Source organism: Lontra canadensis, unplaced genomic scaffold (assembly GCF_010015895.1).
Source record: "Lontra canadensis isolate GAN:19392208 unplaced genomic scaffold, GSC_riverotter_1.0 scaffold169, whole genome shotgun sequence".
Classification (NCBI taxonomy): Eukaryota; Metazoa; Chordata; class Mammalia; order Carnivora; family Mustelidae; genus Lontra; species Lontra canadensis.
Window position 1 is genome coordinate 474,176 of NW_022631163.1, and position 71,452 is coordinate 545,627.

The following is a 71,452-nucleotide window of genomic DNA, read 5'->3' on the forward strand; positions in this document are numbered from 1 at the left end:
GTATAGCAATTGCTCAAAAAATTAAAAATAGTATTACCATATGATCCAGCAATTCCACTTAAGGGTATATTCTTGAAACAGTTAGGAATGTAATCTTAAAGAGATATTTGTCGGGGCGCCTGGGTGGCTCAGTGGGTTAAAGCCTCTGCCTTCAGCTCAGGTCATGATCCCAGGGTCCTGGGATCGAGCCCTGCATCGGGCTCTCTGCTCAGCGGGGAGCCTGCTTCCACCTCTCTCTCTCTGCCTGCCTCTTTGCCTACTTGTGATCTCTGTCTGTCAAATAAATAAATAAAATCTTTAAAAAAAAAGAGATATTTGTCTACCTGTGTTCATAGCAGCACTGTTGATGATAGCCAAAGATTGGAGTAACTCAAGTATCTAACAACAGATGAGTGGATAAAAAAACGTGATACACACACACACAAGCACACCAATGGAATATTATTTGGCCTTAAGAAGGAAGGAAATTCTGACATATGCCACAGCATGGAGGGACCTTGAGGACTTGCTGCTAAGTGAAATAAGCCAGATGCAAAAGGACACAAATTGTATGATTCCACTAGTACGAAGCACCTGCAGTAGTCAAATTCAGAGACAGAAGGGAGAATGGTGGCTGTCAGGGGCTGGAGAAGCCAGGAATTGGGAATTGTTGTTTCAAGGATCCAGTTTCAGTTTTAAAGATAAAAATTCTGGAGATTGGTTCCACAACGGTGTGAATGTACTGAATCCTACTGAGCTGGATATTCAAAAAATGGTTAAGATGATGACTTTCATGTTATGTGTATTTTGCCACAATTAAAAAATTTAAAGGTATGTAATATAATACATTGAAACTCAGTACTATAAGTGTTTTTTTTTAAATAGGTGTTGGGTTACAGTAAGGCTGTTTAATAAATTTTAGTATCATTGTCATAATCATCATCATCACTTGATAATAATCAATACCCATTTATAACTTTTCAAAAATTCTTACAACTCTAGGGGCGCCTGGGTGGCTCAGTGGGTTAAAGCCTCTGCCTTCGGCTCAGGTCATGATCCCAGGGTCCTGGGATTGAGCCCCACATGGGGCTCTCTGCTTAGCAGGGAGCCTGCTTCCTCCTCTCAATCTCCCTGCCTCTCTGCCTACTTGTGATCTCTGTCTGTCAAATAAATAAATAAAATCTTTAAAAAAAGTTCTTACAACTCTAAAAATAGAATATATAACGTAAACCATCAACCAATATTATACATAATGGTGGAATCATAGAAGCATTCTTCTGCTTTCATCCTGGAAGTCTTCAGAGAAATAGCCAGGGGTGGGGGTGTGGGGGAAGGGATGTCCAATGCCCTTGACCAGGAAGATCCAAGGTCTTAAGAGTGAAGAATTGATGTGGTTAGTTACCATGGCAAAAGATAATCGGGGCAAAGCCAAATATTATCCCGGAATGCCCAAGTATTCAAGCAAAAAATTTAAGCCAGGAAAGTTTAAGTAATAAGCCACATATATCTCAGTGATTTAGTTAACAAGGAAGGTACAGGGTTGTTGTTCAGGGAGGCCCAAGGTAATTAGCTGCGACCATCCAGATTTAGTAGTCAAGACAGTTTTTTTCAAGGATCTTCCACGATGGATAGAAGGAAAGTCCAGTGTTCTTGCTAAAACATCAGTCTTCAGCTAGGACTCTAGTTCATCATGGCCCAACTTTGCTAGTTTCTGGAGGGGGTGGGCCACCACTTCTCATGCCTGTCCCCATGGCAGAGACCTGAAACATTTATACCTTCTCTGAACCCACACTGAGTCCCTCTCCAGAACCAGTGGTCCACAGCCCAGTACAAAAATGAACCAGAAGCAAAACTATTACAAGAGAGAATGTGAGGGTTGGAGGACCCAGCTAGGGGACCTAGGGAGAAGGAGGGACGGAGACCTAGGTGGAAGCTGACCCTTGTGGGAAGGGTCCAGTGAAGGTCCCTGGCTGTTGAAGACCCCAAAACAGGCCAAGACCCAGGCCATTGGCAGCTTAGAAAGAGCCCGTCGTGCTTGAGATGTCCTGAGAGGCTAGATTGGCCATGGCTTCCATCAAGCCTCAGTCCCACCTTGCAGAAGCTATAGCCTAATCCTTCCGAAAGAAGAAGTAACAGATGAGCATCAAGAAGCAGATGAGGATGATGAACAGATACAGGATGGTTTCCAGCATGGTGACCATTCTTGATGCAGGGACAGGGCCTGGAACTCTTGCAGGCCTCAAAAGGTTGGTTCTGGACTTCCAGCTTGGACCCTGGGCACCACCTCTTTGGAACAATCTGTCCAGCAAGCCTCAGCTTCATCTCTCCCAGGGAAGGGGCTCCGCACACAGGGATCTCTTAGCCACTGTGAGGTCACAAACTCCAGGATGGTGGAGTGCTGACCTCCCAGCTATAGCCCAAATCTTTATTAATGTGACCAGTATGTTGAAATCAGGACTCCTGGTATGTAATCATACATTTTTTTTTACCTGCCTCTTTAGACTTCCTAAATGGAAGTATCTATTCCCTATCCTTAGAGAAATATCAGGCACACCTCATAGCTTTTCTGATCATTCTTAGGTTGTAAGTCTTTATCACTAAAATTATGAACACTGTTTCCATTTGATAATGATAAGTCTAGTATATATATAAGTTACATTTTCCATAATTATAGGTAAGACTTCTCTTGCTATCTGGGGCCAAGCGTAGGGTGTGCTGCTATCTGCTGAGAGGAGACAGGGCACTTCTCCCTCATCCAAATGTATTTATTTTCACAAGGAGGACTCTGTCCATTCTCTTACCGCCTATATCTCCAGGATCAGAACAGAAGGAATAAATGTTAAGGTGAAGCGGAGACTTCTCTCCAGGTTGGGCATGTATTTTATGTAGGTCTTTCTCTCTTGGCCTCTATTGCAGGGGTTCTTTGGAGGACCCAAGGACCCACCCTTTGTTCTCCTAGGGATATGAACAAGACAGGCCTTCCTGAGGGTCCCCTAACCCTAGCAGGCACCCTCTTGGGCAGGACCTCTTGGATAGCAGGTGGACATTCTCAGGTCCTGAGCCCTCAACCACCAGCTGGCGCCAGGTTCTTGACTTCCCCAAGACAAAGAATTCAAGGACTAATCAGAGAAAAATACAGTAGAGAAGCTTTATTGCAATGCAAAAGTACACACTCAAAGAGAGGGTTGTGCAGGTGTGCTTAGAGAATCTGAGTGGTGCTGGGTCGATGTGGGATTCTGATTACTTCTTTTTTTAAATTAATTTTAAAATTATTAACATATAATGTATTATTTCAGGGGTACAGGTCTGTGATTCATTAGTCTTACACAATACACAGCGCTTACCACAACATAGACCCACCGTAGTGTCCATTACCCAGCGACCCCATCCCTTCCACCTCCCTCCACTCCAGCAACCCTGTTTGTTCCTGAGGTTAAGAGTCTCATATAGTTTGTCTCCCTCTCTGGTTTCCTCTTATTTCATTTTTCCCTCTCTTCCCCTATAATCCTCCGCCTTGTTTCTCAAATTAGGATTCTGATTCTTACAGGCAATTATAATCATAGGGTGGAATATTCATGTAGGGTTCTGGAAATAGTTCCAAGAACTCCCTAAGTCAACACGCATGCTCTAGGCCAGTCACTATGCGCAGGCGCAGTCTGATTTTTCTCTTGAGGACAAGCGGTAGTCAAGATCTACGAGTTGGAGCCCTCTAGCGCCCCCAGCGGAGAGGTCATTCTCCCTCGTTGCAGGCGGGCTGGGGCTTTTGCGCATGCGTGCTGCCGTTGTGCATCGTTAGGGGGTATCGCCGAGGCTTCTTATGAACACAAACATTCTGCTTTTGAACAGGTGTGAGTTCAGTTCCCTGGTCCTTGTCTGTCTTCCTCCAGCCACTACCCAACATCACTACCACAGATGCTACACCTGCTCAATAAAATGATGAACCTTGGACTGAGGAGTGGGTCAGGTGAGGCTCCCCCGTGCTCCCTAACTCCAGGTGACATATATCAAGCTCCCACGTGTTTTTGCCAGAACCCCTGATACTCAGGTACTTCTCTTGTTCTCCCTCTTTGGGGCAGGGGGTGGGACTATTTTAAGAAATATAATTCATAGTTCTCCCTCCTTTTAATGTCTAACTGTACTGTTCATACCCTCAACTTAAAGAAGTCAGAGTCACGAGCAGTCGTTGTTCAGTTATTTCCTTCCTAAATTCTGCATCCGGTCCAACACCTTCCTTGGGAGGCAGCTTCCATTTTATCAGATGGAACCTTCGCAAATTGCCAGGATTGGGCCACAGCTTGCTTACCACAGCAGCAATCTGTTGTTGCTCAGCAGTTTATTCCTATATCGTGGCGCCTCCTTGGTGCCTTGCTGAAATGTCCATTTTAACATCCGGTTACGCTAACGATTAATGAGCATCAGCCACACCTCTTAGATGCTCAGCCTCCTCTAGGCACTGGGGATGCACAAATAAACTGTCCTGGATTCCCTCCCTGGCATCACAGGGGTGCAAGGGGTGCAGGAGAATAATCTAGGATTGAATCGTGGCTCTGCCCTTTTATAATCTTCTTAGGGCACCCTTGCCTTAATCTCCAGCTTGGGACAATAAGGCCTCCAGCCTGAGCCGTGCAGGAGGCCGTTCTCCTCCTAGGATGTCCCAGGCTCATGAAGTGCTGGGCGCTGTGGAAGGGGCATGCTCTCAGTCTCCTGCTTGGGCTTCTTTCCTGTGGCTTGCAAGAGCTGATCAAGGTCAGATGGCTTTAGACCTGCGCTGATGAACACAGCAGCCAGCAGCCACAGTGGCTGGAAATGTCAAATGTCAGTGTTAAACATTCGCCAGATTCTGAAGACTTTGTCAGAGTAAACAGCAAATATCTCATGAGTAATTTAAAGATATTAAAAAAATGCTCAAATGATGATATTTTGGTTATATTGGTTTAAATAAAATGTACTATTAAAATGAATTTCACCCTTTTTTGTGTCCTTTTAATATGGCTCTTAGAACATTTTATTTTTATTTATTTATTTTTAAGGATTTTATTTATTTATTTCAGAGAGAGCACACAAGTGGGGGCAGATTGGCAGAGGAAGAAACAAGACTCTGCTCAGCGGGGAGCCTGAAGCCAGGCGATCCCCAGACTCTGGGATCATGATTTAAGCTGAAGGCACACACTCAACCTACTGAGCCACCCAGGCAGCCCAGAACATTTTAAATTACATATGTGGTTACCATTATATTTCTACAGACAGCGCTATCTCAGACTTTTCCAGCACAGCACATTCTCTCAGCCTCATAAATAATCCTAGTGTCCTCTCAGTGACAGAAGCCCTTGGCTTTCTCAGAAATACTAAAGTATAGCAACTACCATGCTTGGCCATTTGCTCTGTGCTTTGCTTTTGATAGAATCATTTCATGTAGTTCTCGAAGCAGTGCTCTGAGGGGTAAGCTATGCTTTTGCCCATTTTTCAGAAAAGGAAACCTCAAGATGGGCTGAGAATTTAGGTCATTCAGTCAAGGTCACATGGAGCATAAAAGCAAGAACAGGAGGCAGGAGAGGGCACCAGGGCCTCAAGTTTGTGCACCTGACCCCATGGCCCAGTGTCCTCATAGCTACAGCATCCATGGTCCCTACCCTTCACAGAGTTCCCCAATGTTCCCACAGTCTTGGAATCCCACAGGCTCCTCCCAGGTATGCAATATGGAGTGTGTTCACTGGATTTCTGCTCTGTACTGACCTAGTCTGTTCCAGGAATCGGACTGGGGGGACCCCCTCCTTGGGCACAAGGGTGGGCTGTTTATACCTCAGAATGTGCGTTGAGTTAGTGGCAGGGTTACTTTAGGTTTGAGGGACACACATGACCCAGGGTGCAGGCACTGTTAGTGCCTGGGAGGTTTGGGAACCATGAGCCCCGTCTCAAGCCTGTATGCAGTGTCCTCTCGGGAGCATGGGGGGTTCTGTCTGTTGTCTTTGCCTCTGCAAATCTGATCAATTCCCTTCTGCTTCAAGGACTCATTTTGAGGACAAAGTTGAGCAATGCCCCTGCCCATCTCTCTAGATTTATCTCCTTGTCACTCTCACGTTCCACTTTCAGGTCATCAGAACAATGTTTTAACCTGGTGATGTTGAAATATATGGTCAGAATTCATTCACTGGTTCAGTTGGGCCAGTCATTAAACTAGGTACTGAGAATGCGTGGTCCATCAGGCAAGAACCCTATTGTCCAGACTACCTGAAATCAACATGAGCTCTTGCTAATCACAGCTCCTCACGTGGAAGACTATTTCTATAAGTTAATGACAAAGCAGTGGCAAAAACAGAATAAAGAGAAAAGCAAAACAAGCGAGGGAATGTTATTTCCCAAATTCCAGGTTGGTCTTGGAAATGATCCAAAGCTCTACGGAGTCAGAATTTGAGCTCCGCGCCACCAGGGGGCGCAATAGGATCGCTTGCGCGGGATCAGCCTCCGGAGACGCCGCTCTAGGCCGCAGCCCGCCCTCGAGCTGCATTTCCGCCGGCGCTGAGCGGTTGGAGCGTGTCCTGTTGTGCTGCTGTCAGCAGCGGAGTCCCACGCCGCCGGGGTCCATCGCCCGCAATCCCCAGACATCCGCACCTTCCTGCGCTGTCGGCTCTGTCAGCGCTGCTGTTCCGCGTCGTAGGTCGCGGAGCCCGAGGTGAGTCCACTGCGGGGGATCGCTGGGCGCGTCCTCTGCGCCCCACCCGCACCTCCAGGGGGGGCGGGGAGAGCCGGCGGAGGTCAGTCCGGATTCCGGGCCTCGCTCCTGGATCCGTGTCCGGTCCCTCCGCTGCGTGCGGTCCTCTCGGGAGGTGGGTCCTCGAGAAAGGTGCCCCGGGTCGGATCTCCCGCCCGGGCCCCCGCCATTTGCTCGCACGCACCCACCTCCGGACCCTGAGTCCCCCAGAACCACTCATCGTTTGCCTCCGAAGTGACCTGAGGAGCGTGAACCCGTTTTGCCGTCACTCGTCGTTAACGGAGAGCGTGAAAACGCCGGTTGGGCGGAGCTGTTGTCTGAGCTTTCAGTTGGGGGCGCTCGCAGGGCCCCAGAGGGGTAGCATGTGATTGCTCCGTCCCTGCCTGGCCCTAAAGCCCCTTCCCTGTTGTCTTGCGTGCCCAGGCCGTGCGGACTCTGCGGCTGTCTGGGAAGCAGATGGAGACTGTCCCCTGGACGGCTTTGCGGGCCGTGCGGCAGGCAGCACCCGCTTCTGTCCCACAGAACCCTGATCCGCCGCGCCTGAGGCCGCCCCTGTGTGCAGGGGTGAGGACTGCTGGGTAAGTGCTACTGGGCCCGAGCCCCTTGACCAGGGAATGGGTTGCCTTCCTGCCACAGCGCGGGGAGGGGGGAGGTGATCCTGGAGCGCAGGTTCTGAGACCCTTCTTGCAAAGCGCTTGCGCAGAAAGGCTTCTGGTGTAGTAGGTGGGGTGGGTTTGGGGTCAGAGAGGTCTGGGTTCAGATGCTGGTTCAGCCAGTGGCCCCGCTGGATAATCTTGGCTCAGGTCCTTCCTTGTCCTGAGCTTCCGTTTCTTTTTAGAGCTCTGGGAGGACAGAGGTCTCCTGTGTGTTCTTTGTATTTGAGCCCAGGGTGCCTGGCACCTAGTAGGAACTCAGGCAGTATGTGTGGGGTGAATGCACACTATAGGCATTTTTTTTTTAAATGATTTTATTTATTTTTTTGACAGAGATCACAAGTAGGCAGAGAGGCAGGCAGAGAGAGAGAGAGAGGAGGAAGAAGGCCCTCTGCTGAGCAGAGAGCCCGATGCGGTGCTCCATCCCAGGACCCTGAGATCATGACCTGAGCTGAAGGCAGAGGCTTTAACCCACTGAGCTACCCAGGCGCCCCCACAGTAGGCATTTTTCCCAGGAGTTGGTCTTCCTGTTAATGATGGGAAATAGAGTCTTTACATGAAGGAGGGATGATGCCCAGGGTCCTGAGCTTGGCGGAGCAGCTGGGGGGCTAATAGGGACTTCTCTTTCTGGCTCACCTTCTGCCTTTTCCGTACCTGCATTCGAAAGTGATCATGGTCTGTCTGTGTCCTGGTCATTGATAGTGCAGGGAGAGGAGTTGCTGAAAGCGCTTCCCCGTGTTTGGAGGGTCCCTTCCTGTCCCTTCCAAACTCTGGAGCTTTCCCACACTTCCTCCTCCTCCCCACCTTTTAGGTGCCTCTGGGCACCTGCTTATGACGTGTCTTATGGTGTCTTATGGCGTACTCTCTGTGCCTGGCTCAGGATGGTTTCTGTTTCTGTGAGGTTTTATAAAGGGAGCACGAGCGTGGGTCCTGCTTCAGGGCATGTCTTGAGTTGGTTGTGGGAACCACTGCTGTGGTCTTCTGACTCTGGTCTCTAACTTCCGAAGCCACATGTTGCTTTCTGCCCGTGTTTGAAAGGATTACAGGCTACCTGTGTCCTGGTCACTGGTAATGCAGGCACAGGAAAAGTTGCAAGGCTTTCTTTATGTTCAGGGGTTCTAGACTAGGACAGCCCTAGGTGACGGAGCACGAGGTAGATGCGGGGAGGGAGACTTTCAGTGCATTTACCTCCTAAGACCCAGACTCCCTCAGTGTTTTCTTGTTCGTGAGCATAAAGGTTTCCCAGATAGGTAAAGCGGTTCCAAGTGCTTCTTGTCCCCTGCAGGAATGTCTCGTGACTGCTGTTCCACGTATGTGAGAGGCGACCTCAGGGAGAACCTGGATTGGGAGGTCCCAGGTAAGTGGTGTCCTACCTGGTTCTCTAGAGCTCAAGTCTGTGTGGGCTGTGAGGCCTGAGGTGTTCAGGTGGGTCGGGGGGGGGGGATGAGTGCAGGGAAAGGCTACTTCCCTGTGTTCCCAGCTGTCTTTCTCCCCTGGATCTGGTGGGCACAGGTCTGGGCCCTCTTTTGTTCCTAAGAGCCCCTGATGAAGGCTCCTGTGACGTGGAAAGCGGCAGCATTGGGATGGTCAGAGGGCTGCATTTTAGAGGCAAACCGAGATTCCTCTTTGGTGTAGAGCTGAGCACACGTTATATGACCACTCACATTCAGTCTTCCAGAACCACGAATCCTTAGTATTTCTACATCGTCAGTCACCACTTTATCTCTGGGTGGGCTTGGTAAATCACCTGTGCAAGAGAGAGGAAGCTTCTGTGATACCAGGCTGTCAGTCTGGTCATGGGCATGTGTGCCAGGCTCCGAGTTCAGGCCAGTTCCCAGTTCCCAGGCTGCTGCCCAGCCAAGGCTTCCCTTCTCGGCTCACTCATGCCCTATTCTGCTCCTGCATTCGAAAGTGATCGTGGGCTGCCTGTGCCCTGGTCATTGATAGTGCAGGGAGAGGAGTTGCTGAAAGCATTTCCCCGTGTTAGAAGGTGTCATCCCGTCCCTTCCAAACTCTGGAGCTTTCATACATGTCTTTTTTACCCACTGATTTGTGTTACTTCCTTGTACCTGGCACTGTGTGGCTCACTCAATGCCCTCTTGGCCAAACAGGTCCCTTCCTTGGGGTGTTTCTGTTCACGGGCCAGTGGTAGAATCATGGTGGGGTCCCTCTTCTCCCAGGCCTCCCCCCAGGAAGCTTTCTCTGTCTTCTCATTGCACTTTTTTCCCACACCCTCAGCCCTGGTCCCACTGGACATTGGTGATTTGCTTGTCACACCCCCTTTGCTGTAATCTACATGGCAGTGGCTCCGTCTTGGTGCCTGACACAGCACTTGGACAAAACAAGATGGAGGAGGGGCGCTTGGGTGGCTCAGTCGTTAAGCGTCTGCCTTTGGCTCAGGTCATGATCTCAGGTCCTGGGATCGAGCCCCATATTGGGCTCCCTGCTCAGTAGGAAGCCTGCTTCTCCCTCCCCCACTCCCCCTGCTTGTACTCCTCCCCTCCCCCCAGTGTCAAATAAATAAATAAATAAAATCTTTAAAAAAAAAAAAAGCAAGCACAGACAGAGGAGCCCAAAGTGCCACATGGTGAGGCAGAGGGCTTATCCCATTGTGGCGTGTCAGTGTGGAGGCAGGGCCCTTGAGCCAGCCTGCCTGGTCGAGGCTGAGGCATCCTTCTCTCCCTGGGGTGGTTCTTGCTCATCCTGGGCATGGGCTGGGCCCATGGTCTGCAGGGGGCGGTGTTCCCCAGCCCTTAGATTGAGGGAATGGAGTGGTGACCCGGCTGGGCAGCATGCGTCATGGTTCATATATATGAAAGCTGCCCTTACACTCTAGGTGGAGGACATGCCCGCCTCCCCCACCCCGTTTCCCTTCCTGCTCCATGCTGGTCGCTGCCGGTCAGCGTGGCGTGCTCCCCAAAACCTGGCCTCCACAACCTTTTGACATAGACTGTTGTTCTATGTGACAGGTTGTTCTCAGGCGCATAGGTTAACACTGACCTTAATCCTGTCACAGGTAATCCATAGACCCCTTTCTAGAGTAAAGTTCTTGTCCCTGAGGCGGTAGTGTGTGGCCTTTCAGATACTAGTAGCAACAGGCCATGTTTGTGACCGCTGTGGTCTGCCGGCCACTGTGCCCGCCTGGCCTGCTGCGAGCGTTCACATGTGCCTTGTGTCTTGCAGGTGGGTCTGCGTGGGCAGAAGCTCCGTGAGCGGTGCTGTCTTCCCAGCCCGGACTAGGCTGTGGGGCCCGAGGTAAGGCATCCAGATCCTTCTCTGGAAGTTTGTTTTGTGCATCCATGAAGTCACATACTTGTGCCCTGGGGTTTGAATGAGGAAGTGCGCTTGCAGTTAGGTCCTGCTGTGGGCAGTCCCTCACATGCTGAGAGGGGATGGACCTCAGGTGAGGGGCTCCCTGGGGCAGCCCCCTTTCTGGTGTGCCCTGATGGAAAGCATGTAGCTTTAGGCACCAGAGATCCCTGGGCCGGCCTCTGAACCCGTGTAGCTTTGTGACCTATTTTCAATCGCCACTTCCTCTGTAAAACAGCTGGGATAGCCGTGAAGGACTTTTTCATGGTGGTGGTGTGACCATGTGATCCTGATCTTTTCTAGCCGAAAGCATTTTTCCTTTTTTTTTTTAAGATTTATTTATTTAAGAGAGAGAGGGAGCAAGGGAGAGAAGTGGTGGGGGGAGAGGGAGAGCGAAACTCCAGCAGACTCCACACCGAGCGTAGAGCCCAACACAGGGCGTGCTCCTGCCATCCATGAGGTCATCACCTGAGCTGAAACCCAAGACACTTAACCAAAAGCCACCCAGGCATACCACCCACTGAGCCACCCAGGCATGCTCCACATTAACTTTCTTTCTGCCATTCCCTTCAGAGCTTGGGCCTTTTCTGGCTCCCATGTGATGCGTGACTGGGCTAGCCCCCTGACCTCTGGGGGCTCATTCTGTCATTTCATATTACAGATCCCCGTGTCAGAAATCAGTCTATATGTTTCTATGTGGACCTCACCCTGGACTAAGTTCATAATAGTCCTTGAGGGCACACAGGAGAATCCCAAATCATGGGTTCTGCTTTATGAATTTGTGGGAGTAGAGGCTAGCCCATGAGAACACAGGACAATGTGTGAATTCATTGCTTGTGTGTGTGTGTTGTCTTTGCTCCCTTACTTTCTTGAGCACAGTGGATTGCTTCTCCAGGAGCTGTCAGTGATGTCAGATAAATGGAGAAAGAGAAATACAGGTGGGGCCTGCTGTAGGGCCGTGGGGGAGTTCTCTCAGTTCTGAGTCAATAGAAGAAGTTCTCATTTGTCATGGTCTGCCAGAGCCGGGGGAGTTTTCTTGTCAGTCAGTGATGGGAGGAGAGTGTGTTGACTGATAGCCATGTCTGTAGCTTTCCTTTCACTGACTTTATCTGTGCTTTGTGGGTTCTCTTGGAAAGGGCAACCCAGGGGGTTGACTGAAGAAGAATTTCTCAGGCCTGTGGATCTTTGAAGTCTGTATTTATAGACTACAGACTTCCTAGCCTGCTTTCTGGTTCATGTCTGGGAGGGTGTTGTTGCTGACAGGGCACTCAGTGTGGGCATCCATCTGCAGCACGCTGCCTTGCGCGTGGTGCGCTGCCGATGTATTCCAGGACCAGAGACCCGCCACGGTGCCTTCACTTCGTAGACAGTTACAGCCTGGGAGAGACCCCCTGAGGCCTCTGAGAGAGACAGCTTGGGGCCCCTGAGAGAGACAGCCTGGTGTCCCTGAGAGAGACAGCCAGAGGCCCCTGAGAGACAGCTTGGGGCGCTGAGAGAGACAGCCTGGTGTCCCTGAGAGATACATTCTGGGGCCCCTGAGAGACATCCTGGGGCCCCTGAGAGAGAGAGAGACAGCCTCATGCCCGTGGGAGAGACAGCCTGGGGCCCCTGAGAGAGACAGCCTGGTGTCTCTGAGAGAGAGAGAGACAGCCTCATGCCCGTGGGAGAGACAGCCTGGGGCCCCTGAGAGAGACAGCCTGGTGTCTCAGAGAGAGACAGCCTCATGCCCATGGGAGAGACAGCCTGGGGCCCCTGAGAGAGACAGTCTGGTGTCCCTGAGAGAGACAGCCTGGTGCCTCTGAGAGAGAAAGCCTCATGCCTGTGGGAGAGATAGCCTTGTGCCCCTGAGAGAGACAGCCAACCTGGGGCCCCTGAGAGATAATATAGCCTGGGGCCACTGAGAGGCATGTCTTGGCTCTCAGGTAACAAGGGCGCTGAGGTTGGAGGTGAGGTCAAGGTGTCCATCCCTTTGACCCCCACTTTTGGTTGGGGTTCCTGTCTAGGTCCTGAGATCTTTTTACATTTGGGTCTTGTGTTGCAGATGGGAACCTGTCGTCCAGGTGGTTTTGTTCCATCTCGCCCCGAGGTGCGGGTAGTGAGAATGACGTACCACCTGGTACCCAGGAGCCAGGTTGAAGAACCCAAGAGAGTGCCCTTGGCTTTCACACCTGCTCTCCGCCCCCTTTGCCTCAGGGGCTTGTCCTATCCCACAGCCTAGTTCCTGGGCCCAGGCTCCTCAGCCAGCCTGGAGGATTTAAGGGACAATGGTGACCATTCTGAAAAAAATTATCCCGTGCCCCACTCCAGACCTGGTAATTCAAACCTCTGGGTGTAGAGCCCTAGGGATTGAGTTGGGGTTGGGGGGGTCCTTCGCTCAGTGTCCTCAAGCATTTGTGATGTCTTCTCGTTCTCCTTCAAGTGGGTCTGGCAGCGTTGACGTTTGAAGATGTCCTTCCTTTATTCTCCTTTCTATTCTGGTGATAATCTAGTATGGCATTCATAAACTGGGCGCTTAGGGGACCCTCTCAGTGATGTCCCTTGGGGTAAGGAGGCAACGGAGACTGGATGTGTGTATGCTTCTTCTCCCTTGTAGGTCAGCCTTAGATCTGGAGCTGATGAAGTAAGTCCTAAGGCCATGAGTCAGGGGCCCTTGGGATGACTTGGGATCTGGGTTTGCTGATAACACCTCTCCAAGGTGAGTTACTGCCAAGTGCTGGGGACCCACAGGCCGGGGGTAACCTGGTTTGCTTCTCTGTGGGTGGGAACTCAAAACCATTGGTCTCACTTGTTTCTGCTTTTTCTTCTTTTTTTTTTTTAAAGATTCTCTTGGTGTTAGCGGACATGAGAAGAACAGAGGAAGGCGAGGGAGACCCCCGGAGGACGCATCCCCAGAGCACCTCCTCTTGCTCTCCCTCGGAGTGTAATGGATCGGCTCCGCACTCCACACGGGAGCCCAGAGGGCTGGGGCTGGGGTCCATGTCAGTGGGCTCCGAGTCTTGACAGCAGGGCCCTGAGAAGCCATGGACAGGGAAGGCCAGCCCCCTGTCCCTCTGCTGTGCCTGGAATGACCTTAATGACCAAGACTTTTTCTCTTGAATTGCAGCTGCCCATCACTTTCCTTTCTGCCACCCATTCAATAAACCTTATGGACTCGCTCTTCTGCCTTTTAAAGTCTTTAACAAGTTGCGTGCACTGAGGTTGGATGTGGAGAAGTGGATCATAGGCCAGTCTTGTTTTCAGCCCCTGAGCCTCTCTTGCCATGCTCCTGGGGCTTGGCATTCAGGCCACAGTCTGAGGTGTTGCCTTGGGACTGGGAGGTAACCAGGTGTCCGTAGCTAGCTCAGATTCAGGCCCATGAAAGAGTGGAAGGTTTGAGAATCAGTGAAGCCAGGGCTTCAGAAGGGGACTGGTGACAGTGGGCTGGAGTGAGGTAGGCACCGATGTCCTTGAGGAAGTGGGTTGGCCAGAGTTCTGGGGACTGGCTCATGAGTAAATGCCTGCTTTTGTGGCCAACTGCCCTAGTTTGCCCGAGATTGAGGTGTTTCCTAGGACATGGGACTGACTTGTTAAATCTAGAAAGGTCCTGGGTAAACTGGGATGAGTTGGTCAGTTTACTTGAGGAGTAAAATACATGATGTCAGGTTGAGCGGACAGGTTATGGAATAAAGGTGAGAGGGAGAAGGGTGAACACGGAGCATTGCCATTGGTGGACCTTGTGGGTATCCTCGGCCAGGCTTTTGAAGATAATTGGGGTAAATCAGTAATTGCAATCATGTGAGGCTGGTCTAAGGATGTGCATGTGCATGTGTGAACTTTTTAATTCCCACGTTCCAGATGGACGGGTCTCCAAGAGGAAACAGGTCCCAAAGGCTGTGATGAAAGGCTGGAGTTCATTGTCCAATTTCTGTATTTGAAATTGAACTTGACATGATGCATTGACGCCTGGATGGGCTCCTCTGCGGGGGCAGGTGTTCTTCATGGCCGAAGTGTTCTTCATGGCCAGCCAGTTCCTGATACAGGCATCCAGAAGTCAAGTCTTTTTTTCTGCCTTCCCTGTGGACTGTCCTGACTTTTTTTTGTTTGTTTTTTTGCCACCTTTAGTCAGCTCGGTGTAGTTGAAAAGATGCCAAGGGAAGGATCTGGGTCCACTTGAGAAAGCTGTGACTGGTTGGTAATGTTTGCGGCTGTGGAGGGGCAGCAGCAGAATGTGGGCCAGTACTTAAAAAGCATATGTGGAGACACTTGGCATGTCCCACCGGGCACAGGTCATGCCCGCCTCACACTGCGGCACGGGAAGCACAAGCTATGCTAAGTCTTGGGAGCCTGAGGAAATCTGAGACGACCACCGTGACTCAGGAACAGGGCTTAACATCAGGGAGCTGTGATCATGGCTGGGAAATGTGCAAGCTTCCTGGAGAGTCCGGTGGACCCGGGAGTGGGAGATTTCCATAGCAGAATTAAGAGCTGGGACTATGGAGAGCTGGTCAGAGGGGAGGTCCATTCATTAAAAGGAGCATTTATTTCTGAGCCAGACACCTTGCTAGAAGTAGGGGTATAATGGGAAATAGGATAATTTGTGGCCTTAAGGTATGCCTGGAAGGTCTGTGGATAACGTGTCACATGCTGACTATGGAACATGCACTCGTGTTGGCCGCTGCTGGAGGTGTTGGGGATACAGCTCCGAACACCACACACGGGAGGCCTCAGCTTGTTCAGAACTGCAGTCCATCACAGTAAACCAGAGATCCAGGTGACATGCCAAGCTCTTAAAATACAAGTGAATGTCAATTTTTGGTCACAGATATCAGCTGAAAGTTAACCCCAGCATTGTGATAGCCAGTTGGGGAAATCCTGAATGGGCTGTTAACATGGGCTTGACAAGGGAGCCCAGAGATTGGCCAACCTTCAGAAAGGTCCCACAGGAATGAAGGTGGAGAAAGAAGATGGGTCACCCACGGGCATTCAGGAGGACTCTTGCTGAATTGTCCCAGAAGGATTGGGGGTTCAAAGAGTCAAGGGCGGCAGAAGTGGTCAGGTCAGAAAAGTCATCCATCATCTTGGAAGGGGGTGGGCTTCTTCGCATGGCAATGACCAGACCCTTCACAAAGCTGCCTTCTTGGTGACAGGGTAAGGATGGTGACAGACTTCTGATGGAGGAGCCAGAGGAAATGATCTTGGGCACAAAATCTTTTGCCCAACCCTGGCTTGGAAAGATAGGGCTTCCTGCCTTCAGGGGACAATGCTGGCTCACTGGCAGGGAACTTAGCAGCACACAAGACTAGGCCGGACACCAATGGGGCTCCCCAATGTTTGGGACTAGGGAATACCCCAGGACCTTTACATGTCTCTGAGGGAATAAGAATATCCATCAACAATGAGGGAGGAATTTCCTAATAGTTCAATAAATGGCACAGAGGAAATTATACTTAATTTAGCCAACATAACGAAATGAGACCTTTTCCCACCCTAGTTTTGTGGCATAAGATGCATACCTGATAGTCATAGGTGGTATTGAAGGAACCAGACTTTACATCTAGTTGCTGTCTTTGCTTCGCTGTCAGTATCCCAACAACTGTTGGGGCATCTCTGTAACAGGAAGTGTTCTCCCCAATCAAGGCAGACAGCTCCCCCCGACTCCCGCCCACCCACCGAATGAAAAGCTCAGTTTTATGAATAAAGCTTTGACAAAAAAATCTCCAGATGTCTTTGGACTTTTTATGCTTCAGCGGCACAAACATTGTGGTCCAGGGCTGTGCTTTCTGGAGAGCTCCCACACTAATAAAACTAGATTTCTGTTTAGCCTGGCACACATTTGGCCCTCAGCAAGTTTAGCTATCTTCTACTTAGGATACCTCTTGGGGCTAGAAAAATCCACAAGAGCTTTGCCCTTCAGATGCTCTCCAGGGGCTTTATTAGTGAGACCAGCCACTTGGGGCGAGGTTGGAACTTTCTGTCTTCTGCTAGGATGGGCTAACATGGGCTTTCACCAGAGTAGGATATGTTGGGAGAACATCCTTTCCTTTGTGGTCCTCAACATGGCGCTGTTTTATCAACCGCAGGAGGCTTTTGGCCATGTCTGGACATGTTTGTGCTGGGCACCATTGATGAGTAGAGGCCTGGGAGCTGCTAAACATCCTACAATGTAAAAGGATGGCCCCTCACAACAAAGAATGATCTGGCCTAAAATGTTCATGCTGAGGTTGAAAAACCTTGGTTTAAATCAAGCCATTTCTGTAGCCTGTCTCACCATCTCTGCATCTCGACTACAGACAAAGACAATGCTCTGTATCGATGTAAATGGCACTCCCAAGAGCTATACAGTGCCTAGCCTCAGTGTCCGTATGTGGCAACCCTGCACACCCACAGGGGAAGATGGGCGCAGGCATGCCTCTGGGGTAAGCCTAGCACTATGCTTCCCAGAAGGAAGAAGAATGGGAGTGAGGTTGCAGAAGCAGAGAAGGAAGGAGCAGAGCGGGAGGGTGGACAGTTTGTATAGTCACTCTCAAATAGCCAATGATTAGGGCAGCAGAGGAGCTAGAATAATCTACAGGGAAATTCATAACTGCTAATTAACTGAACATTCCAGAATAAAATTTCATTTCCGTTCATTATCTTTCACCGTCTTGGCCGACTATCACATCTTCACTTTTAGACACCTTGGGTTTTCCTGGACAAGGTCATCAGATCATCCTGAGTCATTTCCTGGGCCTTCCAAGATAAAAACACAACACATCTATGATCTCATCATAGGTATGATTTTGGTTGATGGTGCAAGACAGATTTTTTTTGAAAATTTGAAAATCTGTCATTGTACTCGTAGTATATGAAGGAGTATATAATGAGGAGGGGAGATGGTGATGACAGCTCTAGCTTATTGATCTGGTGCATTACGGGCCAACAATCGTCCTGAGCACTTTGCACATGATTTATTTCAGTCTCTCATCTTCCTCATGTCATGACGTTAAATGACACGTACAATTTAGTCATTTGACATGTTTAAGGGTGAGCAGGGGACTTCAGGTAGCATGGTCATTGGCCACAGCTCCTGCTGTTTTACAGGATTCTGGGGGTTAAGAGAGATTTCGTAAATTGCTGAGAGCCGAGGAGGGGGAGCCATGATTTGAAAGCAGGCCAGCTTGCGCTCCAGCCTGTGCTCTTATGACCAGTAGGATATGTTAGCACATCTCCTGATTGAAACCCAGACTTGTGTTCATGGTATAAATCCTATCTGTTGGATGGTGGATTATTCTTTTAGACCACAGGTGGGAGCATCATGGCCCCCCACTCAGATCTGGCCTGTTGCCTTTTTTGTAAATAAAGTTTTATTGGAACACAGCTACGCCAACTCGCTTGCTGTCTGGCTGTTCTCTGCTACAGTGGCCATGATGAGTAGTCGGGACAGAGACTAGATGTGTGGTCGAAGCTTAAAAGGTTTGCTCTCTGGCCCTTCATAGAAAAAGTCTTCCAACCCCTGTTTTTGGCTATAAGCTTGGCGAAGACAGAAACCGTGTGTTTTCCTCTCTTGGACGCCCCTCCTCCCACAGCACCAAGCCCAAACACAGAAGTCAGTTCAGGACACTCATTAGCAAATTGAAATCAAGGTTTGTTGCATAAATGTAGAGCTCATACAGTGGCTGGGTAGTCTCTACTCCCATCTCAATAAATATTATACACCAAGGAAGTGGCGACACAGGCTGTAAGTCCACATCGTCTCACTTCTGTTCCTGTAACCACAGCGTCAAAGGACACGTACAACTTAGTCCATGTTTAATGCTGAGCAGGGCGCTTTGAGCTTTGTGGTGACTGGACACCGCTCACTGAAGTTTTTTCTAGCGGCTGCCCAGAGTAAGGCTAAGGACAGCGGTAAAGGGGACAGGAAGAGGCACAGGGAGGAGGAGGAGAAAGTTGGGGGACGTGTCCTATGGTCAGGTGTGTCTTCAGGTGTCCCAGGCTCCCCAGTGACGAGTGTCCATTTGGAGGAGACCCTCATGGGGAGTAGAGGCAGAGAGGCTGCAGCCTCCAGACCCCCACAGGGGCAGGACTAAGGCCTGCTGTGGTTCTGTCCACTCCTCCAGCCACGGCTGCTCCTTCCTCAGTGCTCAGCCTAATCAAGGTTGGCCCCCAAGAGCAAGAAGTTCTGGAGAGAAGGCAAAAAGGACAGACAAGAAAGCTCATTTTCTGCGTGCCAGAGGTTAGGAGCTTCCTGAAAGAGAACTCTTCAGTGGGAGAGGCAAGTTCTCACTTGACCCGAAAGCCAGATCAGGGCAAAAACCAGGACTTTTGGCCTGGGAGGCCTTTAGAAAACAGTGTCCCTCCTAGCTGCCCGACCCTGGGAATTTATTTGCATTTCCCAGTATCGTGATTTCTGGAAGGCACACATGAATGTCACTGTCCTCCAAAAACGTTTTTCTCCCAGGAGAACAATGCACGTGTGGGTGCCGCCTGAATTCACTCTCCGCACACAATTAGTTTAAGAGGATGTGGTTCAGGATTACATGAGAACAAACTATGAACAGTGAAGACGTTGGTACCTCTGGAGTTACAGAGTGAGCTGTCATTGTCCCTGTCCCTGCTCCTGATGTGCTTCTTGCCCTAAAAGTCCTGGTCAATTTTGCTCCAGGATCATCCTTGGCTGCCACGGCAGGGGTGAAGGCTGGCCCGCGGCCCTGTGGAGACTCTCATTAACCCCAAAGTGGAGCATCTAATCTGACCCCTTCCTGCCATACATGGCTAATGGGCCCTGCCCGTTGCTGATGTTCAGCTGACACATTGGGACTGAATTACAGGAAACTGAGCTCATGTGGAAGTCAGGATTCCACACAATCAATGTACTTGCCCTCTATACTCCAAAATTCGAAACAAAAATATTTTCTCCTATAAACACTAGGTTCAGGATGTGAGTAGGAGTCAAGGGCTCCCCCTAATTCTACCAGCCCCGAAGCAGCCCTCCCAGGAGGTCTTAGAGCTCCCCCACTCAGACCCCACGTCTCACTGACCTCGTGGACTTGGAGCTCCAAACTGTTGAGGTGGGTGTCCCTCGGCAGAGGGAGAGGGAAGCCCTTCGCAAGCTTTGCTGGAAGATAAGAGCAGAGAGACACAGGCTGGATGGGGAAGGCTGGGGAGGCATGGACACACACGGCATTTGCCACTGGCCAGTGAGAGGGCGGGCTACTTCAAAATGTGGTCAGCTATTGGATTCAGGGTTGGTTTTCTGTTGGCGGGGGACACGGAGATGTGAATGCCTGGTAAATGCAGCTTCTTCAGGAGGGGACAGATGTGGACAGCCTTTCCCAGTCAATGGCTCCTGGGATGGAGCATGCCATGCTTCTGACCAGGGACTCATCCTTGAGGACCAGCGTCTCCTCCCCTTTCTCTTTTCCAGGACAGCTGCCCTGCTCTTCTCTCATGGTGGTAAAAGGCAGATGGTGAGGTTGGCCAGAGAGGGTCCTGGCATGGGAGGAGGCCAGCTGGGTTCTCAGACAGCCACTGTGCCAAGCCCTATTTCCATCGAGCTCACCTGGCCAGTCAGTGATCTAACCTGGACCAAAACCCAGGGGTGCTAACTCTAGGTGCGGCTTGGAATGCCCCTCCTCCCTTGGCCTAACTCCCTGTGCTTTGGGACTCAACTTGACCCTTGCCTCCTGGAAGTCACATTCAGTGCCCCCTCCCAGCTAGCTCCCGAAGCCCTCTGTGCTTCCGGTCACAGCATTTATCACACTGGTTGTCACTGACCGTTACACGTCTCCCTTCCCAACAGAGTGTAAGCTCCATGAGGGCAGGCTCACGGATAGCCAGGACCCCAGCCAGCGCAGAAGAGGGGCTCAGCTTGTTGAATGACTGACTGATCGTGAATCCTACAGATAGGGTAGCATTTAACATTTGCACGGGGCAGTCAGCAGCAGCTGTTCTTTTTTTTTTTTTTAAGATTTTATTTTATTTATTAGAGAGAGAGAGACACACACACGCAGACACACACACACACACACAGACACACACACAGAGACAGAGCGTGCATGCGCATTTGAACAGGGGAGGGGCAAAGGGAGAGGGAGAGAAAGAATCCCAAGCAGACTCATGCCTAAACGCAGAGCCCAGTACGGGTCTCCATCCCAGGACCCTGAGACCATGACCTGAGCTGAAACCGAGAGTCAGACACTGAACCTATGGAGCCTCCCAGGTGCCCCAGGAGCAGTTTATTCTTACCGTTGAGAGAGGGGTACATGGTGTGGAGCGCGTAGTAATTGAGGATGGCTTCCATCAGCTCCACCTGGAGTTGGGGGCGAGCAGAGCAAAGAGGGGAGCAAACAAGACATGAATGAGAACAGGAGTCTGAGGGAAGAACGTCTCGCCGGCCCCCAGCCTCCAGAAACACCTCATGCCATCCCACTTACAGAACACGTTGACTGCGACTGTCACACTACAGAGAGCTTCTTATTCGTCATCTCCTCAACTCCGATCTCTGGACTTCATTCCCCATCGGTATGTACCAGCTCATTCTATGGCAAAACCTGACCCGAACCACCGTGGGGAAATTTCGTGTTTCTTTATTCCCCTTTGTGTGGATATTTTAAAATTCTGTTGCCGAAGCATTAATGCGTCTGATTATAGAGTGCCGTCCCAGGTCCCGCTGGAAGAGTTCCATCACCTATGATGGTGCCTCCTCCTAATTACCTCTCATAAAATCTCAATTCTGAAGCTTACCAGCCTTGTGGGCTTTGGGTAAGGCACTGTGCTCACATGCCACTATTATTACGATAGTGAGCACATACCGAGAGCTTACTACGTGTGAAGAGTTTTGCCAAAGTGTCTTCCTAAACCCATTGCCCCGTTTCATGTTCTAGTTCCCATTTGACGTGGTTGAAGTAGCTATTGTGTATTGCCCATTTTACAGTCAAGGAAACCGAGGCTCAGAAAGGTTAAGCTATTTTCTCAAGGTCACACAGTGGCACAAGTGGCACGGCTGGTGTAAGAGCCCAGCTCTATCTTCCTTCAAAGCTTGTGCTCTTCCTGTCCATGTCCTGTCTCCCCGTTAGCCCTCAGGCAGTGCCCTTCTTAGATGATTAACTTTCAGACATGGTGTCCACTTCCTGTAAGACTGCAGCGCCGTCTTCTCGAGGGAGGGGGCCTTGGCACTTCTCCGGGAGCCCCCTAAAGCCCCCCTTGAAGAAGATACCCAAGAAGTGCTAGGAGAAAACCACTCACGTTGATGAAACGGACGTTGGAATGTTTCAGTTCCAATTTCAGCTTATTGCAAGGAGAAAGAGAAGCACGGGTCACCCTGAGCCGTGGCTGCTACTTCCTCGCAGTTCCCCTAGTGGGGAGTGCAGTGCTCATGGGCAGGGCCATTTCTGGGGGCCAATAGCCAGCCCAAGGGTTCTCCTCCAAGGTGGTGCCTGTGCATTTCAGGCTTTCAGCATGCACAGTGGTTTAAGAACAGGTGACAGGGTTGCAAATTATGGTGGCAGAGCATCTTCAATACCTTAAATAAATTAGGATGCTATAAATAATAACTGGAAAAAAATGGGACGCTGAAAGGATATGGTCTGTACGTCCAATGACGTAAAAGTGTATTGAAAAAAAGACTGGGAGGAAACGTGAAACTATCAGTAGTGACAGTCTCTATGTGGCAGGATTATGGGGGATTTTTAAAAAAAATACTTTTGCAATTTCCATGCCAGGAGCATGCATTATTTGCATAATGTGGGAATAGACAGTAACAATGGGAGGGAGAGGCACCTGCGTGATGCTGGCAAACAGCAGAGGGAAGGACGGCAGAGCGACTCAGGGATCCTCTGGTGTTATCACTATAGAAGCCAAACCCCAGTTCCCCCCACTGATTTTGGCTGCTGTCCCGGCTCCCTTGTTCAGGGATTCTAACTGCCCCGGACCCATCTTTTGCTTTCTGCTCTTGGCGCAGAGTAGTTTTGCTAAATTCCTTGATAAAACCCCTGTGTGAGGTCCTTCTACTTTGCTGTCTCTCCAAAGTCCAAGGCCATTGGCTGTCCTCTTGGATGCTACAGATCCCCCAAGCCAGGCTGAGGCATAAACTCAAGATCTGGGACCTCCAAAAATGCCCACATGCTCACCATTAGCTTCTTTTTAAAGACCTCTTAAGGAGAAGTTCTTTCTGAGGGAGTCAGTGCACTCTCTCAGCCAACAGGTATCTAACCCTGAGGCCAGGAATTAGTTCCTCTGATGCGCCCAGTGGACCTGCTCCTCAGCCGGGGAGTAGCATGCAGAGTGGGTGAGACATGGGGCACAGGTGAGGGTCCCAGAGAAGGACACCACCAGGGCAGGCGCCAGTCCCTGCTGGTGGTATAGTCCCTCCTGCTCACTGGCTTCCTGGTTGAGTGAGTCTGTGCTTACTGGGTATCTGGACAGTGCAACGGCAAGGAGTGGCTCTTGGGCACCTTTAATCCTCCATCCAAAAGTCCCCTCCCTTCTTCATGTGAAGTACTGACAGTTTTTCTTAATCTTACATATAAAGTCCTTGCAAAGTCCCACATCTTCCAACTTGATTATGGCTCCTGAGTAATCCCTTTGGAGAAGTTCGGCTCCTCCACTGAGACCTAAGAGTGAATGGGGCCCTGAATGTCACCTGTGCTATGTGCCAACTTGTCCGTCTTCCGGGTTCCCCACTGAGACGTTGTCAACAGGCCTTTCTGAAGGGGCACCCAGAATAGAGGATAAGCTAGCCCCACTGGAGATCTCTGTCCCCAAGGGGTCAAAGCCAGCTCTATCAGTGAACAGACTAGATGCTCTGGTCATTGCTGGGTTATCCCCAGCCTACCGCATTTCCTCCCCTTGCCCGTGGCCTCTTACCTTCCTGTGGTCACTGAACCAACAATCCTGTCAGAGTTCGCACTGATGGTGGCGGAGATGTTGGTTGTCTAGAAAAGCAGAAGGGGATACCCCAGACTCTCAGGTGGTGTAGAAATCCTGCTGTCTCTCAGTCCAGGAGACAAATCTTCAGAAACAGAAACCACAGCCAGATGTGGGACATGTGGGCGAAAAGCAGCTACCCAAGGATTATGCGCTGAGGCTGTAGGATGTTGGCGGCTCCACAGCTGACTTTAGGAAAGGTGAGCTGAGGTTTTGGAGGTCTTAATGGAAGCATCGAGAAGGGCAAATAAGCCCAAGCTAAAGACACAGAGCATTCGGATAGAGAGACCGTCCCCCAGTAAGTGTGGCTGAGCTTTGAAGCAGGCTACTAAGAGAAGTTCAGAGAGTCCCCAAGCCCTAGGGACCCTTAAATACGCCACTAACTGACAGCTGGGTGTGAGAATGAAGGCTGGCCTGTGGACGGGTGGGGTTGAACCAGATGATTGAATTTGGGTAATTTCTATTGTTCTATATCTTAATTCATTTGTTCTTTTCTGTCTTCCACTGACACCCCCCAGCAAGGACGTTGGGGCTGTTGTTACAACCTCATGCCAGTCTAAGGGTTGAATCCCCAGTCAGCCTTTACTGGCTTGGGTGGGGTTAGGGCCATAGCTTTTTCTCTGGTGTTTGGCTTTAGTACCACAGTTATTGATCGTCTACAAGTTTTCTATCTTACCAGGCTTCCCCCGTTTGCGTCCTCTGGCTAGAGAGAGAGGAGATTATTTGAGCTCTTTCTTGTTCAAGCCTGTTGGTAATTCTGGGTTGCCCCAAATTGGAATATTCAGGGCAAAAAGAAACCCCAGGGAGCTCATCATCATCATATTATTCCTTAGATCTGGAGGCCTCTCGCTGATCTACATTTTTCTCTCTGCCTTTCAGAGTTTTCTTATTTATTTTATATACAATGTATAAGATTTTGGGTTGGACTCAGCAGGAGTAGGGAGGACAATGAACATCTACTCAATCTTCCCAGAGGAGGAAGTGTTTTGCCCATTTTGAAATTAAGCTGTCTTTTTCATGACTGAGTTGTAAGAGTTCTTTATTTATTTGTATACAAGTCCCTTCTCATATATACGATTTGCAAATATTTTCTCTCCTTCTATGGGTTATCTCTTCACTTTCCTGAATTATGTCCTTGGAAGCATGAAGTTTTTAACTTTGGTGACGTCCAATTTATCCATTTTTAATTTATTTTGTTCATGCTTTTGAGTTGTATCTAAGAGGGCTTTGCCTAACCCAAGGTCATGAAGATTTAATACTGTGGGTTTTTTTCTGAGAGTTTTGTGGTTTTAGCTTTCACATCTGGGTCTCGGGTCCATCTGGAGTCAATTTTTGTGTATGCATAAGAAAGGGGTCTGGCTTTATTCTTCTGCATGTAAATATACTGTTGCCCCAGCACCATTTCTTAAAAGCTTATTCCTCCCCATTGAATTGTGTTGGCCCCCTTGCTGAAAATCAGTTGTCTAAAAATATGGTGATTTATTCATGTATTCTCAGTTCTAGTCTGTTGATCTGTATGTCTATCCTTGTATCACACTATCTTGATTACTATAGCCTTATAGTAAGTTTTGAAACAGGGAACAATGAGTTCTACAACTCGTTTTTCTTCTTGAAAATTGTTTTGGCTCTTCTGGGTCCCTTGAATTTACATATACATTTTAGGACTGGCTCTTCAAACAACAAAACAAAACAAAACAAAAAGCAGCTGAAATTTCGATAGGGATTGTGTTGAATGTGTAAATCAATTTGGAGAGTATTGTCGTCCTAAGAGTTCTTTACATCTTATACTTTCTTTTAAAACATGATTTAATGATTTTATTTGTAACAATTTCAAAAGAGTGATGCTTTAGATTGAGCCCATTTTTATAGCAAATGTAGTAGTGAATAAGCTAAAATGGTCCAGCTTAGCTGGAGTGAATGACTTTTAAGGTTTCTTTTTTTTTTTTTTTAAGATTTTATTTATTTATTTGACACAGAGAGAGAGAGCTCACAAGTCGGCAGAGAGGGAGGCAGAAAGAGAGGAGGAAGCAGGCTCCCTGCCAAGCAGAGAGCCCGATGCGGGGCTCGATCCCAGGACCCCGAGACCATGACCTGAGCTGAAGGAAGAGGCTTAACCCCGTGAACCATGCAGATGCCCTGACTTTTAAGGTTTCTTGCAACTCTCACAGTGTATGATTTGGTGAGGAGCACCCTTGGGAATCCCGGCTGTTGTGGCCGGGAATGCAAGGTTCCCTCCCGTTCCAGGCAGGCAGAAGCAGCCTCCAGCCTCCTTCAGCCTCCCAGTCCTTCAGTGAAGGGAGGGGCTTACCCCACAGCAGATGTAACTTGGCTGCTCTGTCAGGAGATCAGACTTACCACCCCGAGCTGGAAGAGTGGCTTGCGGTCAGAGGAGGTGGGCAGGAGAACAAAGGCCTGGATGTCTATCACCGGCATGAGGGTCACATTCCCGGGGTGAACGTCAGGAATGGAGCTGATTCAGGTGTTGTCTCAAGCTCTAGCTCCATATCAGGGTACATCCTGGACAGCTAGAGAAAGAGGGCAGAGGCTCAGGGGGAGGGCCCGAGAACAGTCCCTGCACAGCTCACCGATGTGCGACTACAATCTCCACATCCGGTCTAGGTCAAGTTCTCTGTGATGAAGGTTTAGAGGTCTTCCCCGAGGGGCCATGGCCCGAAACGAGCTGGTGTGCAGGCGGATGGGAGAGTCCGGGGGAATCTGCAGTAGGAGAAGCAGGAGGCTCCTTGAGACGCAGGACGTGGTAACGGTTAGAGATGCGGACTTTGAGGTCAGACAGCTTGGGTTCAAATACTACTCCCACCATTTTTTAGCTGGCTGGTTGTTGGCAAGCTTTGTTAGGTTCTGCATCTATAAAATGAGGATGATAATCACAGCACGAACCATGCAGAATGGGTAAGGATTGAATGAGACCGTGCCTGGGTAAAGCACTAAGCGCAGTGCCTGGGATCTCAGTAAATTCTTAGTTACTGTCTGTTTTTGTTACTTATTATTTCTCAGGATGCCCCCCTCAGGGGCCGGTGAGAGCGCATAACCTCCACAGCCTAGATTGAATCTACTTCCAGCTATGGCTGCCCCCCAAACCTTTTCTAACCCTCTCTCCTGGTGCTGCTCTCTACCCGCCCCTCTGACTTGCAGATCTTCTGGCTTGGCCAGCCCTGCTTGCACCTGCACACAGCTCACCTTCCTTGATCTCTCCTCCTCCATCAAGATTCGCTCTTGACCTGGGCTGCTTCTGTAGCGCTTGGCTGTGGGGGTGCACAGCTCAGGTCTCCCTTGGGGGGCTTCCCAGCGAGAAGGACAGTTGGCTGACAGCCATTCATGCTGGGGCCATGTTCTCCCAGACAGCCCCCAGCCCCTAACCGAGCACAGCTGGGTGTTGCACTGGAGAGTTTTGTCAGATCACAGGCAGGATCAAGACAATGAGCCAAGCGGAAAGTAACCAGCTCTCGTGTACTTAGTGTGATAGTGTAAGCAAGAGGCTTAACAGGAAAGGGTATTGGCCCCCACTCTGGTACTGGCCCCGTGGCCCAGCTCCTGTGAGGTCAGATGCATCAGCAGAAGGGAGGAGGGGGTCACCTTATTGCCAGTGGAGCCCCAAAGAAAAGGGTCCTGCTGTTTTATGGATCCAGGGAGAGGAGGGCCAGTAGAAAAGCACCGAGACCGAGTCAGATTGGAGAAAGCTGTCCTCCAGGCCCCAGCAAGGGGGTCTCAGCAGAAGAACCTGAAGCAGACTCACCTAAGGGTCCCCCACTCCCTCCACCCGTAAGGAGACCTCGGAATGGGGTGTCTAGGCTTGGAATGCAGATAAGCCTAAGAGCACCACCAGCCCCTGCCAGGGGAGGGGATGGGGTGGAGGCTTGAGTCCTTGCCCACAGCTCCCTCCAGAGACTGAGGAGCACTGTCCTGACACCACATCCAGTGTGGGAGGCCCCACCAGGTCAAGCCTTCCTAATTGCCTGCAGTCAGGCTGGAATGATCCCGCAGGGGATGTTAGCCTGGAGCCGGGCTCGCCCAATTTCTGGCTGCTCTGGCACTCCTCTGAGAAGCAGGCTCTGTTCTGTGCTCTCCCTCAGCTGAGCTGAGTCTTCTCAGGGCAGCACTTCTGGCCAGGGTACCTGTCTTCCCCTCTCCTCCATGGTTGCAGGACCAGTGCAGCTCGGGGGGGGGGGGCGGGGGTTTGGGTAGCTCTCTCCCCTCATACTTCTCCTTCCTCTCCCCTTTATCGTTTGTGGGCGCTCCCCTAATCCATCTCTTCTACTCTTCCACTTTTCTATTCAAGTCTAGTACTGCCTTGGCATCTACTGCTTGGAGGACCTGATGTGTCACTTCCCAGTCTGTTGTATTTTTGTTGAAGTATTCCCAACAATAGCTACTGTGTATCATGCATCCGAAGCTAAGCTCTTAACAGACAATCTCTAACACGATCTCTGGGGACTAGACACTGTTGGGATCCACGTGCATAGCCTGGATTTGAACCTATATTTGGCAGGCTTCAGATTATGCATTCTTTCCCTGGTTCCTGGAAACCCCCAAGATTGGTCTACAGTTCGGTCTGACGCTCTCTCCTGGGATCCCCCCCTCTCCCCCGCCACCCACCAGCCTTCTCCTTCCCCTACTCACATGATGGTTTTGGATGGTGAAGTTCATGCGTCCAGCTTGGTGGTAAACCCAGCTGGCTGTGTTGAGGACATATTCAGAGACAGCAAAGTAGACCATGTGGTCATGTTTCTCTGGCAGCCTGATGGACGGAGCATTGAAGAGGGCTGGGGACCGCCAGTTTCGGCCAAAGAATTTACCCTGGAGACAGAAAGACACATTGCCCACCCAAGGTTTCTACCAGGGAGGGTGCCAGGAAAAGGTGTCCAGGGGAAGACCAGGGAAGCCTCCTGTGCCCTGTGTGGTGGTTTGGGTAGTGGTTCCTCTCCAGAATGTGGACCTGGGGTCCTGAAATGTTCCTTCTGGCCCCACAACATTTAGACACTGATGGCTGCCTGAAATCCCCCTTTTACATTACAGCTTCCTATTGGGGAGGTACACCTTGTGTTCTCCTGGGCTTAGGATGTGGCCTGGTGGTGAGAAGAATGGACTCTAGAGGTTAACTGTCACTTACTAGCTCTGGGACTTTGGGTGGGTCCCTAGCTTGTGCCTCAAACTCTTAATCTGCAGAATGTGGGTGATGCTAATGGCTTCTATTTCATAGAGGTGGCATGACATATAAGGGAACATTTGTACAAATACTCAGTTTCTGGCACATTAAGATGCATATAAGTGGTCATTAAGTAAATAAAATTGGAGGAAGATGGCACTGCTGGACCTGGCTTAGCCCCCAGGGAACTGTGGAAGAGACTGGAATAAAGAGGGGGCACACTAGTTTCCTATTGCTGCTGGGGGCACTGGCCAGGGATGGGAACTTATGGGCAGATGGACTAGAGAAGGAGGGTAGGAGCCAACTCTGGGAGGTAGTACTGATTTTCTGTCAGTTCTTAGCTCTATGGTCCTTTCTCCATGGCAACTTACCTTGAAGGGTGTGTCTAGGACTTGAGAATTCACTTGGGGAGCACCTACTAAGCTGTAGTCAATGCCAGCAATCTGGTCAATCATAAGGGTAACTGTGGAACAGGAAAGAGACAGTGTTATGAATAAGGTAGTCAAACACAGTGTGTGAGTTGTGCACTGCACAATTGCAAGGCTCTTTTTTCACATGGACTGTTCCCTTTGGAGAATGGAAATGGGGCTGGGGCTGATCCATGGTACCTTCTGTCACAAAGAGAGTGCTGTATTCATTCACTCATTCATTCAGTATTTATTGAACATCTGCTATATGCCAGGCACAATGCAAGGGGCTGATGAGACAGCTGAGTGAGAGAGTCAGAATCTCTGTCCTTTGGCAGTCCAGGGTTGCGGGGAGGAAAGGGAAAGACAATTAAATACTTGAGTAAATAAAGGTAAAACTGCAACTCTGTCAGGTAGCCTGAGTCCATAGGATGACATCAGTCATATAACAGAGGGTAAAATGGTGAGGGGGGTGGGTTGCAACCTGATTTGGACAGGGAGTCAGAGAAAGTGTTTCTTCGGCTGTGATCTGAAGGAGGAGTGGGTGTTGACTGGGTGAAGGGGGGTGGAGGTGAATGACATGTGTAAAGGTCTTGTAGCAGTAGGAGCATAGTAGAGACACTGAGAGTATATTAGAGGAATTAGCAATATTGGAGGCATATAGGGACTGTGTAGCCAGTCACATTGCCAGACCATGCAAGGTCCTGCCACTCGAAGCGGGGCTCAGTGTCCTAAGAGTCAGAGGAGTCTTTCGTGGGTTCCAAGAACAGGGGAGACCCGACCTGATGTGTGATTGTAAAAGGTCCCTGTGGCAGCCAGGGGGTCAGGACTGGGGGGATCCCCGCCCCTACACAGGGATCTCAGAGCATCCCTGTTTTGTTAAAGTGGCCAGGACGGGTCCAACACATGTCTCTCCCATGTACTTGTCATCCTCTGCCCACCTCGTGCTCCCAGCATGCTTCCGAGTCACGATGCTCAGTCGCCTTACTCCCCTACCTCTAGAACAGACCCCTAAGAGAGATGGTCACCCCGTATCCAGCTTCATAGGATAGAGAGGCACTCAATGGGGAAAGTTCTCCTGGGGCTCATGGGAGATGATGGTGATGGTGGGTCTGGGGGTAGCAGGTGTCACGGCATCTGATGGCACCCAGAGGAGAGAGGGGGCCTCCAAACCTGGTAGAGTCCGGAGATAGGGCTCCAGGTGGGAGGTGGTTGACTTCCTGACCATTTTGCAGATCTGCCGACAGTGGGGGAGAAAGTCAGGTGAGTTCCCCTCTCCCTCTCTCCTGGGTGCTGCCCCTCCCCCACTGCCCTCCAGGAGACCTGGTTTTTCTCCCTACCTTGTAGGCAGGTGTGTGAGGGGTGGAGGAGCGCGTGGAAAGGGAGAAGAGACCGCTATTTCTGTCAACACACAGCACTTGGTCACTGTCCCATTGGGCTGGCTACATACATGGGCCCGGCTTAAGTGCCTGGACTTTTCTGGAACCCACATTAAAAGTGAGTAGTGCCCAAGTTGGCACCGCTCTGGGGTCTGCTATTGTCATGGTCCTCAGTTCAATGCCTTGGCAGCTAAGTGGCAAGAAGTATAGCACATAAACACATTTATTAGAGAGCCGAGGGGCAAAGCAGGAGAGCTTCCAGGTGTAGGAGCAGCTCTTGGATCTCCATCACCTCAATATTCAGGGCCTTCTCTTTCTGTCCCGGCCTTTCTCTTTCTGATGGATACCGGGATACCGGGAATTGGAGATCCTAATAGGCGCGGTGCCTGGTCTGCATGCAGTACTCACTAGAGCCACCAGAGGGCCCCAAAGCAAAGCCAGCAGAACAGTTTTCCAGAGAATTCCCATTCCTCAGGAGTTTGGGCTTGGGAGATTCCAGAAGTCCCCCTCCTTCTAATTTCTTAACTTCAGCTATTCCTACACCATCTCTATGGCTTTGCCTTTCCCACCTACTCACTTACTATCTACTTTACATCAAGTGGCCTTTTAAAAATTATGTTCATTTAGTAAAAAAATATAGGAATTTTATATCACTTGTCAACGGAAGACTGGCATCCCTTGGCATAAACACAACAGAACTGGGGAAAAAAGAATACAAGGGGCTGGAAAAACGTTCCGGAAGCCAGGCTAAATCGGGTTGCCTAGTTGGAAAATGCCCGTTTTTTGTTAAAAGTGTTCAGGATACATTGGCCCCAAACTGAGAATTTCCCTTTAGTGTAAAAAAGAAAGAAAAAGGACTGCAAAGGGGAAGGGTCGTTCATTCCATCATTCTGCATGGCACAGCACTGAAGATCCACATCACTTAAAATCAATGCTTTGTGTGGGGGAAGCTTCCCCACTAGGGGTACCAATATTTTGTGCAAACACCAAGCCAGCCTGTGTCAGGTGGGCCTGACCTGGGCTCTCCTAGGGCACAGGGTGAGGGACGGGCCACCTGGGCGGCCAGTCCTTTGGGGGCCTGATTTCGTCTACCCCAAGTCCCCTGGTCAGAGGTCTTCTCTCTCTTCATAGCTCTCTGCACTCTCAGTCCTATAGGTGCCCAAGTTAGTGCCCCATCCCCTGAAACTAACCACTCCTCGGGCTCAGCCTCTCTGGCACCCACCCTATCCCCCCTGGATACATGGTATCCAGCATTTTCTGGACCATGTTTCTTATTCTGGCCTCAGCCTGCTGCTCAGGGCTACTGGGGCATAAATGACAATGAAACTAACCTCGCGTGATTTACTCTGCCCTTCCTCTGCACGAGGCACTTGTCCGTGCCTGTGTGTATGACATCACACAGCCCTCCCAACAGCCCTGCAGGGTAGATGCTGTCATTATTCCTGTTTCACAGACAAGAATCCCAAGGTTCAGAGAGGGTAAGCCCGTTAACCAGGGCATCAGAGCAGCAAAGGGGCCGAGCTGGGATTCAACCCAAGGGTCTGACCGCAGAACCCATGCGCTCAGGAGCAAAGATTCCAGAAGGTGGAATGTGGTTGAGAAATGACTCTGCAATACTGTTGAGTGCTCTGAGCACAGCCCGTGTGCCAGGCATGCTAGGTGGTTATTGAATCAAATCCTTACCAGTCCCCTTCAGGGTAGGAGTCCTTGTCTGCATTTTATAAATGAGTAGAATGAGGCTTTTGGGGGTCCGTGCCCAAAGATACACACCAGGTAAATGGAAGAGGCACTCTTTGCCTCCAAGGCTTTTTCCAGAGGTGAGAGGTACTGAAGCCAGCCCCACTATTGTTCTCAATATGGTGCATTTTTGGGGGGTGGTGGTGGTGAGTCTTACTTAAGAAATATTTTCCTCTCCTCAAAGTGAGAAAGATATCCTAGATTTTCTCCTAAAAAGTTTTGGATTTGTTTTGGCATTTAAATCCTTAGACCACCTGGACTTGATTTTTGTGTATGTTGTGAAGGAAGGATGTAAGGTCACTTCTCCCTATTTTTGTAACAGCCTCTACAACTAGATACAGACACTCTGCCAGTTCCAAATGCCAGGTTAGCATCTGTGGTCATACAAACTTGAGAAAGCCTTGAAGTTTGCCTTGACACCACGAATGAAGAAAGTTTTGCTAAGCAAATTCAAATGACGGTGCACTTATGAGACAAGGCTGTTTCCAAATACCAAATATGTACCTGCTGGTGATCCTTGTGTTAACCACAAATCTACTCATCCTTTTTTTTACCTTTTGTTCCAAGATATTTTTGAAATTGTTTTCAATTCTTTCATGGAAGAGGTTCAGGATCCAACTGGGAAAAAAGAGGAAAGAGCGTCAGGATCCACTTTATGATTAACTAGGACTCCCAAAGGAGGGCTACCCATGGATCTGACCTTCCCCCATGTTATCCCAAGAAGGGACCCAACTAGATGGGGAAATCTCATATACTGTTAGTGAGAATGTCAGTTGGTGCAACTAGTATGGAAAACAGTGTGGAGGGTCCTCAAGAAGTTAAAGATAAAACTACCATATGATCCACCAGTTCTACTTCTGGGTACTTATCTGAAGAAAACAAAATGCTAATTTGAAAAGATATTTGCACCCCCTTGTTCATTGCAATCTTATTTATTATAGCCAAGATATGGAAACAACCTAAGTGTTCATCAATGGATGAAAGGATGAAGAAAATGTGGTGTATGTACACACACACACATACACACACACACACACACACACACACACAGGAATATTAGCTAGCCATAAAAAAGGATATCTTACCATTTGCAACAACATGGATGGACCTTAGGGCTATTACATTAAATGAAATAAGTCAGACAGAGAAAGACAGATACCACACAATCTCACTTATACACGGAATCCAAAAAAAACCAACAATGGCCAAGCTCACAGATACAGAGAACACACTGGTGTCTTCAGGGGCAGAGGCTGAAATGGGTGAAGGAGGTCAAAAGGTACAAACTTCCAGGTATAAATAAGTTATAATAAAAAAATTTCCAGTTATACATAACTAGGTCCTGGGGATGTGATACACAAACAAGGGACTAGAGTTCATAATACTGGGTTGCATATTTGAAAGTTGCTAAGAGTAGATCTTAAAAAGTTTCCATCACAATAAAAAAATTTTGTAACTATGCACGGTGACAGATGTTAACGAACTTCTTGTGGTTGATCATTTCACAGTATCGACAAGGATCGCATCATTGTGTCGTATACCTGAAAGTACTATGTCATTTGTACCTCAATAAAAGAGAAAGAAGGGGGGCATCCAGGCCTATTCTTTATACCCTAAAAAATCCACAGAACCACTTACCTGGCAATTTAGCAAGTAGACACTCATTCATTCAACAAACCTTGACAGAGCTCCTCCTACCAGCTCAGCCCTGAGTTAGCTGTTGAGGGGACACTGGTGAATAAGTTCATGGAGCATGTGATTTGAGTCTAACCCACTTCAGGTAAAGTCGCCCCCAGAGACCCTTCCCCACCACAGATAGTGCTCGGTGAGAATCATGGCCCAGAACAGACATCGCACGCTGTGTTCTCAGCTGGAGTGAAGGTAAGAGATTGTGGGACCTAAGTGAACTAAGTTAGTGGAATTATGTCTGATAAAATGTTCCTCTCCCACAAATTTTCCCTTACCATTGCATACTTGCTGATTGAGTGGTGTGTATTATAACTGTATGTATATTAGCAATTCATGCAGTAAAATTGGACACAAGTATTTTCTGGGGGTTCTGCAGAAAGCATCTTGACCTTTCCAGGATTCTGTCCCCTGAGCCAGCTCAGGACATAGACCAGCTGAACATTGGACCCTCTGTGGGTCTGAATGACCCCAGATGTAGAGAAGCTGGCTGGAGTCCCTGATAGCTGTGGGTGAGGGTGTTACTTCTAGAAAAGTCTGTCCTCTCCAACATCTCTGGCATCCCTCCGACATGGAGTTGAAGTAGGACAGATTGAAGCAGTAAGAAAATTTCCAAGGATCACAGGCTACCTGAAGTCATCTTGGCCCCATTCTTCCTCTTGTCACCCAAATTTGGTCCAATTGCGTAAATCTGCCACAGGTACTTCCGTGAACTCTGGGATCACGACCTGAGCTGAAGGCAGTCGCTTAACCAACTGAGCCACCCAGGTGCTCCAGGAAGTGACCTTTCAAAAGGGCCAATCTGATTATATCCCTGCCTTTCTTAAAATCCTCCAGTGGCTTCCTACTGCCTTACTTCAGGATAGAGACTAGAGTTTGGCTACTGCTTATTCTCTTCACTTTTTCTAATCTATCACCACCCCTTCAGGTACACGGATCCCTGCTTGCTTCCTGGGAAGCTCAGGCTTTTAATGCCTCAGGATCTTTGCACATGCTTCTTCCTCCACCAGAGAAGTTCTCCCCTCCTCTTTGGCTAAAATTCAAGGCTCGTACTTGCTTCGGCAGCACATATAATAAAATTCAAGTCTCATTTCAGATATCCTTTCCTTGAAGAAACTGCCTCTGCTCCAGATGTTGCTAAACCCTCTACATTCATAGCATCTGGACTCTCTCCTTTTAAGCATGTTATCACAATATTCAATATATGTTAAAATACTTTATGTCTCCTTCCCCTGCTAGACTATACATTGCACCAGGGTGGAGACCCTGTCTCTTTTGCATCATCTTATATTCCTAACATTTAGCTCAGGATTTGACGAATAATAGGGCATCAGTAAATATTTGTTAACTGAATGACTGAGGAAATCTAGCAGCTCCCCATTTTGGTCAAACCCTGGGTGCTCATGGTTCTGTGTCCCTATCAATAGCACCCCAACTGGGCAGCTATCACCACCCTAACCAATGAACAAAAATGTTTTTCTGGCCCCCGCTGTGTCCACCCCCACTGTGTGTGTGTGTGCATGTAAACCACACAAAATTTCACAGCTTTGCTCCTGAGAAATGGGGTATTATGCCCACCCCGTTCAAACAACACAGTGGTTTCAAACTATTCAATCTCCACTCACAGTTTCCTTTTCCAAAAGGCAGCCTAGAGTTCAAAGGCTTTAGTATTTGTGCAGAAAACATCTATCTGTTGAGTGAACGCACAGCGAAGTCTCTGGGTTCTCTAAAATATAAATTCCCCTAAAACTGAGAGGGTTAGAGGACCCCACTTTTCTGCTGACATTTGTCCACCCCAACATGGTCACCCAGCCAATACATGTCCAGCAAAGAGGCAATTGGCCATTTGTTCTGTTTGCCACTTACCGCCCCCCACCGCCAGTCACCCGTGCCCTCTGTCTCCTCTCTGTGTCCTGGGTGGCTGATGTGTAGATTTCTCTCTCAAGCCCTTTTGCTGTCTGGCTAATGGGGGGCACAGGCATCAAGCAGAGAGAGGAGCTGGGGCACTTATGCCCACGTGTGCCCCTGCTGTGCACTACACACCTGCCCCATGCCCCTTCTCCAAGATTCTGGCTCTTTCTGGGCTCTGGTGACACTCTTCTGTCCCCTTTCACCTTCAGCCCTAGGGGCAGTAATAGCTCCCTACTGTCCCTCCAGGCTCTTTAACATCCCTTGCTGAACACACCCCTTAACCCTGCCCACACTCCTGGGAGGATTCTTGTCATCAGATCCTTGTCAGCGAGGACTTTTGAGCCGCCTCTGGGTCCTGCCAGGATCTGAGGGAGGCAGTGCCAACCCAGACAGAGTGGGAAGGCAGTCACTCTGGGGACTGGCCTCATTCCTTCGCTATTCACTGAGTATTTCCTCCCAGCAAGTCACTTCAGAATGCTGGATTGCCATTAAAGGCCACTTGCCCAGGTGTCAGCAGATTGTCTCCCTCCTTTCTTTCCTCCCTCCCTTCTCCCTCTTTCTTTCCTTCAGACTTTATTTATTTAGAGAGAGTGTGAGTAGGGGGAAGGGGCCGAGGGGGAGAGAGAGAGAGTCTCTCCCGCAGATTCTGCGCTGAGCCTGACGTGGGGCTCCCTATGGGGCTCAGTCCCACAGCCCTGAGATCATGACCTGAGTGGAAAACAGGAGCCTGATGCTCAGCAGACTGAGCCACCCAGGTGCCCCAGCAGACTTTTTCTTAAAGGGCCGGACAGTCAATATTTTGGGCACTTCAGGCCACATGGTCTCTGTTGCAGCTACTCTGCTGTTGTAACCCTGAAGCAGCCACAGACCGGATGTGAGCAGATGAGCGTGGCTGTGCTCTGATGACTTTATTTACGAAAACATGGTGCAGACTGGATTGGCCCGCAGGCTCTTAGTTTGCCAGCCTCTGATCCTGATGGGCCTGAAATCGTTCTCTATGCCCCATCAGGAGCGTCCCTGGGTGGACGGGATGCCGAGGCGTCTCAGACAACCGCCAGCAAGGGCATGGACTCACTTACCTTAGTTGTCCGGAAATGTCAACACTCATGTGGCCGATGGAGTTGCGGCAGTGGGCCACGGAGGCAGTGGGCCGTCCGGACGGGTCCTTGCCCAAGTTCAGAGAAACTGAGATGGAAATGTCATCCACACTCACATCGAAAGTCCCATCTAGGGTGCTGGTTGGGAGTTACAGGAAGCAAATGGTGTATGATCAGTCACCTCCAGGAAGAGGAGCCGAAAGACCAGTCCCCAGGTCCTTACTACCTAGCTGTGTACCCTAACTGAGCCTCTACTTTGCAGCCAGCATTTATTAAGCACCTGCTGTGTGCCGGAAAGGCAAACTGCTAAGTGCATTCCATCTGTTATTTTACTTAATCCACAGCTTTATCAGTGAGGTAGGCTATTATTATTATTATTATTATAATTATTATTTAAGGATTTTATTTATTTATTTGACAGAGATCACAAGTTGGCAGAGGCAAGGCAGAATGAGAGGGGGAAGCAGATTCCCTGCTGAGCAGAGAGCCCGTTGTGGGGCTCGATCCTAGGACCCCAGGATAATGACCTGAGTTGAAGGCAAAGGCTTACCCCACTGAGCCACCCAGGTGCCCCAGAAGTGGGATATTACTAATCCAAATTTTACAGATGGGGTTGGAGGCTTGGAGATGGTCAGATTTGTTCCTTTGTAGACTGGTTGTCTGAGAGACATTCTAACCTGAGTACTACTCACACGAAAGCCTTTTTCACCTTCCAGTTCCCACTGATAAACACGTAGTTATTGGACAGGGAAGCTCTGACCCCCTGCCTTGGGCGTAGCCTCAGATCCGAGTTCCTGAGCTCAAAGTGATGGATCTTCAGTCTGGGAAAGGAAGGCAGAATATCAAACCCAGGAAAGCCAGGCGCATACCAGTCCTACGTGTGAGACTCTCTGGCTCTGGAGTAGTTAGTGACTTTCTGTTGTTGCTAATTTCTGGGCTGCTTCACTGTTCCCTCTTGGGCTTTTTGGTTGTTCTAACACCTTTCTAGGAAATTCCCTGTATTAGAGTCCCTCCACTGAAGTTCCTCGTGTGGATTCTGCTTTTTTGGCTGGTCTGTGATGGAGATAGTCCCCCTGCCTGGTACACTCCTCTATGTCACCCCCTCCTTGTGGCCATTTGAGTTTGTGGCTCTTGTTGCAGCAACACTCATGAATTCACTCAACAAACATCCACTGAGATCCTGCCTTTGAAGAGCTCACAGTTGGTGGCAGATCTAGACATGTTAACAAACCATAGTGGCCTATTGTGAAAACCAGATGCGAGGGGTGCTCTAGGGCTGTGGGAAAGGCCCTTGACCTCTAAGTGGCGTGGCCTCAGTATTGCGTGTGTGTGTGTGTGTGTGTGTGTGTGTGCACATGCAAATTTAAAGTACCTCCTTTTTGCTCACTGCCTTCAGGAAATTATCCTGGGAGACTTGGGGAGGATTCCAAGAGGCAGCCTTTTCTATCAGGGATGAATAAATGATCCCCGAGAACCTATTATGGACACTTAGGGACCTGGGGAAGAAAAATCCATGCAATCAAGGAATGGCTAAAGAAAGAATAAAGTGTGAAGACTCTAAGATTGACTGTGTAACAGCTACAGGGAGGTCAAGGTCAGTTAAGCCTTATGGGGAGTGAGACGGGGAACCAGGGCTGGTTCACCTGGACCCAGAGGCCACCTGTTTTATTCCTCACTAGGGTTAGTTGTGGATGCCATCTTCAAGAAGTAGTATGCAAATAAAATGCAAACAGTTTCTAGAACAACTTAAAGTCCTTCATTGCAGACCCATTACAGCTTCAAAGGCTTCGGAGGAATGGATAGCGTATCTCAAGGAGGTCTCTCATCTAGGCAATCAGGAGAGTAGCCAGAGGTCTCTGGCAGAGAAAAAATCTAGGGCTAGTTTCTGCAGGACTGACCTCAGAGTCTGTGAATGTTTTTCAAGACTCTCCCTCCCACCCTGATGATTCAAGAAACATACAGCACCTTCCAGAAACCCCACAAGAGCTGGTCACGATCGTTTTGCCTTTAATCCAAGTGATGATTCTGTGTTTATCCCCCTCTCCCAAGAACCTAGGCCCCCATTTTACCTCCTCACCTACCCCTACGGTGGAGAATGGAGACCTCACCTGTAAAAGTCATAGGCCACACTTTTGATCCAGCCGACTTTGAAGCTTCCGGAGAAATCAGGCAATTTGATCGTAGACAGCTCCTTCTTCAGGATGGCTACTCCGAATCGGCGGGCTGAGGGGAAGTAGTGGGAGTCAGCTCCTTCCGTGGGAGGCAGCCAAGCCCCACAGTCCAGTGGCCAGGCTCTGAAATCACACGGGCTGGGACAGAATGTAGGACTTGCCATTTCTTCTCCCTGTGCTCCCAGGCAAGTCTCTTAAATTCCTTGATCCTCGTTTCCCCCCATCTGTACAATGGTCATAGTGATGATACCCACCGGAGTGTGAGAATTAAATAAGATTGTGAACTCAAAGTGCCAGGTAAATATTATCTATCTACTCAACAAGATCGTGGAAGCAATGATGTAATACAGTGGGGCTTTTGAGGACTTACTGATGAGTGGTCAAACCTTCAGGTTTTTCAGTTGCCCGGGCCATATGTTCACAATGCAGATTCCCAGGCCTAGCTTCAGTTGCCCAGAGACAGATATTTGGAATCTGTATTTTAACATAGGTCACAGCAATTCCGGGGTGGTCCACTGACCCCCTTCGGGAAAATGCGGGTCTAGTCCCATCCTTCACCTGTGATACTCAAGACCAGGAAACTGAAGCCCAGAGGGAGACACATTCAAGGTTCCTGAGCCAGGTGGGGGAAGAACCCCAGCTTGTGGACCCTTGTCCAGAGTACCCTTGTCCACGCCACTCTGGTGGGCAACAGTGGGCACCAGAGAAATGGCTGACCCTCCCCTACCCTTACCATATTCCAGGCCTTTCCTGGTGATTCTGGCCACGAACCCAGGATTAGATGCCCCTTCTTCGAATCCAGAGATCTCTGCCAGCAACAGTAGCGCCACTACCACAAAGTACGATCTGACCATCATCCTGTCCCCAGCAAAGACCCAGGCAGGGGTTGGTCAGAGTCTCTCTGTAGGAGCCTCCCTTCCCGAAGGTGACAGAGGGGCTGAAGTGCTTAAAAGGCCAGCAGCCAGATGAGGAAATGAGCCTGTTGGGAGAGAGGGCAGGGAAGGTTCAAGGCTTTGCAGCAGCCCAATTTTCAGCAAGTCGAGATGGAGAGAAGTTTGTTTGTGAAATTGTTTAAGGTTTATTTCTGGCCAGAGGGTAGCGGAAGTGGGGCCACCGCCTCCAGCCTCTTCCTCTTCCAAGCTCTGCTGCCCAGTGCTGCCCGAGGACCCTCCCTGCAACGCCTCTGTCTAGCGGCACACCTCCACTCACTCCCCATTCATTATCTATGGATTGAAATGTAAACATCCAGTGTGGCAGCACAGCCTGGCTCTGATTTCTCCAACCAGAACTTCCACAAGCTTCCTGCCGAGCCCACGCTCTGGCTCCCCCGGATCCCGCCGGTCCCCACTGATACCACGGGAGACCATCACCAGCCAGGCCACACATACAACAAATGGATTCTGCAGTTCTAGGCTCCCAACGGCTTCGCATTTTTTTCTCTTGCCTACATTGTTTTAAATCAACTTTATTAAGGTATAATGTATATGCATTAAATGCAGACATTTTAAGTGTGCAGTTCAATGAGTTTTGACATATGTGTATATCCGTGTACCCACATCGTCATCAAGATAAAAACACTTGCATCACCCCAAGGATCTCCCTCGTGCCTCTTCCCGGCCAATCTCTGATCCCACCTCCTACCCCTGAAAACCATGGACCTGCTTTCCGATACCGTCCGTTCATTTTGCCTGTTCCAGAGCTTTGTGCGAATGGAACTGAGCAGTCTGCGTCCCAGCTGTGCTGACTGCCTTCTTTCACACAGCATTACGTCTTTGAGAGGAATCCCTGGTATTTCATGGGTCAGTACTTCACTCCTGTTTATTGTAGAACAGTGCACACAGCCGCTGGACCAATCCTTTTTTTTTTTTTTTTTAAGATTTTATTTATTTATTTGACAGGCAGAGATCACCAGTAGGCAGAGAGGCAGGCAGAGAGAGAGAGAAAGGAGGAAGCAGGCTCCCTGTGGCGCAGAAAGCCTGATGAGGGGCTCGATCCCAGGACCCTGAGATCATGACCTGAGCAGAAGGCAGAGGCTTTAACCCTCTGAGCCACCCAGGTGCCCCTGGATCAATCCTTTTATTGTATTGTATCATATCTTTAATTTTCTTCACGTAGGAAATACATCCACATGGCTCAGCAGTCAATCCGTATAGCAAGACGGACAGCGAGGGGTCTGGCTCTCAACCCTTTTCTGCAATCCATCGGCTCCTATCGCCTCTGCAACAAAACAACATGAAACTCCACTGGGGTAAGACATCGAAGATGATTTGACACCTTACATCCTAGGGCCCGTGGGAGCCCAGAGAGGGAGCAATCAAGACAGGAGAGATACTTGGTCTGGGTTTTGAAATATGTGTAGGAGTTTGGTAAGTAGTCACAGAGAGGAAAGGTATCCTGGACAGAGGGAACAGAATGAGCCAAGACACGGAAGCCTGAGGCAGCACTGCACATCCTGGAAAGCACAAGGAACTGTAGGGTGAGAGGTGAGAATGAACGAGAGCGCGGCCGAACACCAGGCATAAACATGGACAGAATCTCTTTTTTTTTTTAAAGATTTTTATTTATTTATTTGACAGACAGAGATCACAAGTAGGCAGAGAGGCAGGCAGAGAGAGAGGAAGGGAAGCAGGCTCCCTGCTGAGCAGAGAGCCCGATGCGGGGCTCGATCCCAGGACCCTGAGATCATGACCTGAGCCGAAGGCAGAGACTTTAACCCACTGAGCCACCCAGGCGCCCCCAGAATCTCCTCTTAAAGGGCCTGGATAGCCTGGTTGAATTATGAATAAGGAAAAGTTTTCATTTTCCCATCATTGATCACCTCTATGTTGTGTTAGATTTTCCTTTACCCCTGGATGGTGGCTCCTTTCGTGACCTCTTGGTCCCGATTCAAATATTTCCATCACGTTCAGTTTAATTTATGACTTGGTCCTGTGCTTGTAAACCTGAATCTCATATTCCACCACTCAGTGTTTTCTCTTTGCCCCGTGCAGGCATCTGGAGGCTATCACGGCTTGGAGCAGGAAAGCATGTATGTGCCCGTGCGTGTACATGTATGTCCACATGTGCAATGGTATGTGAGCATGTTTGCACGTGAGTGTGTCCATGCGCATGTGTGTATCCGTGCATGTGTGCTTACATGGGCATGCATGTGTGCACATGTGTGTGTGTGGGGGGCTGGTTGTCTCTTCATGCAACCCTCCCTCCCTGTCCCCTACTCTGACTTGTAAGGAAGGATGGAGGGGTTACTGGGGGGCGCTGGAAGTCCTCTCCATCTATCTCAGGGGTGGTGAGTGGCCCATGCTGCGGCTCCTCAGCACCGACCAAACTTGATACCCATCAGCTCAGGGTGGGTAAACTGAGGCCCACGGGGGCCCTGTTACTGAGGCGCTCAATTCCAAGCAGCTGTTCCAGGCAAGAACTGACCTTTGGGAGAATTGTTCTCTACTTGCGGCCCCCAATATGTCCTTGATCCTAGGCCTGTGGCCAGAGTTGAGTCTAGTTTCACTTCCCTTTGGAAGATGAGACATCAGGGGAGTGGTCCTTGCCTTTTCTTTGCTTGTCACAGTGCCTACATCTCTAGGACATCCCCATTCTTCTGGGGGCCCCTTTGTCTCAGTTTTGTTTAGGGGAACAGTCAAGAATCTTTTCCTCTCTCCCGTCAGATGGTCTGGAGAAGGGATAGTAGAAGGTCTTTGTTGACATCCTCCTGGAAAGAGTTTAATCAGGAGCCTGGCCAGCTCAGGTCTGGGTTCTGCCCAGAGCTCCAGCAGCAGCTGGAAGATGGAGATCTACATGAAGGGGGCCCATGGGCTTGGACTTCAGGGTAGTTTGGGAGACAGAACAGACTCAGACTGCCCATGTCAGTTTCCTGGGCCTCTGTGACAGGGTGAACAAGCTGGCAGGATTCAATAACAGAAATTTATTTGCTCACAGTTCCAGGGCCTCGACATCTGGGATCGAGGAATCGGGGGCACTGAGTCTTCTCAGGGCTGTGAGGGAGATCCACTCCAGTCCTCTCCCCTCGCTTCTGGGGCTCTCTGCCAATCGTTGGCATTTTGTGGCTTCTGCCTTCATTGTCCATGAAGTTCTCCCTGGGCATGTGGCTGTCTCCAAATTTCTCTCTTTCAATAAAGACAACAGTCCTTTGGATTAGAAGCCCACCTTAATGACCCATCTTAATCAATTACCTCTGCAATGATCCTATTTCCCAATAGCATCACATTCTGAGGAGTTGGGGGCTACAATTTCAACATATGAATTTGCGGGGGGCAATCCAGCTCATAACAGTGTCCTATCAACTGTAAGGAGTGAGGAGAGCAGTTCAAGTCTTGGGGATGCTGGAATTTGCATCAAGGACCTAAATGACTGTCCCTCCATAAGCCTCTGTCCCATCCCCCAAATGGGCATAATTTTACCAAACTTGCAGGATTTCTGTGGAGATTAAATAAGATAACATTTGGGAATGCACTGGAGTGTCTGGGACCTGCTGAGCCTAGGCAGAGAGGTTGAATGCATTGGGGACCATCCCCCAAGCTGAACTCCTGAGTCATCTCATCTTGCCAGAGATGCAAAAACAGCAGTAGAGAAAACCTCCTAATGTGGCTTTCACTTCTCCTTTGGCCAAAACTTGAGGTCATGTTCAGGGAATTGGAAGTTCATGCATCAGAACTCCAGGGTTTAAGCCCCACACAAGCTCTGTGCTGAAGGCCTGCCTTTGACACAATTTCAAGGGCACTACCTCTTCATCAGAACCTCCCAGGCATCCTGTACCCATCTGACTTAGTGTGCCCTCTGCCGCCTTGTCCTGGGACTGGTCTCCTCACTCGCCACCACCGAAATCCCTCTTCTTCCAAAGATAAGGAGTGCATGCCACCCTGTGAATACCCAGGGGTGGCCCAGCCTGGGCATTTTTCTTCTCCCCCATGGTAGGACCACTTGAACTCTCTGTTGGGTGCACCGCAGGCCTGCACAGACCTTGACCTGCATCAGGGACATTGTGTCTGTCATTAATCCTCTATCCAGACTCAATCCCACCCCTCACCTTCTTCTAGAACTGAGCTGAAGCTCTAGCTTACTGATTACAAAACATTTTTTTAAGTTATTTATTTATTTGAGAGAGAGAGTGTGTGTGCACAGGGTGTGAGCAGGGGGAGGGACAAAAGGGGAGGGAGGGAGAGAGAGAGAGAGAGAGCGAACCCTAAGCAGATTTGTTTGGTGCTGAGCTCAGAGCCCCAGTGGGACTCGATTTCATGACCCGGACCAAGCTGAGCCACCCAGGCACCACTGTTTACACAATATCCTTATAGACAATATCTGTTCATGATAAAAATGGTACAAATGGTATAAAAGGGTGACAACAGCTCTTCCTTCCAGTACTATCCCCAGGCCTCCAGCTTTCTGTCCCAGAGGCAGTGTCTTTCTCATCTTTGCAGAAGTCCTTTGTGACAAAAGAAGCGCACATGATAACACGAGTCCTCTACATTGTACTCTCCGCATGTCTTTGACCTTGGAGGGAGGGCGCAGTGGCCGCAGATTGGGAGCAGCATGTGGTCACTCAGCGCCCCGCAGCTGACACCCTCCTGCCCCACGGGGCACCTCCCAGGGTGATGGAGGACGCCCGCCTTACGGCCACGGTGGCCCACACATGGGGACTGCAGCAACCTGCATACCCAGGCCTGCTGGTTTGAGCCTCCATGGCCTTCATCACATTGTGAATGTCAAAAAGCAGGTGTCTGATGACTGTGTGGACAGCGGGAACTTCGGGGACCCTGGCTTTCTGGATGAGACCACCCATAAAAGACTGGCAGAGAAGACCCTGGACTCCTTAGGAGAGTTTGTTGAAGACCTCGCGGAAAAACCTTACACATTCGAAGACTGTGAGGTCTTGTCTGGGAGTGGTGTTTTAACAGTTAAACTGGGTGGAGATCCAGGAACCTATGGGATCAACAAGCAGACCCCAAACAAGCAAATCTGGTTATGTTCACTTTGGAGGGGTGGGGGGGGCTAGACTTAGAACTGGATGGGGAAGAACTTGGTATACTCCCAGCACGATGTGTCCCTCCTGCATCTGCTGGCCACTGGGCTGACTAAGGCCTTAAAAACCAAGTGGGACTGATCTTCTCTGGCCTCTTCTGGAAAAGGCACTTGATGCCCAGCCCAATTCCAAAGACATTAAAAGCTATAAAGCCAAGACCCTGGGCTTTCTTCTGCAGCTAAGTGTCTGGTTTTTTTCATTCCAGATTTTGAAGACGGTTGTCTGCTATGTCTCAGCTCTGTGAAAAGAATGCATTGCCTGCCACCCTCCCCCAAATTCAGATTTTTAATTTCCATAGTCTTTAAAAAAAAGTTATTTTCTGATTTCTTCCTTCACAGGATATCCCTTCTCTTTGATAATGTCCATATATGCATACATTTATATATAACATTACAACAAAGAAAAACAAGAAGGAGAAATATCAGAAGGAGAAGTGACTTGATTTCACTATCCATTCTTTGAAGGACTGAACTGCAAAAAATCACATAAAGAGCAGCTGGCCAACTTCACCTCACTGTCTGCAAATGAGACTCATTCAAGAGTTGCCTATGAATGTTAAAACAACAATAACAAAAACTTGACCTTGGAGTTGGTTTCACATCAGCACGCTCAGGGTGCAGATCTGCTCTGTCTGAATGACTGCAGAGTATCCCATTATGTGGATTCATGGTTTGTGTGACAGGTCATCTCTTGATGGACATTTAGATTAGTTCTGTTCTTGCTGTGACAAACTATACTGCCGATAGTATCGTTGTGCAAAGGGATTTGTGGGCCAGTGTGACTACGTCTGTGGGACTTCTCTTACAAGCACATACTTTAGCTGCTGGGGTCTTTGCAAGTTTTGCTAGATTGTTACTATGTTCCCTCTAAACAAGCTGAACTCATTCACAATTGTCTTTCATTTGGGGACTGGCTGCTGGCTTTGCCTCTGAAACCAGAGCCAGGAACCACAACCCACTTCTCATTTGTGGCTTATCTTTGGTCTATTTCCCACCCACATGGACCACCTTTTTAAAAAACCACTTTCCTTCCCCTCTAAAAGTAAAAAACCATATGCTAAAACACATGCACTGTGTGGAAAGAGGGTCTTCCTTATCTTTTTAAATTTTTTAAAGATTTTTATCTGTTTATTTGACAGAGATCACAAGCAGGCGGGGTGGGGGGGGAGCAGGCTCCCTGCTGAGCAGAGAGCCTGATGCAGGACTTGATCCCAGGACCCTGAGATCATGACCTGAGCTGAAAACAGAGGGTTTAATCCACCGAGCCACCCAGGCATCCTGGAGAGAGTCTTCCTTATCTTATTTAAAACTGTATACCTTCCTCCTAACACACTCTCTGATCTATAAGAGGCACTTGGTAAATATTGGATGAATGAATGAATGAGTAGAGAGGCTGAATAAACTTAAGACCTTGGCTCTTCATCTCTCACACTCAAGTGGGCCAAATGAAGAAACATTATGTAGGAAAGCCGATGGGTTGCCTGACACGAAGTCATCTTCCTTCGAGCAAACCCTGGGTTTTGTTCCTGTCCAGTCCTCTTCCATGTCATTCTAGTAAATTCTGACTTGTCTAAGTCAGTCATACCATTCCTTTGCCAGTGACCAGCTTAGAAAATGCATGTGATCCCATCCTGGCCATGGAGAGGTGTTGAAGTCCCCTGATGAAGGTTTCCTCACTAACAAGACATAAGCTGCGTGAGGAGTCATAGTCCTCTGCTGCTGGAGGTTGTCATGTAGGTATGTGATACCTGGACCTGTGGCAGCCACCTTGGGGTAGTGAGAGGAGCCAGCCCAGGGTAGACTGACATGTTGATGAGGGCAGAGCCAAAACAGAAAGAAGCTATCCTTTTGGTTAAACACAGAGCCACTGAATGGGCCAAGTCCAGATGGCCAAACCCGGAACTGCTGACTGTGCTATTTGCTATTACATGAGACAATAATTCATTACCATTTTCTCTAACTTGCAGCCAAAAAGCAGCCTAAATGAAATCTGTTCCCTTGATAAGTTACAAAACTCACATGCCTGAAGTGCATTTATAATGCAGATGAGGGACACTGGAAATTCCAGAAGCCTTGTGTATCTTGAATTTGTTTTGCCTAATCAACAGGGGGAAAACTAAAATGAGTATATACATGTATTGCTTAAAATATGGCAGTAGAGGCAAGCACAAAGGGAATAAAAGATTTGTTTCCTTATCATCAAAGGTGAGCAATTTCAGCATTTTCAGATAGACCCTTCCAATATCCTTTCTCTGTTTCCTTACATATGAAGTTAATGTAGGTAATAGTAAAATATAATGGCAATTATCTAGGCTTTTTTGTTTGCTTTTTTACGAAGCATAAACATTTTTCTCTCTGTGGTCAGAGAGCCCTCAATAATGTGATTTTTGAGGGTTGCGTGCATTTTGGGGAACAGCTCTGCTGGATTTCCTATTGCAGCTTCAGGCCCTCCCATTAGGGAGGTCCAGTTACTTCATCTTCTCCCTCTCTGGTTGCCAAGGGTCTAAAGGGTGGAGACCAAATATTGTGGTCAGCCTGAGTTTCTCAGTGGAGTCCTTTAGTCACTGTTGATTCGAATCACCCAAAGAAGACCTTAAAATGCAAGCCCCAGGGCCTCAGCACACTAAAGCAAACGCTCAGGGCAGCCCTCGAGGTAATTCTGATGCATGCTGAAGAGTAAGGAACATAGAACTCAGCTTCGATCACTTTCCAGGCGAAACCTGCCCTCTCACAAATTGACTTGGGGCACCTCCTCCTCTCCATTTGGGCCGGTGAGGCTTTACACCACCGTCTGTCCCTCCTAGCTTGCACTAGAGTCTCCGCCACTCCCCTCACCAGCTGCTCTCCACCTTGGGGAACTTTCAGCCGTCAAACTCTTTTCTATTACCAGAATTCTGAGAACCCTTTCCTGCTTCTCTGCAAATTCCACCTCTTGGCCTCAGGACCTCAGTTGACTCTTGAACTGTCAAGACAAAGTCTGATGCCTTTCACGTAACAACGTCTCATCCATATATTCTCCTCTTTTTTCATCCCATACAAATGCTTGGTGCCCCTACCAGGTACACGCTAGAGCAAAGGTGTGATGGGGAGTGAGACTTGACCCCAGGCTGGCTGCTATTCAGCTCTCAGGTTCCAGCTTACGGTGTCCCCCTCTCAGTGAGGCTTCCCTGGGCGACTCTACCTCCATGGGCCCTACCCCCGTGCGACCACCATCATGCTCTACCTGTGCCTCAGTGACCTCTTCATTCCTTAATTGGTTGCACCTTCCATTCTTGAAGGATATTTTCTCTGGATATAGAATAGTTGTTCTTTTCAACACTCTAAAGAAGTTACAATTTCACAGTCTCCACAGCTGTGAATGGAGTCATGGAGTCCGTGAGTCATGGATCCATCATAGTGTCCATGAGTCATGGACCCTTCAAATCACTGTTCCCTTATTGTGACATTTTTCTATGACTTCTCTCAAAACTTTTCCCTAATCTTTGGTTTTCAGCAGTTGTATTATGATGTGCATAGGTGTGGTTTTCTTGGTATTTATCCTGCTTAGGTTTAGTTGAACTTCTTGAACCTGCAATTTTATACCTTTCACTAATTTGAGACACTTTTGAATTATGGCCATTATTAGAATTTTTTTAAAAATTTTAATTAAAAATTTTAAATTTTTTTGGTCTTATTCATTCTCTTTTCTCTTTCTAGACCTACAATTCCATCTATGTCGGGTCTTTTGATATTGTTCCATCAATTCGTGAGGCTCAATTCATTGTTTTTTCAAATTTTTCTCTCTCTCTGTTGTTTAGATTGAAAATTTTCTCTGGAGGTTGCTTACTTTTATTTTTTTTCTTACCACTTTCAATCTACTCTTAAATCCATCTTGCGAACTTTAAAATTTCAGACATTGTAAGTTTTCAACTCTTGGATTTCCATTTGGTTCTTTTTTAAAGTTTCAGTATTTCTGCTGAGATGTCCTATTTGCTTGTACATCATGAGCATATTTTCGTTATGTCCTTAAGCATGGTTACAGGAGGTCCTTTAAAAGAAACCCTTGTCTGCTAATTCCAACACTTGGATCCTCTAGGTGTTGGTCTCTTTTGATTGTCTTTTTTTTTTTTTTTTTTGAGGATGGTCATGTTTTTCTGCTTTTTGCACATTGAATAATTTAGGGTGTATTCTAGGCATTGTGAATGGTATGAAAGCTTTAGATTCTGTTATGTTCTTCTGTAGAATATTGCCTGCCTTTCTTTCTTCCTTTCTGATTGTATTAATGAGGGCAGTTGCAGTCCTTACCCTCTTGGAGCATACAGTCTAGCAGAGAAGATGGATATGAAACAAATAATTACATGGTTAGAAAAGGGAAACTGGAATTAAAATTTTAAATAAGGCTGACTATCATTCATTACTATGTGTAACCATGGCACAAAGTGCTTGACAAGCTTCATTTTATTTAATCCTCATTATTTCCTTCTAAAGTGGGTGTGTTAGTTTCCTCTAGGGAGGCTGGGAGGCTGGGAACAAGAAATGTTAGTGGTGGAGAGAGTCCTGTGATGTGCAGAGGATACCAGTTTTGTTACCACTTCAGTGTGGGACCCAGAAAAAGCTTATCCCCTCTATAAATGTTTGTATTCCTTTTATAAAAACTGGACAAATATAGTGACCTCCCAGTGTTGTGGCAGATGAAGGAGGTGCAAGTGTTGAACCCCAGAGAAAGAGACTTTGGAAATCACAGTGTTCTTAGAAATGCAAAGAAGGGTGGTGGCATGGGATCTCTCTTGGTTGGTTTCTCCTGCAAACTGTCATGGTTGTGAGGACATAGGTGCTTGGATGTGTTTACATGGCGTGGCACAGGTCCTCCCTGGTGGAATGGTTGGGGCTTTTCCCTCTCACTGCCTTGTTGACTAAAGAAGGGATATTTGAGAGGGGTGTTTACTCTTCCTTCCAGCAGTACTGGAAGTCAACCAGGGAGATGTAGGAACACAGTGGATGAGAGGCAGCTGCAGGACAAGAGAGCTGGAACAGGAATTGCAAGTCGTGGTCAGGCACCTGCTTTTCCAGGGAACTTCTTATGAATTTATCTGGTTCATTGGAGCTGGGGATGGTCAGAGAAATAAATGACGCCATGAAATGTTCCAATGTCAGAATTATTGGGATCCTTGAGAGGGTGGAGAGAGAGAGGACTAGAAGATATATTTGACCAAATCATAGCCAAGAACTTCCCCAATCTGTTATGTGAAACAAGCAATTGTGTCCTAGAGGTGGAGGGAACACCCCCCCTCCCCAAGATCAATGAGGGCAGATCAACACATAGGCATGTAATAGTAAAACTTGGAAATCTTAGAACCAAGGAAACCTTTTTAAGGTCAGTTAGGGGGAAAAGATTCCTTAAGTACAGAGGGAGGAACATCAGAATAGCATCAGACCTGTCCACAGAGACCTGGCAAGCCAGAAAGGACTGGCAAGACATATTCAGTATACTAAATGAGAAGAATATGCGCCTAAGAATTCTTTATCCAGCAAGGCTGACACTCAGAATAGATGGAGAGATAAGAAACTTCCAGGACCTACAAATACTGAAAGAATATGTGACCACTAAGTCGGCCTTGCAAGAAATATTAAGGGGGAGGTTCTATAAAAGTAGAAAGACCCCAAGAGTGATACAGAACAGAGATATACAGAGATAATCCATAGAAACAAGGACTTCACAGGCAACATGATCACAATAAAATCTTATCTGTCAATAATCTCTCTCAATGTGAACAGCCTAAAACCTCCCATAAAACAGCACAGGGTTGCAGATTGGATAGAAAGACAGAACCCATCCATATGCTGTCTACAAGAGACTCATTTATACCTATAGATACATTCAGACTGAAAGTGAATGGATGGAGGACCATCTTTCATGCCAAGGTACCGCAAAAGAAAGCTGGGGTAACAGTTCTCATATCAGACAAATTAGATTTCAAGCTAAAGACTGTATTCAGAGATACAGAAGGATGCTATAACATTCTTAAAGGGTCTATCCAACAAGAAGATGTGACAACTATCAATATCCATGCCCCCAACATGGGAGCAGCTAACTGCATAAGCCAATTGTTAACCAAAATAAAAAGACACATTGATAATAATACCTTAATTGTAGGAGACCTTAACACTCCATTCTCAGCAACAGACAGATTAGCTAAACGGAAAATCAACAAAGAAACAGGAGCTTCGAATGATGCACTGGACCAGATGGACCTCATAGGTATATACAGAACATTCTACCCTAAAACAACAGAATACTCATTCTTCTCAACTGTGCATGGAACTTTCTCCAAAATAGACTACACACAGGGTCACAATTCAGGTCTCAACTGATACCAAAAGACTGAGATTATTCACTGCGTATTCTCAGACCAAAATGCTTTGAAACTGGAACTCAAGCACAAGAAAAGGTTTGGAACAAGTTCAAACACCTGGAAGCTAAAGACCATCCTGCTCAAGAATGTTTGGGTCAACCAGGAAATCAAAGAACTTAGTCAATTCATGGAAACCAATAAGAATGAAGACACATTGATCCAAAACCTGTGGGATACAGCAAAGATGGTCCTGAGGGGGAAAATACATAACAATCCAAGCCTCACTCAAAAAAAAAAAAAAAAAGAAAAAGAAAAAAAAAAGAAAGAAAAAAGAAAAATCCTGAATACACAAACTATCTTTACACCTTAAAGACCGGGAGAATCAACAATAAATTAAAACTAACCCATGCATGAGAAGGGAAAGAATTAAGATTAGAGTAGAGATCAATGAATTAGAAACCAGAAACACAGTAGAACACATTAAAGAAACTAGAAGCTGGTTCTTTGAAAGAATTAATAGGATCGATAAACCACTGGCCAGACTTATCCAAAAGAAAAGAGAAACGACCCAAGTTAATAAAACTATGAGTGAAAGGTGAGCGATCACGACTAACACCAAGGAAATAAATACAATTATCAGAAATTATTATCAACAGCTATATGACAATAAATTAAGCAACCTGAAAGAAATGAATGCATTCCTGGAAACCTATAAACCACCAAGACTGAAACAGGAAGAAATTGACAACCTGAACAGACCCATAACCAGTAATGAGATTGAGGCAGTGATCAAAAATCTCCCAGAAAACAAGAGTCCAGGACGTGATGGATTACCTGGGGAATTCTACCAAACATTCAAAGAGGAAATAATACCTATTTCCCTGAAGCTGTTTCAAAAAAATAGAAACAGAAGGAAAACTTCCAGGCTCTTTCTATGAGTCCAGTATTACCTAATCCCCAAACCACGCAAAGACCCCGTCAAAAAGGAGAATTTCAGACCAATATCCCTGATGAATATAGATGCCAAAGTTCTCAACAAGATCCTAGCTAATGGGATCCAAGAATACATTAAAAGGATATCTATCATGACCAGGTGGGATTTATCCCTAGGATGCAAGAGTGGTTCAACTTTCACAAATCGATGTGATAGAACACATAAATAAGAGAAGAGACAAGAACCACATGGTTCTCTCAACTGATCCAGAAAAAGCATTTGACAAAATACAGCATCCCTTCCTGATTAAAACTCCACAGAGTATGGAGATAGAGGGAACATTCCTCAACTACATGAAATTCATCTATGAAAAACCCACAGTGATTATCATCCTTAATGGAGAAAAGCTGAGAGCCTTTCTATTGAGATCAGAAACATGACAAGGATGCCCATTCTCACCATTATTGTTCAACATGATACTAGGAGTCCTAGCAACAGCAATCAGACAGCAAAAAGAAATAAAATGCATTCAGACTGGCAAAGAAGAAGTCAAATTGTCTCTCTTCACAGATGACATGATACTGTATGTGGAAAACCCAAAAATCTCCATCCCCAAATTATTAGAACTCATATTGCAATTCAGTAATGTGGCAGGATACAAAATCAATGTACAGAAATCAGTTGCTTTCTTATACAATAACAGTGAAACTGTGGAAAGAGAAATTAGATAATCAATTTTATTTACAATAGCACCAAAAACCATAAGAAAACTTGGATTAAACCTAAACAAAAAGGTAAAAGATCTATACTCTAGGAAATACAAAACACTCATGAAAGAAATGGAAGAAGACACAAAAAGATGGAAAAACATTCCAAAACATTGGAAGAATAAATATTGTTAAAATGTCTATGCAGCCCAGACCAATCTATAATTTCAATGCCATCCCAATCAAAATACTAATGATGTTTTTCAAAATGCTGGAACAAACAATCCTAAAATTTGTATGGAACCAGAGAAGACCCTGAACTGCCAAGGAAATGTTGAAAAAGAAAAACAAATCTGGTGGCATCACATTGCCTGATTTCAAGTTATATTACAAAGCCATGATTACCAAGACAGTACGGTACTGGCACAAAAACAGACACATAGACCAATGGAACAGAATAGAGAACCCAGATATGGACTCTCAACTCTATGGTCAACTAATCTTCAACAAAGCAGGAAAAAATATCCAGTGGAAAAAAGATAGTCTCTTCAATAAATGGTGCTGGGAAAATTGGACTGCTATATACAGAAGAATTAAACTGGACCATTCTCTTACATCATACACAAAGATAAACTCTAAATGGATGAAAGACCTCAACATGAGACAGGAATCCACCAAAATCCTAGAGGAGAACATAGGCAGTAACCTCTTCGACATTGGTCACAGCAACTTCTTTCAAGACACGTCTCCAAAGGCAAGGGAAACAAAAGCAAAAATGAATTTTGGGGACTTCAACAAGATAAAAAGCTTCTGCACAGCAAAGGAAACAGTCAACAAAACAAAGAGGCAACCCACAGAATGGGAGAAGATATTTGCAAATGACACTACAGACAAAGGGCTGATATCCAAGATCTATAAAGAACATCTCAAAGTCAACACCCAAAAACAGATAATCAAGTCAAGAAATGACTTGGGCAGAAGACATGAGCAGAACTTCTCTAAAGAAGACATACAAATGGCTAACACACACGGAAAAGTGTTCATCATATTTATTTATTTAAAAAATATATATATATTTTTTTGAGATTTTATTGATTTATTTGACAAAGAGAGAGAGATCACAAGTAGGCAGAGCAGCAGGCAGAGAGAGAGAGGGAAGCAGACTCCCTGCTGTGCAGAGATCCCGATGCGGCGCTCGATCCCAAGACCCCGAGATCACGACCTGAGCAGAAGGCTGAGGCTTAACCCACTGAGCCACCCAGGCACCCCCATTATCTTTAATCATCAAGAAAATTAAAATCAAAACCCATTGAGATACCACCTTACATCAGTTAGAATGGGAAATATTAACAAGGCAAGAAACAACAGATGTTGGAGTAGTTGTGGAGAAAGGGGAACCCTCTTACACCATTGGTGGGAATGCAAATTGGTGGGAATGCAAATTGGTGTTTTCCCTTTGGAAAACATTATGGAGGTTTCTCAAAAAATTAAAAATGGAGCTACTCTATGATCCAGCATTTGCACTGCTGAGTATTTACCCCAAAGACACAGATGTAGTAAAAAGGAGTGGCACTTGCACCCCAATGTTGATAACAGCAATGGCCACAGTCACCAAACTGTGGAAAGAGCCAAAATGCCCTTCAACAGACAAATGGGTAAAGAAGATGTGGTCCACATACACAGTGGAATATTACTCAGCCATCAGGAAGGATGAATACCCAACTTTTGCATCAACACTTTATGCTGAGTGAAATAAATCAAGCAGAAAAACTCAATTATCATATGGTTTCAGTTTATTTGTAGAACATAAGGAATAGCATGGAGGATATTAGGATAAGGAAGGGAAAAATGAATGTAGAGAAAACGGAGTGGGAGATGAACCATAAGAAACTATGGACTCTGGGAAACAAACTGAGAGTTTTAGAGTGGAGGGGGTGGGGAGATGGGTGAGCCTGGTGATGGGGGACACAGACTGCATGGAGCACTGGGTGTTATACACAAACAATGAACCATGGAACACCACATCAAAAACTAATGACGTACTGTCTGGTGACTAGAATAACACAATTTAAAAAAAGGAAATAAGATCTTTGCAGATGTATTAAGGTAAGGATAGAGATGACATCATACTGGACTAGATTGGGACTTAAATCCAATGGGAATATCCCTGTGAGAAGAAGAGAAGACACGCAGAGAGACACACAGGGAGAAGGCCACATGGAGACAGGGACAGAGACTGGACAGATGCCGTCACAAGCCAAGGAGTGCCAGGAGCCAACAGAAGCTGGAAAAGGCAAATTAGGATCCCTCCCTGGAGCCTTTGGAGGGATCCGAGCCCTGCTGACACCTTGACTTCAGACTTCTGGCTTCCAGAACTGGGAGAGAATCAATTTCTGTTGTCATAAGTCACAAAGTTTGTGGTCATTTGTCACAACAGCTCTAGGAAGCTAATATAAAGGACAATGTGATCATATTGTTTAAGTTACTTTGATCCATTTGTTTCACTGCCAAGCAGTTATTGTAAGGATGTTCTCTCACATCTCTGCCAACACATGCGCATGAGGAGACACTGGCGTGGGAACGGGGGTGGAAATTTGCACGTTACAATTCAACTGCAAAAGAATGTAACTTTCTGTTCTGGTTTCTAACTTGTGTAGGGTGGTATCTCAATGTGATTTTGATTTGAATTTCCCTGATGACTAAAGATGATGAACACTTTTTCATGTGTCTGTTAGCCATTTGTTTGTCTTCTTTAGAAAAGTGTCTGTTCATGTCTTCTGCCCATTTTTTGACATAATTATCTGCTTTGTGTGTGTTGAGTTTGAGGAGTTCTTTATAGATCCTGGATATCAGCCCTTTGTAGTGTCATTTACAAATATCTACATATAGGGGATTGTTGACAACTGGGGAATCTTGGTGAAGTGTAGATAGGAGATTTTTGTTCTATTTTTCACAGGTTTTGTGTGACTTTTAAGTTATTTCAAAATAAAAAGCTTCCAAAATATAAAGTTACATATTCGTTGACATTCTACTATAGGAGAGAGCAGTTTCTTCCTATTTACTTACTTATCTATTTATATCCATGAATATTCAGTGGGTTATAATTCATTAATATTGTTGTTTATTTTGATGCTCAAATTATCTCAGATGTGTCCAATGGAAGGCCATTGAAGCTGGCTTGTATGTCCTTCCAATGAGTCTCTATCATTGTTTGAGCACATCCTTACTTTGTGGTGCAAGAAGATACTTCACATTCATTTAAACTTCTCTTGCCCCAGCCTTGATATCAGCCCTTTCTCCAAGGAGCCTGGCTCCTTTCAGTGGAGAATGGTATTTAGAAATGGGGATCTGGATAGTAGGTGTGCTCATTGCTCCCCAAAAGGTGTAAATCCAGATATAATAGATGAACACAGAGATGCCTAGGGGTATTTTTATTTATTTATTTATTTTGCTACAAACTCAAATCTGAATCAGACCAGCCTCTAAATCTCACTAATAATTTACAGAAAGTGCAGGGGGAGGGATACGTGTTCAATGACCCCATAGAAATGCAGTTAGAAAAATGAAAAATGGGAAATTCTAAGGACAAATGATCTGTTTTCTTCAACCAAAAGATAAGAAAGGGAAAAAGCAAATGTAGGGGGCTCTTAGAAGCTTAGGAGCCCTGGAAGATTCTGGATCCTGGATGTGTGGATCTTGGCACACACCAACTGAGTAGGAAAAAAATTTATGAGACAATTAGGAAATGTGAACACTGACTGGGTATTTGATGATATTAGTGATTTAGTATTAACTTTTTTTTTTTTTAGAAAGAGAGAGTGAAAGCATGCATGTGCTAGCAGAGTAGTGGTAGGGGAGAGGCAGAGGCAGAGGGAGGGAGACTCTTAAGCAGCCTCTATGTTCAATGTGGAGCCCCGACCTCATGACCTTGAGATCATGACCTGAGCTGAAATCAAGAGTCAGATGCTTAACTGACTAAGCCACCCAGGTGCCCCAATTTAGTATTAACTTTCAAGGTGTGATAATGGTATTGTGGTTATGTAAACATTGCTTACTTTATTAGAGATCCACACTGACTGACTTATGGATGAACGTCCATGATGTCCAGGATCTGCTTTACAATAACCCAGTTAAGATCTGACTCTTGATTTTGGCTCAGTTTGGGATCTCAGAGAGGTGAAACTGAGCCCCATGTTGAGTTCAGCACTTAGTGTGGGGTCTACTTGGAATTCTCTTTCTCCTTTTCCCTTGCCTCTCTCCCTGCTCGTGCACACACATGGGCTCTCTCTCTCTAAATAAAACCTTAAAAAATAATAATCCAGGTGGCACAGTCACTTGAGTGTCCGACTCTTGGTTTCAGCTCCGGTCATGGTCTCAGGGTTGTGGGATTGAGCTCTGTGTTCAGCAGAGTCAGCTTGAGATTCTCTCTTTCCTTCTGCCCCTCCCCACTGCTCTCCCTCTCTCTCAAATAAAATACATAAAATCTTAAAAAAAATAATCCAGTGGCAGCGGTGGGGAGTGGGCAGGAATTAGAGGAAATTAGAGGGGCCATAAATTAATTGCTCAAGCTGAGTAATGTGTTCCTAGGAGTTTATTTTAATATTCTCTCTAAAATACCTTGAAATTTTTCACAATAACAAAGGTTTATTTTTTTTAAGTTTTCCAGATATCTGCTCAGTTCTTGGCTTATAGCTTATATAAGTCAGTGTCTCAACAGGAAATGGAGGACACATTTATGTTAGGACAATTCAAGGAGGGTTTGTTTATGAAGGGACTGTTTTCCAAGGGAAGGGCAAGGTGTAGAGGAGCCACAAGGGACAGTACAGGAACCTGGAGCTAGGGACAGCTGAGCTGTTATAGCTTAGGAACAGCCGGAGAAGGGAGGATGAAGAAGAGAGTCATAGAGACACCTCTTATGGAGGACACCCAGGTCATCTTCCACTCTCCCATACCTTGCCAGACCCCCTTGGAAGCCAGAGGGTAAGGGGCCCATTGGTGTGGTCCATACAGAGCAGCCCCCTGGGCACAGAGCCCAGTGGAAGGGTGAGTGTGCATCAGTAAGGGCCAAGAGGAAATTAGGGGCTTGAAGCGAAAGTCCTTTACTGAGTTAGTTGCCTGGACTCACAATGTCTTTCTTCTTCTCCTCTAAACTCATAGCAGTCAGGTTTCAGCCTCACCACTGCACTGACCCCTTTCTCCCTGAAGTCTCCTCCATCATTCTGCGCCCATGGTCAGTTCTCATCCTCCATCTGGACCAATCTCTCAGTAGCATTTTACCATGGACCCTTCCTTCCTTGAAACATTTGCCTGCCTGGCTTCTGGGACATAACTTCTTCTGCACTCTCTCCTACCTCTCTTACCATTTCTTCAGAAGGCCCTTTGCTTATAACTGTTCCTCCTCCCAACCTCTAAGTGTTGGAGTGTTCTGGGCTCCAGCCTGGGCCTTCCTCTCTTTTCTCATTCCTGGGTAGCCTCATCTAGTCTCTTGGCTTTAAATATCTTCTACATGTTTAAGGCTCATGTTCTTTTGCCAGCTCCTACCTGTTTCCTGGGTTCCAGACTCACAGCACCAAATTTCTACTCAACATCTCTGTGTGGGTGTCTGGTAGGCATCTCAAAGGGCTCCTTCACATGTCCATTCAGTACTTAAGCCATGTACTTAAAGATCTTCTTTCCATCAGACCCCACTGCAATTTATTAGCAAGTCCTGGCAGTGCTAGTGTCCAGAATGGGACCACTCCTTGTCATTACCACGGCTCGTTCAGGTTACCCCTATGTCTCTTCCAGGACCACGGCAAAGAACTTCTTACCTAGTCTCCTTGATTCCATTCTTGTTCCCTTATAGTCCATTTGCCACATCTCAGCCAGAACAATCCTTTAAAAAAAATGAATCTGATTACATCACTTCCTTGTTAAAGATACTTTGATGACTCCCCATATCTCTTAGGACAAAACCTAAACCACACAATGCCTGACTCTGTCCCAGGGAGAGAGGTTGGCTTTGCTTGGAGACTTGTTACCACAGTCCATTACCCAAGACATGCTCCAATTCCTTCATTTCTCGTATCTTCTCAGTGAAGGAACATGTGAAGCTTGTGGGAAAGGGGCCTCTGGGTATGTGGGATTGATAAAATTGGCCTTGCTCTAAGGAGGGGTGGGCAAGACTCATCCCATCATCTCCCAAATTAAAAAATTAGGTGTTTCCGTAATTTTAAATAAAAGTCATTCCTCTTTGGTGTATTTTTTTGGTCTGCATTTATACCACTTAACAAAGTAGTTCATAATCCCAAAATAACCTTAGCAGGGTAGGTATAAGGCAGCTGTGGGAAAAAGGCCATATTTGATCGGGTCTCTTTTCTCCAGGGGCCCCTTGATTTGAACTCTCAGGAAACTAATCTGCAAAGACGAATTTGCATCTCCTTACGAGACCAGTATTGCCTCCAGTGCACTGCGAAGTAATGTTTAAAAAACAGATCCCATACTTACCTAAGCATGGTTGTTTTTCATGGCATTCTTGTGTGATATTTTCATAGTGTTTCTGTGTTAAATGTAAGTATCTAAATTTTTATACATTTTGTAAATCAAACCTGTAAACCTATTTAGAATTGCCTCAATTTTTAATAGATCCAGGAGCGCCCACATGGAAGAGGTCTGAACTCATTAAAAGGCTCAAAAGGTTGTTTTAGTTTATTCACAGTTAGGGTATTTCTTTTGGGGATGATGAACACGTTCTGGAATTAGATAATAGTGATTTTTGTACTAAATACTAAAAAACACTGAATTATACATGTGAAAGGGGCAAATTTTATGGTATGTGAATTACACCTCAATAAAGCTATTATAAAACAAAGTACATAGGAGTGCCTGGGGGGCTCAGTTGGTTAAGCACCTGCCTTTGGTTCAGGTCATGATCCCAGAGTCCCAGGATTGAGTCCTGCATCGGGTTCCCTGCTCAGTGGGGAGTCTGCTTCTCTCTTTGCCTTCTGCTCCCCCTGCTTGTGTGCTCTCTCTCTCTCTTGCTTTCTCTCAAATAAATAAAATCTTAAAAAAAAGAAAAGAAAAGAAATATAACATGAGCCACAGGTAGAATGTAACGTATTTGGGCTCCTACCAGGAGTCAAACCCAGATCTGCAGCCTCCAGCCCATGTGAGGCTGACAGTGGTCCCAGCAAGAAAAGGGGGAGGCACACGGTTCTCCCCATCACCACCACTCAATCCCTCTAGTGCTTTTGGACTCCAAAGCACTGGGATGTCTTTAAAAATAGTTTTTTAAAAAATATTTTATCTCCCTTTTCCAGTTGTTCTTAGAGGGAGCTTTGTCTTATTGTTGTCTTTATTTTTTTTTTTTTTAGAGAACTTCTTTCCTGTTTGGAGAGCAGACCATGGCCAGACAAGAGTGAAAGCAGGGTGGCCAGGTAGGAGACTGAGGCAGAGGCCTAGGGGAAGCAGGTTGGTGACCAGGACCGTGGAGGTAGAGACAGAATGAGAGAGATCTCTATGTGCCAATATGAAAGGCAAGCACATACTTTTAGATGAATCAAGCTAGGAGCACAGAAGTATATAAAACACGATGTCATGTTTTTGTTAAAAAATGTATACATATATATACTTAAAATGGGGTAATCTTCTTTTTATTTTGATGTGCTTTTCTCTTTTGTCTTTCCTAGCCATAACCTTTTTCTCCATTACATCCTAGATATCTTTTGGGCCAGGCAGAGATTCAATTCAGTTCCAGAAAGAATGCCAAGAGAGACCACAGCACCAGCTCTTGCCATTCAAAAATGGGATTATACAACAGGACAACAGCCTTGCAAGACAAGTTCTCCAAATTCCTATATGAGTAAGCAAACTTGGAGAATCTCTCCCAGTTGAATTTTTCAGGGATGTGGAGTAGGTACCTCTGTAAACCATTAAGGCTTAGCTGACATCAGGAAGAAAGATGAAATTAGGAGCCACAAAAGAAAAGCCTGTCACCTTCTTCACCTCTGGAGGTTGAGGAAGGAGAAGAACAGCAAAGCAGGAGATGAAAGGCTAAGATGGGTGCCCCAGTTTCCCTTCTCTGGGCTCAGGTTTGGAGGGGGAAGGTGGATTAGTGAGAACACAGAAGACAAGGAGAGAATCGTTGACCCTGCTTGCAATTCAGCACTCTTCTGGGACAGTTCCTGGTGCTAACCTATAGTACACATGGGCCAATGGGACAGCTTGGTGTGGTTGGGCAGAGGAGGGGGTCTAAGTCAGCTGGGCCGTCATCACAAAATACCAGAGGCTGGGTGGCTTACACAACAAAATTTATTTTCTCACGGTTCTGGAAGCTGGAAAGTCTTAGTCAAAGTGCAAGCCAATCTGGTTTCTGGTGGGGGCTTTCTTTCTGGTTCTCACATGGACAACTTCTCCCTGTGTCCTCACATGGTGGAGAGAGAGAGAGAGAGCTCACTGGTGTCTTTTCTTGTAAGGTCACTAATCCTACTGGATCAGGGCTCCACCCTGATGACCTCATTTTACCTTAATTACTTCCTCACTCCAAATACATTCACCTTGGGGGTCAGGTTTCAACATATGAATTTTTTTTAATTTTCTTTTTTTAATGTAATTTAAAAATTAACATATAATGTGTTATTAGCCCCAGGGGTACAGGTCTGTGAATCACCAGATTTACACTTCACAGCACTCACCATAGCACCATAGCACATACCTTCCCCAATATCCATAACCCAACCACCCTCTCCCTACCTCCCTCTGCCCGACAACCCTCAGTTTGTTTTGTGAGATTAAGAGTCTCTTATGGTTTGTCTCCCTCCTGATCCCATCTTGTTTCATTTATTCCTTTCCTACCTCCCAAGCCCCCCACGTTGCCTCTCGGCTTCCTCATATCAGGGAGATCATGTGATAATTGTCTTTCTGTGATTGACTTATTTCGCTAAGCATAATACCCTCTAGTTCTATCCAAGTTGTCACAAATGGGAAGATTTCATTTCTTTTGATGGCTGCATAGTATTCTCTTGTATATATATACCACACCTTCTTTATCCATTCATCTGTTGATGGACTTCTAGGTTCTTTCCATAGTCTGGCTATTGTGGACATTGCTGCTATAAACATTTGAGTGCACCTGTCCCTTCTGATCACTACATTTGTATCTTTAGGGTAAATACCCAGTAGTGCGATTGCTGGGTTATAGGGTAGCTCTATTTTCAACTTTTTGAGGACCCTCCATGCTGTTTTCCAGAGTGGTTGCACCAGCTTGCATTTCCACCAACAGTGTAGGAGGGTTCCCCTTTCTCCGCATCCTCGCTAGCATCTGTCATTTCCTGACTTGTTAATTTTAGCCATTCTGCCTGGTGTGAGGTGGTATCTCATTGTGGTTTTGATTTGTATTTCCCTGATGCTGAGTGATGTGGAGCACTTTTTCATGTGTCTGTTGGCTATCTGGATGTCTTCTTTGCAGAAGTGTCTGTTCATGTCCTCTGCCCATTTCTTGATTGGATTATTTGTTCTTTGGGTTCAACATATGAATTTTGAAGGGACACAATTCAGTCCAGAGCTGGGGGTCTTATGTATAATTTAGCTTCCCTGAGATGCCTTGGGATCTTGAGGGGTCTGAGCAGACCCAGCTATACAAGCAGCTGAGAAGCTGGTTGCAGAGCCTGCCAGAAAGGACCCAGTACCAGAGGGAGGTACCAGATTTGTTCTCTGCTTAAAATCCAGCATGCACTGTGCTTACCTGTGGGCACCTGACAAATGTCTTTATTTAGTTATTTATTTATCTATCTAACCAATTCATTTATTTATAAAATATTTTTATTTATAAATATTTTATTTATTTATTTGAGAGAGAGATAATGAGCAGGGGGGTGGGGTGCAGAAGGAGAGGGAGAAGCAGGCTCCCCACTGAGCAGTGAGCCCAATGCAGGGCTCGATCCCTGGACCCTGGGATCGTGACCTGAGCTGAAAGCAGATGCTTAACTGACTGATCCACCCAGTTGCTCTTGGCAAATGTTTGTTGAAAGAATCAACTGTAGCATCTTTTTGTACATGAGTGTCTCTAGTTCTCCAGCCTTCAGGAGTCACTGTCTCCTCGAACATCCACTGAATACTGGCCCCCAGCTCTGCAGAAAATCCATCTGAGTCTTTAGAAAGTGCTGATATATATTTCAATAGATTTGTCCTACTTGTGTTTTTTTTGTTGTTCTTGTGTTTTTCTCTGAATGACTCCATTGCTTCTGGCTTCTCTGTGGTCACTGGTGGCTATGTCTTAGTTTCTTCTGGTTGCTGTTCTTTGCCTAAGCCATTTTACTCCAAACATCTTTATGAAGCTAAGGCTGTTTCCAGGACAGCACAGACTCCAAACTCTGCCCTGGTCTTATTTCTGCCTCAGAAGCACATGGAGCCATGGGCCTCCGATGGCCGTCACAGCATTTTCCAGTTTATCTGCACCGGCTTCCTTGCCAACGTTCAGCCAGGAGGACGTGTCCATTTTCTGGAGCTTGGTCATAATCTCCTATCTTCCTTGTGGTCCATGAAGCCTCACAACCCAGCTGGGATGCTTAAATGGAACCCCAGGGGCTTCTGAGAAGGTGTTGGTTTAGAGGGGAGGTCAGATGGGAGAAGATAGGAAGGAAGAGAGGATGGTGGGAAGAGGGAAAGCAGAGGAGGGAGATAGCCTGACTCCACTCCAGCTGCAATATGCACCCATACCACCTAGACAGCTCGTTAAAACACAGATTTCTGAGCCCCACCCCAGAGTTTTTGACTCAGTAGGGTGGGGACCAAGAATTCTCTCTTTTTTTTAGATTTCCTTTTATTAACCCTCTATAATACTTCCATCCAGGTGACTACAGCTTAAAATGGATCATTACCTTTTAGCAGCTATTTAGAAATGCAAAGGAATGGATAAAATCCATACCACAGTTCAGAAAAGTTCACATCACCAACAGCTCAGAATATCTGATGCACCAACCCTACATTATTTAAAAAGAGTCATCAGAAATTAAACACCACAAATAAGATTTTTTAATTTGTCACCATCAAATGTCTGAATTTTAAACAGATTCTTGGACTGGTGGCTCATATCCATCAGCTCGCTCAACTTTAGCACTGGTCTCATCCCCAGGAGCTTTTCCAGAACTCCCACCTCCACCACGAAGCCCCATGAGCCTTCCCAATTCAAACTTGGGCTTCTTCAGCATTTTTACTTTTCTAACAAAGACATCATGGAGTGGATAAATGGGCTGACAAACTTTTTTTTTTTTTTTTTTTTTTTTTTTTTTTTTTTTTTTTTTTTTTTTTTAAAGATTTTATTTATTTATTTGACAGAGAGAGATCACAGTAGACAGAGAGGCAGGCAGAGAGAGAGAGAGGGAAGCAGGCTCCCTGCTGAGCAGAGAGCCCGATGCGGGACTCGATCCCAGGACCCCGAGATCATGACCTGAGCCGAAGGCAGCGGCTTAACCCACTGAGCCACCCAGGCGCCCCTGACAAACTTTTTCTATACCTTTTCTGATGTTGTCTGGAATCAATTTATTGACCACTTCCTTCAAGTCATTTGTTGGTGCCTCTCGGGTCATGATCTCCATCATCTTTTTCTGAATTTGGTGGACCTGTACGTGCTGAGCCTAAGAGGTCTTCTGAATCGGATTATTGCATTTTTTAGTAAAACCAACAGAAAACAGATGAAGCAAATAACCATCAGTAGTCTTGACATAAACATGAGCTTCAATCATGGTCTGCCGTTTTTTGGCCATGGAGCACATTTTGCCATGGGTAAGATCCATGCCATGGAAATTAGTCAGGCAGTGTTTGCCCTGAACAACCTCAATAATTCGTTTGAATTTTCTAAACTCAGCTTCATCATTCTTCAGATCATCAAGGCTCCCATCAAAAACACAACCTTGAGGCCATCAGATGCAATTTTGGCTCCTTGAGTTCTTGTGACTAATGTTTTTCCAGTATTTCTTATATTGAACATAGCTGGTGCTTTCACATCATACCAGTCTTTCTTAGAAAATGGATCAACCACTTTCTTCTTGCCTCCCTTTTTGCCGCCTTTCTTAAGGCACTTGCTCTTGCCGACCGCCATGGTGATGCTCAGGGAGCCAAAAGGGTAAGAATTCTCATCTCTGACAAGTTCCCAGGTGATGCTGATGCTGCTGGTCAGGGGACCACACTCTGAGGACCACTGAATTCATCCCTAACTATCCTGGACACAGCACGCCCCATTTGGATATGGTGTTTTGCTCTTCACAATGGACAATCAGATATGCTCCTTCCAAAACATCCTTGCAGCCAAGAGCAGAGTCCATCTGTTTGTTCATATAGTAGCAAGATGTCCAACAAATCCCCAAAGAAGCTAATGAGCAACGTGGATCCAACTCTTTATTGTCTGTCAGAGAAAAGGCATCCATGCTTGGTAATGTGCCCTTGGTTGCTCTGCTGGGCTCCGAGGCCAGAATAAAGCACCTTGTCATCTAGCTGGTAAAGGCCCTGGTGGAAGATATTGGACCAGGAGGCTTAACCACACCACAGTTTCCTGAATAGCACCCACTTAACACCCCATTAAATTGGGGGTACAGTGGATGGTTTCTATGTTCAGAACCCCATTTATTTCCAACTTGGTGGAGGGGGTGTGTCCCTCATTACACAAAAGCCTGGGGCAGGATGGCCACTCCCCCCGCTCACCCATTCCATCAGTGATTGGCAGCTGCCCACACATCCTGACCCTGAACTAAGTGTGATCATGCTCTGTGGGAGCAAGGGGCAATGATGAAATGCACCCAGGATCTCCCACCAGGATCTGCGAGGCCTGGGACACAGCTCCAAGGTGGGTGCGTAGTGAGGCCTCAAGAAATGCCAGCCTTGATGATTATGGGTGTGATTAAGAAGAGGACCCCAATCACGGTCTGCTTATAGAACTCTCTCGCTTGATGCAATGCACGGTCTCCTTGTGGGAGGAAATTAGCATTCCTGATAAATGCTTAAGCAATTTTCTGATAAACTTTAACAAGATTAAAACCTCTTTGGGGAAATCAACTTCCCACACATTCAGCTGATTATTAGACATTCTTTGTCTTGTATTCAGTTTAATAGTGATTATCCAACCATTCTCTTTTCCTGCAAAAATGTCCTTAACAAAAGGGAATTGTGACTTGGCTCTGCGGCAAGATGGAAATAAAACTTTGACACCTGCTTATAACTAATTTATCTGAAAAATTTAAAACAGTCATTATGGAGAAAGGACATAGGAATAGGAGCCAATATTTACTGAGCACTCACAGCTTGCCAGATGTTATAGGAAAGGCTTTTGTAGAGCTCGGTTCCCTTTCTCTTCATCATGAGTTGGCTTTTAATAGCCCTGTCTTATAAGATGTTCAGAGAAGTGAAGCGACTTGCCCAAGATCACACAACCAGTCAATGGCAGAGCCTGGACTTTGACTTCAGGCCTGAGTCTACAGTTGGAGCTAGCAGTAACTATATTCTTCTGCATCTGTGAGGAATTATAGTGGGAGATGGAAGGTGGGAGAGTCTCGGAGAGAGGAATGCCATAGGATGGTAGGGCAGTAGGGGAGGGAGAGAGCCCACCCAGGAAGAGTCATGGAAGGGACCGTGGGGGGAGGAGGTGGCTCAGCCCAGAAGATGAAGTAGGGGAGGGATACTGGAGGCTGTGAGAAGGAGCAAGGAGGAGAGCAGAGGCAGAGCCAAGGCCTGGGCAGGTTTGGCTTGCGTTCAACGTGGCAGCCGCAGGAGTGGGTCTCGGTCCTTTCAACAATGAGGTGGCCTGTTGTCATCTTGGGTTGTGGATCCTCCCTGCTGCCAGTTGGCTTTTTAGGACTCTGGATCCCAGTTTTATCACTTCTTAGCTGTGTGACCTTGACACATAGCTGCCTGGAGTGAAGATTTCCCCATCTGAAAATTGAGGGGGAACAATAGATTCTCTCCCATGGAATTGCTGTGAGGATAACCGGGGAAAGCCCCCCAAAAGTAATTAGGACATGCCTGGCATCTCCGGAGGGCTCCATAAAAAGGTGGGGTGTTCCTGTTTTGTTTAATTAATTAATTTTTAGCGAAGTGTGGTTGACACACAGTGTCACAGTGGTCGTGGGTGCATAGAATGGTGGTTGCACAAAACTCTGTATTTATGCTCCGCTCCCCACGTGTAGCTACCAGTTGCGAGGGGTTCCTGCTGTGGTGCGTAACTGAACGTAGGCATCATAGTGCTCTTATTTTCTCAGGAGGGCTGTGACAAAATTTTGAACATACTTGAGCATAATTTCAGGCTGTTAGAAAAGTTGCAAAAACAGTATTCCTAAAGAATTCTTCCTAAATTCTTCCTAAAGAAGAATTCCTAAACACCCTCTACCAAGACTATACATTTATATAAATTTATTTATTTATTTATTTATTTTCCCCCCTTCCTGAACTGTTTGCAAATCAGATACAGGCCTGGGGGCCCTTCATCCCTAAATACCTACGTGTGTGTTCCCTAAAAGCAAGGACTTTTTCTTACATAGTCACAGAACAATGATCAAAGTCATGAAATGGACAGTGAGACGAGACCGTTATCGGAAGACCATACTCGGATTTGTCAGCTGGCCCATGACATCCTGTACAGCACAAGAAAAAAATCTTGGTTCATATCTGGCGTTCAGTTGTCCTGTCTTTACAGTCTGCTTGAGTTGGTAACAGTGCCCTAGTCTTCTTTGTCTTTCATGACCTTGACATTTTTGAAGAGCACAAGCCAGTCACTCTCTTTGCCTGATGTGTCCTCATAATTAGATTTAGTTTAGGTGTTCGGGGGCAGGAGCACATCTCAGTGCATCACGTCACATTGAACATTTTTGTTCACAACCTAAAAATGGGGTACCCTCAGAGGAAGAGGTGGGGAGCACTGGACTGCCTGCAGAGGATCTCCTGAGGGACTTGATAAACATACCGATGCTGCAGGACCCCTGGGCCCCTGGACCAGAAACCTGCCTGGTTAACCAATGACCTACGTTCCCTCAAGCCTGCCACTCCAAGACATGGCCAGCAGATGGCAGTGCAGTCCACACTTTGAATGCAGCTTCTGGGTTTCTGGAAAGATCTCAGGGTGCCGGGTTTCCTGTGAGTACAAGGTAACATCCCTCAGGAAAGCTTGGTTCCTTAAGCTGCCTGCCTTCTGCTCTCCCATCTCATCCCTTCAGAGGGACTGCTCAAGATGCCTCAAGACCTCAAAGTGGCCAGAAGTCACTTGGAGGTTCCTCAGCCAGGGATGACCCACTCCTGAGTGAGAGACCCCGCTTCTGAAAAGCTAACCAGAAGCAAGAGTAGGAAACCATTCACACTGAGCATTTACTGAGAGCTTACAACGTGCTGGACACCGTGGTTAGCATGGCTCATTCATTGTCTCCTGTAGGCTCACAGTAAACTCAGGGTTTGTCCTGAGGAAGGAGTAGTACAGACGCAGTGACCTATCCAAAGTCACACAGCGAGCTATTGTTAGCACCTCCAGTTTCCATCTTGGCCAGACCTTGTGTTTCGGTTAGAGGAGGGGATAGGGAGCAACGTCTACACCACAGGCACATGACCGGAGAGGCCTGGGGGTGTCCTGACTAAGGAGGGCATGCTCAAAGCTGCCTGTGGGGACCAGTGTGACTGGGCCTGGAGCTGCCCGAGACAGACCCTGGGTCAGCCCCCTGTGAAAGGGACTCAAATGAACTGCTCTGTCTAGCAGATTCCGAGGGGCTGGAAGAGCTGAGCGGCTTTCAAAGATTGGGGGACACTGTGGGATGTTTGGTCTGTGTGATACCCATCATAGTGAAATCATACTTCTACCTATTCCATTCTTTTCTAATAGATTCCATTGAGGGGATTTTCAGGAGATGGGATCCACCATATCTGAGAGGATGGTGTGAAATGAGCCTGGAGATGTGGGCAGGTGGGAATTTTCACCCATGGGTGTGGTCAAGAGAAGGGCCTAGAAAACAGAGAAGTCTGGGGCTCTAGGAAGAATCCTTATCGATATATTTTGCTATTGAGGCAGATACTGCTGGTTGCTCATACAAGACCTCATCTCCCCTTCTTCCTTATTAGCAGAAGTGGTCACCTGCCCAGCTGAAGAGCCCTGGCAATTAGTCTAGGCCAATGAGCTGTGAGCTAATAATGCTGGCTGGGTGTGTAAGTCTGGATTCAGACAGGAAGAGAAAAACCCCATGGTAATTTGAACAGGGAGAGTTTAATATAAAGAATTATTAACTATAACAGAGGATTGCAGTGATGGGGGAGTGGCTAGGAAGAAGCAAAGAGAACATAGGATAAGGAGCAGCCACTTCTGCTTATCCTATCTAGTTCATTCAAAATGAACTAGAGCTCAGAGGCGTCTCTGCACAGGCAGTGGGTCCCCACAGGCACCATGCGTGGGGAAGCTGGGGGGCGCTGCTGGCAGGCGGTGCTACTGGCTGCCACCTGCCAGAGGACTGGGGACTGGAGGAGCTGTCCATGTGGGACGAGGCTGCAGAGTGAGCATCCCCAAATCGGTAAGGGTGTGGATCCTGGGGGTAGTGGGGGGGGTGGGACCTTTAAAAGGGATTAGGTCTGTCTGGCTTGTCCCTTTTATACTTTGATTTTCTTTTCCTATAAACTGGGTCCAGAATAAAGAGCACTTGGAGCAGAACTGCGGCTGATGGGTAATATGAATGAGAGATGAACCATTGTGGTGATATGCCACTCAGATTTGGGGTTGTTTGTTTCATAGTACAACCTGATGAAACCTGACCACTACACACTAAGAACGTCTTATGTACTAATTGCCAGTTAAAGTAAGGAGAAGATTTCTCTGTTTCTTAAAAGACTGAGGAGGTTAAGAATGATTGCTAAAGAAAGAACTAGTAAGGTCTTATTCAAAGGAAAGGGGAAAGAGTCCTACAAATGCTTCCTGGACAGAAATACTGGTACTTACAGATTTGTTTCAGGGTCAAGAGAAGGAATAAAAAGAATAAAAAGGAAAGGAGAAAGAGAAAGGTAAGACTTTAAGGGATAAGCAAAGAAAGTTTGAGATTACAGTGTTTCTATACCACTCAACAGACTCCCGGGTGTTGCCCAGGAGAATAAGAAGAATATTATCAAACCGTGAAAGCCTGGTTTGCTGCTTACCTAAAGACCAAGTCGAGTTGCCCACGTGAGACACCAGGCAGAGCATCTCCCTGTCCAGGAGACAGGATTTGAAGCCACTGTGTTCTTTCTCAACGGCATCTTAACATGCCTCGTTCGTCCTCATCAGCAAGCACTCGGGCTTCCCACTGAATTCCAGCTTCAGAGTGACCTTTGAGGTATCCCCAGGGATGCACAAAGTTAATAGCTTTTATTTTGAATCAGACACTTCAACACCTAGTCTCTCAGTTTCGCAAGGACCCAGCTACTGGCTTTCATAGAATGTGGCAACAGACAGAAGCAATCGGCTCAGATGGGTGTGAGGAGGGGGAGGGCTGCGGGAAAGCCACCGGTGACCCTCTCTATCAGCAGCAGCAGCAGAGACAAATGCTGGAGTGAGGCACAGAAAAACATACCATGAATTTTACTGATTTGAGCACACTCGAGACTGTCTTCCGGACACAATGATATCGGCAACACATTTAAGGGAAACTTTGAGATCCCCTCCTGCCTATCTCCCAGATATTACGTAGGTCCGGTTTCCCAAAATCAAGGCAAGAGGATCTGGAAAGTTCTGGCCAGCGTCTTTCCTTGGAAAGATGAGGACAGAGAGCAGAGATGGATTGAGTTAAGGAAGGTCACAGCTGGAGTCTGTCTTCAAGCCCCGGGTGGTGGGAATCCAAGGTGTAGGGAGGACCCAAGAACCTTACACCCTTATGTTCTCTGGGCTCCTCACCCAGACCAACAACCTGAAGGCAAGATGGAGAGAGGACAGGTGGGAACGATACTCTGACATTACCCTCGAACAATGCCAGCTGAGCAGAGATAAATAAATTACATCTCACTGGATAAAGGTGGCCCAAGTCTTTGCCATGTGTCACAGGTCACAAAGGGATGCAGAGAATCTGAATCGAACAACTCATCGGGCTGACATTAGTGACAATGCTGCCTTGTGTATCCTGCAGACAAAGAATATACCTTCCGTTGAAACACTCATGAGAGTTTTATAAAAAAATTTTTATAAAAAGCTTTTATAAAAATTGACCATGGCTATAAAGGAAATTCCAACCCCTTTCCCCAAGACAGAAATCGCAGAGACCTCTTTGGCCACCAAGTAATAAAACAGGAAATTAAAACAAGAGGAGAAATGAAACCAAAACCCCCACCACGTGGAAAATCTAAAACCCCCTCCTCAAAAATTTCAAACTCCATTTGAGAACAAAAGGAAGTCAAAATTGCAA

General features: G+C 47.1%; 1 protein-coding gene, 2 non-coding genes and 1 pseudogene across 3 annotated transcripts; 2 read left to right on the forward strand and 2 right to left on the reverse strand.

The window, feature by feature from the left end:
- The first annotated feature begins 7,993 nt into the window (after positions 1–7,993).
- LOC116860032 lies at positions 7,994–8,127 on the forward strand. The gene has a single exon (XR_004381255.1). It is a non-coding gene; the product is annotated as a small nucleolar RNA SNORA71 (small nucleolar RNA).
- A 1,111-nt stretch (positions 8,128–9,238) lies between these two features.
- Positions 9,239–9,371, forward strand: LOC116860033. The gene has a single exon (XR_004381256.1). It is a non-coding gene; the product is annotated as a small nucleolar RNA SNORA71 (small nucleolar RNA).
- An 8,844-nt stretch (positions 9,372–18,215) lies between these two features.
- On the reverse strand, positions 18,216–39,997 carry LOC116860027 (lipopolysaccharide-binding protein-like). Its single transcript, XM_032845822.1, is given in 16 exon segments — positions 18,216–18,787; positions 19,647–19,723; positions 20,854–20,917; positions 21,853–21,898; positions 23,473–23,540; positions 25,888–25,985; positions 25,988–26,057; positions 26,188–26,247; positions 28,171–28,347; positions 29,068–29,159; positions 30,277–30,340; positions 32,774–32,837; positions 36,896–37,051; positions 37,606–37,734; positions 39,022–39,136; positions 39,818–39,997. Coding segments are annotated over 16 exon segments (1,437 nt in total). The 5' UTR covers positions 39,942–39,997; the 3' UTR covers positions 18,216–18,754.
- A 24,088-nt stretch (positions 39,998–64,085) lies between these two features.
- Positions 64,086–65,166, reverse strand: LOC116860029 (annotated as a pseudogene).
- Between the last annotated feature and the right edge of the window lie 6,286 nt (positions 65,167–71,452).